Source organism: Alnus glutinosa, chromosome 7 (genome assembly GCF_958979055.1).
Source record: "Alnus glutinosa chromosome 7, dhAlnGlut1.1, whole genome shotgun sequence".
NCBI lineage: Eukaryota > Viridiplantae > Streptophyta > Magnoliopsida > Fagales > Betulaceae > Alnus > Alnus glutinosa.
In genome coordinates, this window is record NC_084892.1 from 25,390,667 (window position 1) to 25,462,400 (window position 71,734).

Consider the following 71,734-nt stretch of genomic DNA (forward strand, 5'->3'; position numbering starts at 1 on the left):
CAGATCGATGCACACATTTGTTTTCTGTTGACTGCGGGGTAAAGTTATATGAACGGCCCCACAATAATTTGAAAACGATAAAAATAGCTAAAGCTAGCTGTGACCATAAATAAGTTTTATATTGTCCCTCGAATCTTTTTTCTTTTTTCTTTTTATTTATTTTTATATAGATAGTTAATAAATCATTATCATTTGGTCTGTTTCTCCCTTTCTCTCCTCTATGGCTCTATAATTGAGAGATCGAGATTTGAGAGGAGTCCCCTAAAATAGTAGAAAAGAAAAGGATAAAAGTAGCCAAAGTTGACTGTGGTGGGAACTGTCCTCACTCATCAATAATTCCATTTTTTTTTTTTTTATAGACCAAGTTGTGAAAATACTAGAAGTAAGATTTTGAAGGAGGATCGTTTCCTCTTTTAATCTATTTCATCAGAGCATAAGAGGGATAAAAGTCTAAAGTATATCATTACTCATTGACAAATCATAGACAGAAGTGGGATAAAAATGATTAAAAATAAGATTAGCATCAGAATTAATTTAATTATTGATATATAGGTGATAAGATTAAAAGAAATATTAATTCAATTAATTAGTTGGAGTAATTATCTTTTGAGTATGAAGATTATTTTATCTCGATAGGGTTTAATTTGTTAGTAGGATTAATATATTTTATCTAGATCTCTTTTTATTTGCAAATCTATTTATAGACTTCGTGAAAATTGAGTATATTTTTGTGAGTACACTGTGAAAATCAATAAAGAACCTACGTTACTACGTACACCAAATAATTCCCGTTATACTTTGGAAATTCGAGTATTATATAATCGAGAAAATCTCTAATCCCAATTAATGTTGATTCTTAGCCTGAAAGACTTGTACAACTCTAATCTTATTGGCCTTCAAGGATAACTTCGTCTGTTGAAATTGGAGCACATGGAGAGCATCCATTTAATTATTTCTGCTCATCCTATATATTTTCTTCTAACTGAGCTAATTTAGTAATGTTTATCTTTATTGATTATTTTTTTTTTTAATGACTAATAGGTACTGTCACATCAACTCGGTAAATGAAATCACAAAAAGAAGTCTTTGCCACTTATACAACATGAGGCAAGAAAACACGTCTCACCAAGCTATCAAAGACGTGTCATACAAAACTTTGCGTATCAAAAAGAAACTTTTATCACATTGTTGTTAGTTTTATTGGCTATATTCTGGTAAAAAAAAACACTTCCTTTTCTGGACACTAACTTTTCAGGTACTCCGTAATTTAGAGTTTATTTAAGATATTATTGCAAAATATTTATTTCAGCATGAAAGGAATTATACAAGGCAAGATCTGTAATATACTGATCAAGAAATAAAAGATTCTGAAACAAAAAAGATTCTGGCAACTTTACAAATGTCAAAGTCGGTTTGCCCTAGTAACCGTCCAGACGGCCCAGAGGAAGCGTCCGTACGCTAGCCAGTGTTTCATCTTGTCCAAATAGAGTATCAGACGCAAACTACAGAGACTTGGTGTTCGTATAGTCATCCGGATGCACAATGGACGCGACCCACAAAGAGCACATGTTTACACAAGTGTAAGGAAGCAAATGCGGTAGCTGCGAACAATGAAGGTGTTCTACACAACCGTCCGGACACGCTTCAACAACTTATGAAGAATTCCTGCTTAACGTCCGGACGCCCAATGTCCTGTCCGGACACCGCCTATGCAAATCCAAGTTTGAGTAGAATTCTGATTTCTCTAGCCTATTTAAAGAGGCTCATATGCTCTATATTTGTAAGAATTCAGTATTGAATTTCAATGTGCTAAGAAAAGGTATTTAGATAGATATTGTTAGATGTGCTAACTCTTTTAGACTATTTGTGTGATTTGATCAACCGTTTGAAGTTTAGTTTAGAGATGAGCTTCTAAGATAAATGAATCAATTGAAGAACTCTTCAGACATGAGGTCTGGTTAAAAAACGTTCATATATAGGTACGTTTTAAAATTAAAGGTACGACTACTGTATTGGGTTATGTGAGTCCAAGTGCTTTGTAACTAGCTTTTTCTTCTGAATAGTGGATTGTCTGGGTTTGGCTGCCTGAAGTATTTTTTTCTTTGGTACAAAGAGTTTTTACTTCGTCACCAAAATATATGTTTTTTTTATATTTTCCATTTAATATTTTGGTTTATTAGTTGATCACACGCACACACATAAGAGTCATTATTTTTCAATTTTTTTTTTTGAATATTAATGAATTAGCTAACGTAAAATCTAACAACATGAATTTTTACTCTTCTGTTGAAAATATGTCCCGGGTGGATCCTATTTAATTTCTTGATATCTATATTGTACATTACCTCCAACCCATGTAATAGATTTCAAATGCAACCAACTGAAATCAACAACTTTTTGCTTTCGCAAAACCCAAGGTTCAATTTGGGTCTATTAATAAACAATTCTTTCGGTGAAATAGGGAAATTGTGACGGCGATCTTAGAGGCTAGGACGAACTCGGTAGGGTATTCATCCCTCACCCACGAGTCACGATCACTTTAACTCGGTTGGGTTTTGTTTGTTTCTGGCGATTGGTCATGAGAAATGATATATATATATACATACGTACAACAAAGTTTTAAATTTATTATTAAATTTGTATAATTAAATGTTGGTCCCATAAATTAAATGGTAAATATAAAAATAAAATGTGTAGGAAATATATAAAAGATGTATTTATATAATTTCTCATCACTTTAAAAAAAACAAAATAAAAGGCCATTTAATGTCAGTTTTTAAACGCTACTATTTACGATTTTTTTTCTTTTGATTATTATTATTTATATTTCTTGCTCTTCTTTTCTAAGGCATTTTCACAAAAAGATTTTTTGAATTAAATTATAGTGTATTCATTGAAAAGAAGCGCACGAATGTGAAGATGAATAGTTAAGTTGGAAACTAAATGAACTTTCTTAAGCTCAAATATTCCATTGGCAATAATAAGCATCAGCAGTAAAGAAAAAATTGTTAAATAGTACACTAAAAATAATAATACAACCTCTCCCGCAACCAAAATTTAACGTTTTAAATGGTTTTAATGTAACTAATTAAAATTGTTAAATATGTCAAAACTTTCCTATAGTTTCATACTTTGGTGCATATATGATCAATAGCTATTCAAAAATTCGTTAACAATGGTTAATAAAAAGTAGGTTAAAACATAACCAAAATATAATATATAAAATAGTTATAAAATGGCTAAACATGTGACTAATTAAGTAGCATTTTATGATTATTTACACCACTTTGATGCAGCATTGACAGAAAACAAAACAGGAGGCAAGAAAACACAACACAACTACGTACGGATCAGTCTCACCAAGCTTAGGAATTAAACTTCAACTTGACCAAGCATTTGGGTGGAAGTTCTCTTATGGACGTTAAGTTTGTTCACGGTGATGTATTCAGGACAATTTCAAAATGTATGCGTCCCTAATTGCCCTCAATTTGTTGACGACATCATTTGCAGGCAACCGCTCCTGAGGTGATGTTGCAGAGCACAACAATCCAATCTGCAACACTGAGACCAAGCAATCCTTCACTCTATTTCTGCCATTGAAATGACGATCAACTTCTTCAATTATTGCGTCTTCTTCTATGTCATCGTTATTTGTCTCATCATCAGCATCTTCTTCACCTTCTTCAAAGGGCATTGACGAGTCCACTATATCCATGACATGTTCCGGCAAAGCCATTGCAACGAACTTGTGAATGCTAAGATCATCTTTGAACATGTCATCGGTAGGTCTTTTTCCGATGAACATCTCCAACAAGAGTACCCCATAGCTGTAAATATCTCCAAGCATGGAAACTTGGCCACCCATCCCATATTCTGCAATTTATTATTAATATATGATCACTAAGATACAAGAGTCTTCTAAACTTAAACAATTTATCCACCAACACATATTTACCCTTACTGTTCAACAATTTAGTAATTTTATTTTTTATTTTGGTTATGAAAGAAAAAGAAATACTTATTTCCCATGGCCCTATGTATTGAAATTTTCCATTGAAATATATATATAAAATATAGGACTTAAAAATTAGTCTTGATCAAAATTAGGGTTAACCTTTCATTCATGTTAGATGTGTCAAACTTAATTAAGCCGAGTTATTGTAGGTTGAAAACGTACCTGGAGGAATGTACCCAATGGAACCTTTCAGCGCAATTGACAAGGACTCTGACAAGGTTTCATTTTTGGAGGGATTATACGATGCTTCAAAGACGAACTTCGCTAATCCAAAGTCGCCAACATGTGCTACCATATCTTCATTGAGGAGGACGTTGCTTGGCTTTACATCACAGTGAACAATCGGCGTTTCGCAATGGTGATGAAGATATTCCAATGCATAAGCAACATCCATGGCTATGTTTAATCTCTGAATAAAGCTCAATCTCTTGTACTGATGTTGCTCATCCTCTTTAGGATACAACCACTGGTCTAGGCTTCCATTAGACATGAACTCAAAAACTAAACTCTTAAAGTCGTTCCCTTGATGATCAATGCTTGAACAAGCAGTGATAATCTTGAGGAGATTACGATGGCGTAAACTTCTCAAAGCATTGCATTCACCAATGAAACTCTTGGAAGCTCCTTGTAGTTGAAGGTTTAATACTTTAACTGCAACAATTGCTCCATTGCTAGAAAGAACTCCTTTGTATACAGAACCAAAACTACCCGAACCGATCAAATTGTTCACAGAGAAGTAATTAGTTGATGCTTGGAGTTCTGCATAAGATATACATGCCAATCGCCAATCCTTTAAGGAAGATGCGACCAAAGGTCTCTTTCTCAATTTTTTAACCATATAAAATGTGAGGAAAAAACACAATAGAACAAGTACCAACATGATAGGAATTGCAACTTTAAGTGCATGGCGTTTTATGGATAAACGTGAACTCTTTCTATAGCATTTTGGTAAAAGCAATTCTGGGATGCCACCACATAACTTGTCATTTTCAAAGATTGAAATTGCACTTACGTTCAAAAAAATCCCTTCACTTGGCACTTTCCCCTCGAAATCATTATGAGAGAGATTAAGATGCTTAAGTGACAAAAACTTGCTGAGAAATTCAGGAATCTGCCCTGACAAGTTATTGCGAGAAAGATCAATTTCTTCTAAACCTCTTAGTGTCTCCAACGACGGAGGAATTGCTCCTTCAAATGAATTACCCTCCAAATGCAAACTCACCAAACTAGTACAACTACCAAGGGAAGTAGGGATTTCACCTGACAATCGATTATTCGAGACATCTAACTCCTCAAGGTTTTCTGAGTTACCCACTTCAAATGGCAGTGTGCCTGTCAAAGAATTACGAGACATGTCCAATGAAATCGAAAGGGAAGATAGACCAATAACCTCTTTTGGTATGCTACCATTGAGATTGTTACTAGAGAGGTTTAGATAAATCAAATTTTGGCAGTTTCCTAGGCTTGGGGGTATACTTCCCTCAAATTTGTTCTCATCGATAAAGAGCGTTGCCAATTTAGTTAAGTTACCTGAAGAGAAAGGGATAGGCCCTGAAAATTTGTTATACTCCAAAGTTAGTACCTGTAATTGCTGGAGCTTCCCAAGAGAATCTGGGAGAGGACCTCCCAAATAGTTATATTCAAATCCCAGTTCGAGCAAGTTAACAAGGTTCCCAATCCCAATGGGGATGCCTCCATGTATCATATTTCCACCCATAACAAGATAATTCAACTGAGAGGAAAGGTTGGCTACGGAGCTGGGCAGTACTCCACCAAATTGATTACGATCAAGACCCAAGGCCTCCAAACTAGTACAGTTAGCTAAAAAACCGATAAAACTCAGGTCACCAAGTTTCCCATTTCCAAGTCTATTTTGTTCCAAATTAAGTTTAACCAAGCCACGCAATCTTGCTAGATTTTGAGGCACCGTCCCAGTAAGACCATTTCCAGCAAACTCGAGCACGCTAAGTCTAGAAGCATTTGGCAATGACAGGGGGATTGGTCCTGTGAAACTATTACCACCTCCGAAAAAAAATTTAAGGTTAGGAAGAGTAAGGCCAACATCTGGTGGAAGACTTCCATGCAACTGGTTTTCAGTAACAGAGAAAAAGGAAATGGAAGATATATTATAAATCAGAGGAGGGATCGTACCAGACAAATTATTCACAGAAAGTTGAAAAATTTTCAAGCCTTTTAGACGGCCTAGCTCACTAGGTATGCTCCCTTGTAGCTTGTTCAGGAGAAGGAAAAGACTATACAAAGAAGAAATGTTCCCTATCCACGTTGGGATAGTTCCTGTAAAGTTATTCACACCAAGATTCAGGTGAACCAACTTTGACAATGAACTAAACTGCTTTGGAATCTGCCCAACAAGTTTGTTGGTACCTACATGAAGCTCTCTAAGTTGTGTACAGTGACTTAAATTAGTTGGAAGTTTCCCACCAAGCGAATTGTAACTCAAGTTGAGAAGCTGCAAACGCCGTAGTCTTCCAATTTCTTGAGGAATTTCACCATAGATGCTGTTATTTCCCAAGTTGATTCCAGTAAGGTAAGTAAGATTTCCCATAGAAGGTGTTATATAGCCAGCCAATCTTTGAGAATCCAAGTTTAGAACCACGACTCTTTTACTGGAGGGGTTGCATGTAACACCAAACCAGTTGCAGAAATGGGTGGAGTCATTCCATGAGCTCATGATTTGAAGTGGGTCTTCACTAATCCGTTTCTTGAAGTCAAGCAATGCCAGGCGATCAGACTCGTCAGCAAAAGCATGAATTCTTGCAGATTTCAAAAGAAGGATTCCGTGAAAGAATATTATCAAAATCCAGTTGAAATGCAGGTAAGAGTGTTTCATCTTGTTGGAACTTTGAAACATAATAGTTTTCAAGTAAAGACCAAGTCTGATACAGCAGTTTTCTTGATATGAAAATATTAAAAAGTTCGAATGAGAGTTAAAAGGAAATAAATTTTTCCGATTGGGAGAGAAAAGGTGAAAGCAGGAAGTGATGTAAAGCAAGAAGTGATGCACACATTTGTTTTTCTGTTCACTGCGGGGTATAGTTATATGATAAAAATAATTTTTTAATTTGGAGAAAATTTCAATCCATTTATTAAGAACATGTACTGTGTAGCAAGATTTCACTTAATTCACCAAATTAATCAAGATATATAAAAAGAAAATGTTTGGGGACCTTGGGGTACTATTACAAAGTCATTGACTAACTGACACGATAATTTATAATTAGTAAAATAATTAAATATAAATTTTTACATCATTTTGTAAATAATGTAAGACTTTTGACAGGAACCATTTTTACAGTAAAAGTTATACTCTTATCATAAATTTTTTAAAAGAGTGACATAACATTAACATCATATGCATCGTTTTTGACATCATACATATATATATATATATATCGTTAAATAAAAATAAAATAATAATTATAAAAATAAAAATAAAATTACTGTTAATTTCCAAGTTGTAAAATTGGATTCGATTTCAGTGCTTTCTTTCTGGAGTCCATGACTCAAAAGGAGCCATTAACAGCATGTCTCCGTGGTCCATCACAAAATTTCTTGTTGCCCTTTGACGCGGGATTGCGAGTAGAACAAATTAAAGAAGAAAAGCCGTGGGTTTGGTACAATAATTCAAAACTTTTAATGATCTTGAAATTAATTATGTAATTGAGCATTGGGTGTCTCTTTCTAGCCTTCCATGGGGGACTGAGGCGTGTCGACATGATCAACTTGTCGAACTTTACCCATTTTTTAGACCAATTAAGTTCATGTTTAGCCGATGGACAATGTCAGTTCAAGTGGGTCAGAGAGGGCATCATCACTTGCACCTTCGTCAATACGCCAAAGGCCTCAAAGTGAAGTGATATATATTATATTCCAAGTTAGTATTATTATTCTGGATGTTTTGGCAACTATGATTTCAAAGTAAATATGATTTTATTTTTGTTTTTTTTTTTATTATTTTTACAAATAAATAATATTTTATTTTTATAGGCCAAGTTGTAAAATTCTAGAAGTAAGATATTATGAAGGATGATCGTTTCCTCTTTTAATCTATTTCATCAGAGCATAAGAGGGATAAAAGTCTAAAGTATATCATTACTCATTGACAAATCATAGACCCAAGTGAGATAGGAATGATTACAAATAAGATTAGCATTAGAATTAATTTAATTATTGATAAGTGATAAGATTAAAAGAAATATTAATTCAATTAAGTTGGAGTGATTATCTTTTGAGTATGAAGATTATTTTTTCTCGATAGGGTTTAATCTGTTAGTAGGATTAATATATTTTATCTAGATCTTTTTTTATTTACAAATCTATTTATAGACTCCGTGAAAATTGTGAGTATATTTTTGTGGGATCAGGATCCACGACAAGTTCTTAGAAATTGCCGAATCCGCATTTTTAACCTCAACTGCCAGAGTCATGCCACTTAAAGTTACATGCAAAACAAAGGTGTTGGAATTTTTAGTCCCAATAAATGCCAAATAAACAAGGATCCAAAACACACAGGAGTTCCATGCTAATGAGGGTTTTTTTTTTTTTTTTTTTTTCAAACAATTGTAACATAAGATTGGGTTAAAAACGATTCTTTAAGCTCCATCACAAGATCGGGCATCGCCATCGCAGATCTGGGCTCATCGTTGCCCAGATCTGTGCTTCTTGCAATCTTGGCCGTGCCAAGACGCGCCACCTCCCATCCGCGGCTTGACGGCAGACCTAAAACGATGTATTCTAGGGGGAATAAGGACATTTTTTGGTGGTCTAGTTTTTTTTTTTTTTTTTTTTTTTTTTCTTTCTTTTCTTTTCTTTTTAGGTCTCTCTTCTTTTTCCTGTTCCGTGCTGAATCCCTTGAGAGCTGGGTTGAGTAAAGTGTGAAGAAGAAGACAAGATCGATCTGCACTTGTCCCTCAAAAGACTTCTTTGTTCTTCTTCTTCTTCTTCGGAGAGCTAAATGGAAGAAGAAAAAAAATGGGGAGTTTTATTGGAGGAGAAGAGATGGGGGCTGGAGGATGGCAGAGCTGCGAGGATTCAGAAAAATTGATAATTGAGGAGCTTTTAGAATTTTAAATCCCGTCACACAGATCAATGACGTGGCTCCTGTTTGAGTCGTTGATATAAATAAACGGCTAATATTGTAACTGTTGTTGCCACGGCAATTTATAAAAATTGTCATGGATCTTGTTCCATTTTTGTGAGTACTCTGTGAAAATCAATAAAAAACCTACGTACACCAAATAATTCCCGTCATGCTCTTGAAATTCGAGTATTATATAAGAGAAATGCTAGGGCACTTAAAGTTTTAGAAAAGAAAGCTTACAAATTGACATGGTGCGTCATGAGAGGCTCTATGTCAGCTTAATATTAAAATAAGTTAAAACAACTTTTAATATATAAAGACCAAACTACCCTTCCATCTCCAATTGAATCAGCCAACCGAAAATCGTGGACTCATTGCCAGGTGGTGCTTCTAGGTTGCAATCGAAATGCGGCGTTCAAGAGATGTTATTGTGCCATGTAACACTGTGCCCGATCATCGCCTTCTTCGTGAGAAGGCTGGATCACGATGGATTTCGGTGTTTAGGATCACTAGCCGGATCTAGTATATAGGTTCCAGATGGGTTTCAGTGTTTAGGATCACTGGCAGGATCTGCTACCTGCCAGACACCGAAACCCACGCACTGGCAGGATCTCCCTCGCCGGCCGGATCTGCTACCGCTTCCATCTACGGTTAAACCCATCACACCGAAACCCATGGATCTACTACCGAACGGACACCAAAACCCACGGGCCGGCTGGATCTGCTACCGACCGGATCTCCCAACCGGCTAGATCTCCCTCTCCTTCTCAACCATCTCATGTTTTCTTGGTTGACCATTAAAAGCTGGGAGTATGGGTAGGTGAAGGGCATTTTTGTCCTTTTAGAACATGTCACGTCAGTTTGTAAGCTTTTTTTTAAGGTTGGCAATTCGGGTCAGCGGGTCGGGTTCGTGTCGACCCGACTGACCCGATTACATAATCGGGTTCGACACGAACCCGACCCGATTATTAATCGGGTTGAACCCTTAAACCCGAACACGACCCGATTTCCAACAGGGTAACACGAACACGACCCGGGTAACCCGTCTCCTTCCTTCGATTCTCTGATTCTTTGAACTCTAAAGAGTTGAAGAAGTTTCCTGTTTCCGAGTGTAGCTGAGAGAGGGGGGAGATCAGAATTCAGGAGAGAAAGAAAGTGAGAAACACTGAGATCGTGTGAGAGAGTGAGTCCGATCGGAGGGCTAGGTTGTTGGCCGATGGAGCCAGAAACGACGCCGTGGTTGAGGACCCGAATTCTGATGGAACGACGCCTTCAGAGCCAGAGATCGCCGGTGAAGAAAGACCAAACCCGTATGACCTGAAGAGCCGAGTAGAGCCGAGAGGCAAGGAGACCAAACAAGAGCCGATCATCAGTGGATTCGACGGAAGGTCCGGGCAAACATAGATCCGCTTCCTGATTTTGGGGATATTAGATTATTAGGTATATCCCCAAAACCAAAACGCGTTAAAATCTTTAAAAAGGTAGGGTAATTTTTGAACAGAGGAAGCTTTTTGAATAGAAATTATAGAACGACGGTGATGTATTGAACAGTGAACACAGCAATGTCAGCAACTGAGCAAAGAGGGGAGTTTTTTGTCAAAGGAAAATAGAGAAAGGGAGAGTATCGATGATTGCTATAATACGCCCAAACGATTAAGGACAAAATCACAAAATCACCAGATTTCTGTGGGGATGATGGCTTCCTGATTTCGGTGCTTGTTCAGTTGTTCTGTGCTTAAGCTTCCATCAGTTCCATGGAAGATTGTGGCCGTTGATGCAGTTGAACGTTTGGGGCAAATTGAAACTCTGAAAGTGATGAAAAGGGCAAAACTCAAAAGGCGTGCGGGTCAGCGGGTCATAGTCGTGTTCATGGTTTAAACGGGTTTGGTCTCTCTAGTCTCTTCAGTGTTCACTTTCAATTTTTTTTTTTTTTTTTTTTTTTTTTTTTAAGAAATCGGGTCATAATCGTGTTCGCGGGTCAACCCGCGGGTTGACCCGCCAAACACGATTATAATCGGGTCATAATCGGGTTGACCCGATTATGACCCGAACCCGATTATGTAAAACCCTAACCCTATATTATCGTGTCGTGTTCGTGCCGGGTTCGCGGGTCGTGTCAAAAATTGCCAACCCTACTTTTTTTTGTAAAACTTTAAGTACTCCTAGCATCTCTCTTATATAATCTAGAAAATCTCTAATCCCAATTAATGTTGATTCTTGGCCTGAATGACTTGGATAACTCTAATCTTATTGGCCTTCAAGGATAACTTCGTCCGTTGAAATTGGAGCACATGGAGAGCATTCACTTATTTCTGCTCATCCTATATGTTTTCATCTCACTGAGTTGATTTAGTAATGTTTATCTCTATTGGTTTTTTTTTTTTTTTTTAATGACTAATAGGTACAGTCACATCAACTCAGTAAATGAATTCACAAATAGAAGCCTTTGCCACTTATACAATAGGAGGCAAGAAAACACATATCACCAAGCTATCAAAGACGTGTCATACAAAACTTTGCGTATCAAAAAGAAACTTTTATCACATTGTTGTTGGTTTTATTGGCTACATTCTGGTAGACAAAAACACTTCCTTTTCTGCACACTGACTTTTCAAGGACTCCGAAATTCAGAGTTTATTTAAGATATTATTGTTGAATATTTATTCCAACATGGAACGAATTATACAAGGCAAGATCTGTAATATACTGCTCAAGAAATGAAAGATTCTGAGGCAAGGAAAATTCTGGCAACTTTACAGATGTCAAAGTCAGTTTTCCCAAGTGACCGTCCAGACGGCCCAAAGGACGCTAGCCAATATTTCATCTTGTCCGAACAACGTATTATACGCAAACTACAGGGACTTGGTGTTCGTATAGCCGTCCGGACGCCCAATGGACGTGACCCACAGAGAGCACATGTTCGCACAAGTGTAAGGACACAAATGCGGTAGCTGCGAACAGTGGAGGTGTTCTACATAACCGTTCAGCAACTTATGAAGAATTGCTACTTAACGTCCAAACACCCAATGTCCTGTCCGGACACTGCCTATGCAAATTCGAATTTGAGTAGAATTATGATTTCTGTAGCCTATTTAAAGAGGCTCATAGGCTCTATATTTGTAAGAATTTAATATTGAATTCCAGTGTGCTAAGAAAATGTGTTTAGGCAAATATTGTTAGATGTGCTAACTCTCTTAGACTATTTGTGTAATTTGATCAACCGTTTGAAGTCAAGTTTAGAGAAGAGCTCTAAGATAAATGAATCAATTGAAAAACTCTTCAAACAGGAGGTCTAGTTGAGAGACGTTCATGTATAGGTACATTTCAGAATTAAAGGTACGACTACTGTATTGGGTTATGTGAATTCGACTGCTTTGCAACTAGCTTTTTCTTCTGAATAGTGGATTGCCTGGGTTTAGCTACTTGGAGTGGTTTTTCTCTTTGGTACAAAGAGTTTTCATTTCGTTACCAAAATATGTGTTCTTTATATTCCGCATTTAATATTTTGATTCATTGGCTGATCACACGCACACACATAGGAGTTATTATTTTTTCAATTGTTTTTGGAATATTAATGAATTAGTAACATAAAATCTAACAACATGAATTTTTACTCTTCCATTGAAAATATGTCCCGATGGATCAAATTTAATTTCTTGATATCTGTATTGTACATCACCTCCAACCCATGTAATAGATATCGAATGCAACCACCTTAAATCAACAACTTTCTGCGTTCGCAAAACCAAGGTTCAATTTGGGTCTATTAATAAACAATTCTTTTGATGAAACCAGGAAATTGTGACTGCGATTTTAGAGCATTCACAGTGGGTTATGTAAAACCCATTGTAAATCTATAATAGATGAGAAAACACCAAAAACATAGTTCCATCGGCTTTGCTACTCTCACGCTAGTTTAGGTTTGTCTTCCATTTGTGCACAATGTAACGCCAGATGTGGCGTTACACTGTGCACAAATGTATCGTTATTTTATTATTTCTTTCTCTCTCACTCTCTCACAATTTCTTCTCCCTCTCTCAGAGTTCGTCTTCTCTGGCCACCCCTCTCAACGTGCCTTGTGTCTCCAGAATCAAAACATGCGGCGGCGGCGATCAAGTTTCCGGTTGAAAAGGTCAACCTGCCAGAAGGATCGTCGAATCGCTCGGTTTGAACTAAGCCTCGCTTCCCCAACCCAGCCCCACCGGCGGCGACGATACAGGCCTAGCAAGCAAAGAAACCCATTTGCATTTGGGAGGATGGCTACAAGTTGCCGATTGCAATTTGGGAGGTTGGGTAAAGGTTGCCAATTTTCCAGAAGCTTTTGAGTTTGAGCGTATGGGTTTGGGTTGCCGATCTTCCGGAGGTTTTTGGGTTTGGGTTGCCGATTTCCGAAATTTTCTGGTGGTCTTCTGGAGGTTTATGGGTTTGGGTTGCCGTTTGTCTGGTGCGGTGGTGATCCCGTGATGGTTGCCGGTTGTCTGGTGCGGTGGTGATGCCGTGATGGTTGCCGATTGTGTGTAGAAGTGTCGGTGGGTCAGTGTGGTGTGCAGAAGTTTCTGGTGATGATGTGTTTTATTTGGTATTTTTTGTGAAGATTTATTATTAAAATTGATTATTTTAATAAGATAGAGAAGAAGTTTAGATAAGCTGATAGAGGAAGGTGTTGAAAAATGGTTAGTTAAATTAGAAAAAGTAGGTTTTCGTTAGTTATTATAGATAAAATTATACACAAGCCGATGTGAATGCACTTAGAGGCTAGGACGAACTCGGTAGGGTGTTCATCCCTCACCCACGAGTCACGATCACTTTAACTCGGTTGGGTTTTGTTTATTTTTGGCGATTCAACGTGATCTGGTTGGTATTGCTGTGAGTGTGAGGCGTGGGTCATGAGAATTGATATATATATACACACACACACAACAAAGTTTTAAATTTATTATTAAATTTGTATAATTCAATGTGAGTTTCATAAATCAAATGGTGAATATAAAAATAAGATGTGTAAAAGATATATTTATATAATTTCTTGTCACTACAAAACAAAAAAAAAGAAAAAAAAAAAAAAAAAAAAAAAAAAAGGGTCATTTAATGTCAGTTTTTAAACGATACTATTTAAGACTTTTTTTTTTTTTTTTTTTTTGTGCCATTTTAATTTGGGCGTAATACCACCAGTTGAGAAAAAAAAAATTGGTGACGTTTTAGAAACAAACGACACCTATCTACGTCGTATACGGACTACTTTAATAGATCAAGATGTGCACGTTGCAAATTGCCATTTTTTTTTTTGGTAAATAAAATGTTAGAGATGTTCTTCAAATAGTTACCAGATATTCCAAGTGGATTTTCTTTAGCGTCCGTCGAAGGCAACTCTGAAGAAGGAACCATTTTTCTTGTAAAGCAATACCGCAATGAAACTTTATATATCGATATCATAGTTGATATGCCTACAGAGTACAGAGGGTACAGTTCATCGTTCCAAAAGTGATGATGAGAGCAATGATGATAGTGGCATCAATGGTTATAGCAGCGCAGTACTCTCTGCAGAGTGCAGAGACATATATATAGTGATAGTGATGGTGTCCGTGAGGATAATGATATTAATGATGATGATGATGATGAAGCGAATAAGCTGTTTTATATACCAATGGTTGAGAGTGTCTGCAAATTAAAGGAGCGAAACTTTATTTGGAGTTCATTGTTAATGCTTCTCCAGATAACATTTCAATTAAGGGCTTCTCAATTAATTAAGGAGTCGATAGGTGATGGAGTATATGCATATGAGCTGCCTGACTACTTCTCGTAAGCTTTTCTCAAAACTTCAATATATATAACTACTGCTAATTAATCATGTTATTTAGTTTCCTGGTAGGAGCTGAGTAATTATCTGATCATCTCTGTGTTTTTTGTTTTTTCAAGGGATATGGGTTCGCAGTTGCAGTCTAATTTGTTCAGCTATCTTGAGGTCAGAGGGATATCTGATATGGCTGACTTCTTGCACAAGTCATACATGATGAACAAAAAAACGACAGGAGGAAAAGCGGTGGCTGGAGAAACTGAACAAGTTTATTATCAAGTAATTTATTTGTTACAATTAATTAACAGCATTTGCATTTGCTGGTGTGGTGATGGGATCATATGCTTAAAGTATATCTATCCTTAATCCTTATCTAACTATAAAGCCATTTACAATTATTTTCCAACTCTCAATTTGTTCAAATATTCCTCACAAACTAACATTGTGGTTGCAATGTCTTTCTTTTGTGCAAGAAATGACAAATATTTCTTTTTTCTTAATTTTTGTCTTTTTTATTTTTCTAAATTTTTGATATTTTTTTTCTAAATTTTTTTCTTAAAGATATTTTTGTCTTTTTTCGCGAACAAATTGAAAGTTCGACCACATATATTGAAAATTGAGCCCTTTTACACATGCACCCCTCATCCCCTTTTGTCACTCTTTTATAATAAAAAAATTATTTTTTATTAAAAAATGTCTCTGATGTCGTATCAGAGACAACTTTTTAATAAAAATCAATTTTTTTAAGGAAAAATAGGTGACAATGAGGGATGAGAGGTGCATGTTTAGCATTTCTCTTGAAAATTTCCATCTGTTTGCTGAACTTGATTTAGGTTAAATAGTTTATTCTTGTTTGGGAAAGGAATAGAATCATGATTTTTTTTTTTTTTTTAAACCCGGAAACCCGCCTGAAATCAAGGAGAATTCTAGAGAAAAATGAATTCTACGCGTGGGTCCCACTCCACCAGCTGGCCGGTCTGCAAAGGAAACAAAAAAAACGCATGGGTCCCACCCTTTAAATAATTAAATAATAATTATTTAAATTAAATAATATTTTTTAATATTTTTTTAGAGAAATAATCGGTACACAACAACAGGTACGAATAATGCTACACATCATCCCTTTGTCCTCATTTTGTCACTCCAAAATTGATGTGGCTCTTAAAATTACCATTGGATTTATGATAGATTACCATTGGATTTTGATCCAATGACGATTTTAAGAGCCACATCAATTTTGGGGTGACAAAAGGAGGCCAAGGGGATGATGTGTAGCATTACTCCAACAGGTACACTCCCCCTCACATGAGGGGGAGGAGTACACATGTTGTGTAACTGTAGTAAAACTATCATTTCCTATTTTTTTTTATAATAAATAAATATTATTTTAATTTATTCCACACTACTTTTCATAACACCAATCATTATACACAACTTTTCATACCTCCAATCATTTTCTACCATTGAAAAACATTAATTTTCAATTTAAAAAATTCAACACCTAATCACAATTTCAAAAAGAATTCTAATTTATTCTTCATCCAAACATAATTTATTCGCCTCAAAATTCATAAACAGAATAAGAAATCAATTTTAATTTTAAAAATTCAACGCCCAAGTGTAAGAACCTTCCATTGGAATTGAATCTCATGTTATAATATTCATGCATAATTAAAAGATTTTGAATGCTATCCATTTTATTTATTATCTATTTCAAATATATTATTAGTTGGTGGGAAAAAAAAAAAAAAAAAACTCAGATGTATAATTTAAATCAAAAAACAACTTGCTCAACAATTACTATTAGAGAACAGAGAGTCGGTCATACATTTTGGGTTAAAAGCAAAGACTAAGTTAATAAGCACAAAGCAAATTGCCTACACAAACACACAGGTACAGGAAAAACCCAATACAGAAACTGTCTTCCAGGAGGATGGCTGCCAGAGGAGGCGCGTGGGGCACACGCGCCCGCAAGAAGACCCCCAACAACGACCATCCACCAAAAGCCTCGGATCTCCACCATACACGAAAAAAGCAAACAATTCGTTGTCATCACTTGCAACACAGAATAGAAACCACCCAAACGTGTGATGACCACGTGCCGACCACAAGGACTAAGCACGGCCGTAGAAAGCGGCAGCAACACCAGAAAGCGACGGCAAACAAGTCTGGAGGGCGCGTGTCCAACAATTGCTATTGAAAACGGGAATGGCTGCCTTCAACCAGCAACATCTTCTTTAATTGGGGCTTTAGTTGGATTGATTGATCATTTGGTTAGAATTGTGGACTAACCATTTTTAATAGAGTAATGTTATACGTAGCAAAAATAATGTAACTTTTATAATTATATTAATTTAACATTTAATTGCATAATTTAATAGTAATTTTAAAAATCACATCACTTTTAAAAATAATAAAAGTTCTACCTCTATTTTTGTTTTTATGTCTACCCTTTGAGTTGTGACTATAAAAACTCACCTATTCTCAAAATGTCATCGGATGAAATCACCTCTTCTCAAAATCATCCAAATTTACCTTTGGAATTTAACGAGGAATTGTAGTTGTGTTTTGCACTCACTATATAACTCCATAAATACATTTCAAATAATTTTATCACAGCTATCATGCTTCTATAAAGAGAAAAAAAAAAATCTTCTCTAAGAAGAGTTTATTATTTGTACATACAACTTGTACACACATCCTGCTCACACCCATTGTGAGCAGGATGTGTGTACAAGATGTGTACGCACAAATAACACAACTCAATTTTATTTTTTCTAGATCAACATTTTCTATGATTTTTAGGATATTCTTCCATATAAACTTCTTCAAATCTTAACCATGGCTTGCAAATTAAATTATTGGGATTTTGTCATATATTTACCGACTCAATATTTACCCTCATATATATCTTTTTTGTATTTTAAAAGAGCTTTGACTTATACTTGATTTTTTTTTTATAGAAGATATTAATCCGTTTTCCAAATAGGCTTCAAATAATTTTATTATACTATAGGAGTTCCTACCACGCGGCTTTTAAAAAGTGACATGTGTCATTTAAATATGTGAGAAATACATTCCTTTTATTAATCATATTAACAAACGACAGAAATTTCCTATAAGCCAGCTAAAAAATAAAATAAAATGAGAATCACATATTTTTTTAATAACATATATCTCTCACATGCTTTTTTAATAGCATTAATAAGAAAGTATGAGTTTTTAAGTAATTCTAAATGTCATTTTTGTGTTTCTCTTCTAAGAATTCATCACAATTGAATTTTGATTTAATTATAATTTTTAAAGTCAAATAATTTTTTAAAAGACACAAAAATGACATGTAGCAGTACTCTTAATTTCTCAAGTATTTAAAAAACACATGTCATTTTTAAAAATTGAATTATAAAAATTATTACAACGATAATTTGTAAGAAATTTTAGTTCTTTAACTAAATAGAAGAAAGAGAATTAATTATGACTCCACGAGGCCCGGTTTGTGTAACCCGCATAGAGGCCCAATAGCACCAAAACCCTAGAAGGGCATTGTTGAACGAATATAAGTAACGAGCCTAAAGTTTGTATGTTATACGCTGTAGCACCAAAACCCTCTTCCAAAACCCTGACGAGAAGCCAAAGCGCAACCAAATGGCGTCGTATTCCATGCTCCGCAGGGCCTCCTCGTCTGTGCTTTCTCTCGCGATCAGAGCTGTCGGATCTCCGAGAGCCTTCCGCGGCGTGGTCTCCAGCGCTCTGACGGCCGAGAAGGGCGAACTCGCCCACGCGCTGAGCCGGAGAAGCTTCGTCCCGACTCTGCGTTTCTCCTCGGCGAGCACCGATAAGAGCCTTATTCAGATCATCGAGTCCGAGATCGAATGCGCCGAGAAAACTCATGAGGAGGAGGAATCCGTAAGTTTTCTTTGGGTTTCTTATCTGCTTTTCGCTAATTCTGTTTATGTCATTCCTTTTTCTCTTTAATCATCTGATTATTGGGTAAATATACTAGTCAATCATGGTTTATTGCTGGTATTTCATGAAAGTTTAAGGGCGCGTTTGGCTGTGGATATATCTCTGAAGATTGTTTATTTTATAAGATTCGAAGATCTTTTTTTTTATCCCCCTATTTAAAGCTCCAAACTTCCATTTGCTAAAGCACTAACTTGTTTTAGGAACAATCAGGCACTAGAGATTTTAGTACCTGAGCAAAAAGTTGCTTATTTTCGCAGTTCAGTTGGGTATTCAGGTTACTTTTTTGTATGCTATAGCCTATAGTTGCCAATTTATGGTAATGAAAAATGAATTTTTTTTTTACTTTATTTTCAAATTGCGACCGTTCAAACAGAGCCCATTAGGACTTTTTGGGGATGCTGGAGAAGTTTTGATTGTAAATTACTATCTTCTTCTAAGCCGACTGCAAATGTTTAATTCTGAGAGTTTTCGGTTCTATCTTGAATCAATAATCATTTTGGAATTGTGTTTTCCTTCTTGTTGTATGAACTAGGCCCAAAATGAAACTCTATTTATTTTTTGGATTTTTCAAATTCTACCTTTTCTATTGCATGCTTTTCTGCTAATTGGCCTAAATTGCTTAGCGTATGGAGGGTACCCAGCATACTTTATAGTTTTGTACTCTGTAGTTCTGCTAAATCTTTGTTTGATGTTCTTGGACAATTTGAAGCTGGATTTCTTTTAAACATTTGCTTTGAAGTTTTTTGGGGATATAACACAGCTGCCTATAATCTATTATTAGTAATGCAGTTATCGGGCACCTCTTTGCCCCTCCAAAATCACATGAAAGATAAATTTGTCTTTTTTGTCCTTTGATTTTAGTGAATCAAATTTTCATCTTTTTGTAGTCTCATTCTCTTATATTCTTATGCCTATTGCCTAGCTTTAAAAGTTGCACGCAAGAAGCACACTTTGGTCATTATTATTAAGAGAAGAAAAAAATTGGTTTTTTTCCACGGGGGGTTGATTCAGGTTGGATATATGTTCTTGTGTAGCTGGTTTTTCTTCTGATATCTTTGACGTGTTGTTGAGATATGCAAATTGCATTTATGATCTCTTGATGTCCATGCCCTTTTCTTTTCACTGTTTCCTAAATAGTTTGGAGCGCCCCCAGCATTTCCTTTTCAAATTGAAGACAAACCTGGAGAAAGAACTATATTACTTACGAGAAGCTACCAAGACGAAATCATCAAGGTTGAAGTTGACATCCCTCAAATTGGAACTGAGGAGGATGAGGAAGAGGATAATGATGATGATGAGGAGGAGGATGGTTTTGAGAGGATTCCTTTGTTCGTGAGTATCACCAAAGAAAGTGGAGTGTCTCTGCAGTTCGGTGTCACCGCTTCGGACAATGAGATTTGCATTGATAGCTTGTCATTTAAGCAGCCAGAAGTTTCTGAAGATCAGCTTGCATATGAAGGTCCTGAATTTAAGTAAGCTTATCATAACCTATCACCTTTTTGATCCATCATTTACTTCTTGGTAATCATTTTTATTCATTATCTGACCTCTTTTTGGCGCCAGTGATTTGGATGAAAACTTGAAGACGGCTTTCCACAAATATCTTGAACATCGAGGAATCAATACCACAACGGCCAAATTCTTGAGTGGGTACATGCGCAATAAGGACAGTAAGGAGTACCTTTTGTGGTTGAAGAACCTCAAGAATTTTGTTGAGAAATGACTTCATTGACAATCCCATTTTCAATCTTATGGGGTCGTAGACTTTTGCTTCTTTGAGATTTGATCTGCTGTACTTGTATCATGTTAAGGGAGGAGGATTATACCTATAAATTCTGAGGAAGGAGGCTAGGTCAATTGAATTGAACCCTCCAAAACATGGCTCTCTTGATAATTTAAGTCCCTGGCCTGTTGGACATTAACAGGCCAAAAAAAAATGACCTAAGAGTTTTATTTCGTAGTGAAAATGTTCATGGCAGCATGAAGCAGCAGTTCTAGTGACTAAGATCGGCTGTTGCGGCATTCTTCCTTTTCCGGGATTTGAAAGACGAAGCAATTCTTTTTGATAAATCCAAATGTATCGTGAAAATGTATTGTGTGCGCTCGAAATTTACTATTCCCGCTGCCCACTCTTTATTTGATTACCTTCCAGTAAGTGGCCTGTTTGCTGTTCTTGCTTTCAAAGGTTTTATTATTATTAGTGAATGAGAAACTTTTTACTAATGAAAAAACACTTAACAAATCTCTCCAGCTTCCACTGGAACACTAGCTACATAACAGTAACTAACAAACACTTCACACAGCGGACAGAATACAAAAAGAAAGCCAAAGCTGTATGTATGTGTGGGAGTTATTTTAACAGTTCAGATTTAATTATTTATTTATTTATTTATTTTTATAACAAATTCAAGCAGAATACAAAACAAAGCCAAAGCTGTATATTTGTGTCGTAGTTATTTTAATGGTTTAGATTTAATATTTTTTTTATAACAAATTTGCTAGAATTTTTGTACAGTTCCTAAGTCAAATATGAACTAAAAAACCTACCGCACAAATAATCTAAGGACACATACAACAAAAACATCAACTCATATATACAGCTTGGAAAAACACTATCTCTTGCTAAACTCACATTGGAAAGACATAAGATCTCTTTCCCCCATTGTGCTTATGAAGAACACACACGTACAACTCATCTTCCTTGAATCCCATTTCAGCAACCTTTCACCTGTCGATAAACTATCTTACAACCAGACACAAAATAAAAAGCATGCCTGGGAATAGCAATAGGGAACCAAACTAACCTCCACCAATTATTATTATTATTATTTTTTAATCAATTTGAATAATGAAAGAATGAGCAAGGTTCCAATTTCTGATTTCTTCTGCAGCTGATTACCCCTTATCCTGTCTATGTGGATATATGATCCTTGGGATTTAAACTTGTTGGGTTTGTAAATCTAGTAATGCCAAGACATCCTAAACATTCCTACGTGAAGATGGAGCTTATGTTAAGCTGGTCTATCCACTGTAAAGGGATTTTTAAGACAATTTATTAAATTGACATGAATTTTAATCACATGCATTTTTAAAAAACTCACTTGTAGAAAAAATTTGTCCATTTTCAAACTTTTGCTCCGTTTGTTTCGACATAAAATGTTTTCCATCGTAAAATATTTTCGACGAAATTATTTTTTATAAAAGATGATTTTCTTGAAAATATTTTTCGGCGTTTGACTTGTATGAAAAAATTACTAAGACACTAACGTCGTAAAATGGAATCTAGCTACTGTTGCCAAAATCTTGTCTGTCAATATCCGGCAAAGTCACTAGATTTCGGCAGAAATTTCCAGATTCCAGCCAATTTGGTCGGAATCTGGACAAAATAGCCGAAATCCGGCCAAACTTTTTAGATTTCGTCCAAAATGAACGGAATCCAAAAACTGGCCGGAATCCAAATGTATCGGCTGGACTTCGGCCGTACTGGTTAGATTTCGGCCAGTTTGGCCGAATCTGGCGACCAGTGCTGCCAAATTCTGGCGATTCGATACTAAAATTCGAGAATCTTCGGTGGTAAAGTTGGGTTATCAACAGACTTCAATGCTCGGAGGTGGCAGATTCTCACAAACATGGGTGCAAAAATAAAGAGTTTAAATCTAAAAAATGATTTACGGTTTTCAAAACCATCAATCGTTTTCCAAAAATTAAAGAAGCTTTTACGATCAAACTGAAAATGATTTATGTTGACCATTACTTTTGCCCCCACCAAACACCAAAAAATGTCGAAAATATTTTTCAAAAAATATTTTACGTCGAAACAAACGGAGCATTTATCAACTAATTTTTTTTCACGAAAAGTTTACGTTAATTAGGATAAAGACACATTCAACTTATTTTGGTAAGTATCCAATAATAATAATAATAATAAAAGAAAAACTTTCATCGTACCCTATTCTTTTGCCGTGAACCTCTAGATTAAACGTACGTTACTCATGCATTTCCAAGAAAAACATGGGCGTGAGTTGTCCCCAAAAAATCCTGCTCTTATTCACCATCTAAAATCTCTCTCTCTCTCTCTCTCTCTCTCTCTCTCTCAAACTTCTGTTTGGAAGAGGTATACATGATATCATCCTTTTCTTTGGCCATTATTCATCATTCGTGTTTTATTCTTGAATTAACTGCACCTGGAAGTACAGGGTTACCCATCCTTAGCTTCTGTTTTTTTTTTTTTTTTTTTTAAAAAAAAAAAATTGACATTGTTCTTTATCATGGTTTTTGTTTTTGGCTATTTCTGTAGAAGAATATGGACCAAAAAGCTAGATATGGGCCTTTGTATTTTGATCTCAATAACGGAGCTAAGATTCCATCTGTTGGTCTCGGAACATGGAAAGCTCCTTCAGGTGTTGTACGTGAAGCTGTCGTTGCCGCAGTCAAGGTCGTTGTCATTTTGTAATATGTTATTTTTTTCAAAACCATTCCACAAATTAATTTTTTTTTTTAAAAAAAAAATAAATATTTGATCAGCGAATATGCTCCAATTTTGTGTAGGCTGGTTACAGGCATATCGACTGTGCTAGTGTGTATGCCAATGAGAAAGAGGTACTCTTTCCTTTCTAATTTTGCTATTAATTAATTTCATCAGCTTTCTTTGATTGCCATGGGTTTTCAACGCGTCAATGCATGGGGTGATGCTGATGCGCGCAGGTAGGCATGGCTCTGAAGGAACTATTTTCCTCCGGGGTAGTGCAGCGTAGTGAGATGTTTATCACATCTAAGCTTTGGTATCTATTTCATCTCATCTCATGCATATGTTTTCAATTTCATCTCTCTCACGCTTATATTCTTAAATTTGGATAATCTGATTAGTTCGATCAGCTCAATCGGGTGAATTTTGTTAAATCATCACTGATTTTAAAAGTTTAAATTGATAGTAAAAAGTGAATTTAACCATTTAATTAAAAGTAATGCTATTTAATAGACTCTTATACGACTATTGTTAGAACATTTTGTGGGTCTGATATTTTATAGTATAGAGGGGGTATCTATCACAAGGGGCTTACTGAGACTTTCAGAAGACCTTTCGGAAGGGGTATCTGTCACCTTCAAGGCGTTAAGCTTTTAGGAGGTTCTCCGACCTAAGAACAGTGTTCCTACAAAATAAAAAGGTGGTAAGAAGATCTCCGGTCAAGCATCGAAAACACTATGATGCTTAAGTTAGTATATATGTATTTGGAATGAAGAAATATATATAGTGTGGTGCAGAGGAACCTGAGAAAGGAAAAAAGAGAGGGATGTAGAAAGTGAGAAGGAGGAGCTGAGGGATGGGGAGACGAGTGATCTCAGCCAAAAGGGAAAAAAATCCCTCCTGTCTAGTGTCTATGCCTTGTCCTCTTTTATTGCCCCCTCTTACCGAATAATATTGGGAAAATGTTAGATTTACAACACATATACAACAATTGCACAACAACCCATCATATAAGGGTGAGTCTCACACACTGGGGCCCACCTTCATGTGAGAGGTTGTTGTGCAGTTGTTGTGATGGTGTAGTGCAAGAATCAAATCCCATAATATTTTATGGGAGGCCTATCTTATTATTATATTATGTGAGATATTATTTCCCTAACAATTGTCATACAATTTAATGATGTAGTAGTGAAAATTAGTTATTGGATCAGCACTTGTAAAAAAATAATAATAATAAATTAAAGGTTAATTTTTACTACCATATCATCGCAGTTAAATCATCACTTAATACATATTTATCATAATACGTGAAATATTTAATTGAAATTTAAAGTGAATTACGGAGACAAAATTGGAACTCATGACCTTGACTCTGATATTATGTTAAATCATCAATTGTTCTAAAAGCTTAAACTGATAAAAAATAATGAATTTAATTATTTAATTAATATTTTAACAAATTTTGATGGGAACCAAATATAGCATTTCTGTATGTCAAAGATTATTGCCTCTGTTGAGTCTAACTTGCAAGATATGCAGGTGTTGTGACCATGCTCCAGAAGACGTCTCAAAGGCTTTGGGCAAGAGTTTGGAAGATCTGCAACTTGAATTCATTGATCTGTATCTTGTATGTCTCTAGTATTCTAAAAAGACTCTCAATTTTTTATTTTTTATTATTATTATTTTTTTTTTGTAGATTGTTTTTCATAAATTTAAGGGAAAGATTAAAATTAATCCCAAGGTTTTTCTACTATTTTAATTTAGTTTTTAAGTTTTTAATTTCGACAATTAAATCACATTTCAAACCAATTATTTTGTCAATACGCTGTCCAAATATTTTACAGCTCATCTATGAAGTAGACAACTTGCCATGTTGCCATGTGGCATCCATTTGCGACATCATGCATCAAAATAATAATAATAATAATAATAAATAATGAGGAAAACTAAAGGATGGAAGTGAAGGTAATTCCCCCATGAAAGGTGGCTCGGGGCCTCGGGCCATTCCCTCATCTTCTAGTGGGGTTGGCCAACCAGCTATCCACATGATATATGGACATTTATAAGGAAGTGTAACAAAAACATTCTTTATACACCCGTCCTCTCGCATGGGGTGGGTCTCACTCTATATGAGAGGATGGGTGTGTAAAGGGTGTATAAAGAATGTATTTTCTTTTTTATCTTTTCTCACATTTATATATACATGTGACAAATTGACATAATGATTTATTTGAAACATAGATAAAACATAAGGATCTAATTATTGAAATTGAAAAGTTGAGGGCTAAATGGAAATTGCAAGAAGACATATAGGACTAATTTTGATTTTTTCCTAAATGGAAAGCTGAAAGTGCAATAATAAAAGTATTTGAAATGGTTTTGGAATATATGATATTTTGCAACAGGTACACTGGCCACTTAGGACAAAGGCAGGCTCACGGGGGGTCTCCCCTGAAATTATGGCTCCCTTATGTCTTCCAGAGACATGGAATGCAATGGAGGGTCTTCACGCATCCGGCCAGGCACGTGCGATTGGAGTGAGCAACTTCTCAACGAAGAAGCTGCAGGAGTTGCTCAAATATGCAAAAGTTCCACCTGCAGTTAATCAGGTGGAATGCCACCCTGTCTGGCAGCAACCTGCGCTTCACAGTTTGTGCAAATCAACCGGTGTTCATCTCTCAGTATACTTTCCTTAACCATATTCACCACCCACTTTGGTATATATTTAGCAAAATGTGTTAAAACAGTATTCAAAATTTCTATATATATATATATATATATAGTTTGTGGTTTGAGGATGTTTTAAATGGAAGATTTTTAAAGAAGCTTGAAAGAAAAAAATAGTCACACATAGGAAAAAGAGAAATTAAAGTTGACATTTATAAGGCATCAAGCTATTGCTTTAAAGCAAACAGTGTTTGAGTGTATGCTCAACTCTACTTTTGGACGCACTAGCACTAGTGCCTTACAGTTAGCCCGAGGCCTGATAGACAGGGGACGGTAAACCGTCCCCTGTAGGCTGTCACCCCTTTTCCTTAAAAAATTTGTTTTTTAATAAAAATCAAATTTTTTAATATCAATGGGGTGCTGAGGGACGGTTTAGACCAGCAATCATTTTCCCAGTTAGCCCATTGTCACCCCCCACACTGCACTAGAAAATACATGTAAGTATATACATCCAAGCTTTGCATGGTATGAGTTGAGCCTTATAAATGACAACTTTAGTTTCTCTTTTTCTCGTGTGAGATTATTTTTTCAATGCTCTTTTGAAACTGCTTACTTTCTGATGTGGTAATAAAAATCATCATTAGATTAATCTGTATGTTTCACATTAATAATGATTTGGTAATTTTTACTATCACATCAAAGAGTAAGCACTTAAAAGTACACGTAGCATTTCTCCGAACCATATATATATACTAACTTTGAAAACTGTTTTAACAAAATGTACAGGCTGAGACTTGTTTTTTATGTCATGTTAATGAAATTGCTCTTATTCAGGCCTATTCTCCGCTGGGATCTCCAGGGTCATGGATAAAAGGGGAAGTCTTGAAGGAACCAATACTGATTGAAATAGCTGAAAAGCTTAACAAGTCACCGGCACAAGTAGCCCTGCGCTGGGGTATCCAGAGCGGCCACAGTGTCCTCCCAAAGAGTGTAAATGAATCTAGGATCAAGGAGAATTTGATGTTATTCGACTGGTTCATTCCTCCAGAGCTCTTCTCAAAACTATCAGGAATCCTCCAGGTACATATATATATATATAGAGAGCTTCAAAAAACTGTACGTGCATGTGTTTGTGGGCTTACAATCATATACATATATTAAGATATATCTTAGATTCTTACTTCTGTGTGATGCAGCAAAGGCTCCTCCGAGGGGATATGGCAATCCATGAGACCTTAAGTCCTTACAAAAGCCTACAAGAACTGTGGGATGGTGAAATATGAGATGATTAAACCATCTCTCATTCTCACTTTTGTGCCAAGGTATACTTGGGTTGTGGGCTTTATAAACCTTGAGCAAACTTCTTCTCTTAAAGTGTTTTTTGTGGAAAAGTAAAGCTCAATGGACTTTATTATTGTATTAGAGCTTCAGAGCATTGGACAATGTTGAGCCTTTCCTCCCGTTGTACACATGTTTGTACAATAGTGTCACACGTGAAGGAGCATGTTAAGAGTCTTACATTGCCAAGGTATACTTAGGTTGTAGGCTTTATAAACCTTGAGCAAACCTTTTTCCTTAAGGTGCCTTTTGTGGAAGAGTAAGGCTCAATAGACTTTATCAACTTTGCCAAACAAGAAGTGACAGTCTTGTTCAAGGCTGGTTTATTTATCATGTTTCAAAACTTCAATTTAGATCCCATTCATTAGAATGGCTCAAACAATTGCTTCAAGCAAAACTGGTTATCATCAATATCACTTTTCACCCACTATGAAGAATCCTGGTGAATAGAAAGAATCTTTACATGTGACAAAAAATCCCATTCATTCAAATGGCTCAAACAATTGCTTCAAGCAAAACTGGTTATCATCAATATCACTTTTCACCCACTATGAAGAATCCTGGTGAATAGAAAGAATCTGGACATGTGACAAAAAATCCCGTTCAATCAAATGGCTCAAACAATTGCTTCAAGCAAAACTGGTTAGCCTCAATATCACTTTTCACCCACCATGAAGAATCCTGGTGAATAGAAAGAATCTGGACATGGGACAAAAAAAATTATTGCACCGTAGAATAATACATAGGATCTCAGGAGGTAATACTAGGCATGAGAAGGTAAACAGCCACAAATTGCAGTGTCTCTGACCGATCTGTTACTGCACAACTAGGATTCCAGTGGGAGAACCTTGTGTGTGTAAGTAACCCCTTTATCCCCGTCCACCACCTGCCCATTGCCTCTCAAAATCCTGGATTTATAATAAAGAGGATTAATCAACCATAACCAAACCACACAAAAATTATTTGTTAACAGAACATTGATCTTTAAGATTGGATGCCGGATCATATCATGAAAATAGTAACTCATGTCAGTCAATTGAAGTAGAAAGAAAATTCAGGCAGAATTTCTATACCATCGTGTTGTTAACAGTCCTTCTACTCCAACGGGACCTCGAGCATGAATCCTGCTCGTACTTATACCAACCTGCTCAGCAATGAAAAAGAACCAACAACAGATTAAAAGGGAATAATAAGATGAAGAATATTTGTACTGAGACCATGACAGTTTGAATATTCCGTACCTCTGCCCCAAGTCCAAAGCGTGCTCCATCGCAGAATCGTGTACTTGCATTATGGAATACTGCAGCACTGTTAAGGCAGACATGCAGTGAGGCCATATTGCAATAATAACCACATACAAGGAGTCCAACAATTAGGAAAAAAGCTATTCATGGAACCACTATTTGATGGGGCACATTTATAAGAGGAATTGCATGTTAAGGTATTAATTCACCATTGAAACGCATTAAAGGAACCAAACAGAAAATTGCTGACAGGTGGCCGAGAAGATATGCTATTAGTTTTCTCTGATACTAGAAGATGATCTGTTGGCAAGAAGAGCAAGACTACCTGTCAACTTGATGTAGGAAAGTTTCAGCAGCTTCACTATCTTCTGTGATGATGCACTCAGTATGAGAACTAAAACAAATGGGAGGGTAGAGAAGAGAATTTAGAGAATCACTCATAAAACTTTCACCTAAAAAAAATATGTAGAAAAAGAAACAAAAGAAAATGAAATCCAAGTGATTCCAGCATGCCTTCCGTGTTTATGTATGTGTTCCATGGCAGCATACACATCATCTACTATTTCAATTGTGCAAGCCATTGAGCTGTACTCATGATGCAACGAACTTGCCTCAGCAATATTTAAGAATGTGCTAGCTCTTGGTCCACCATGTAGAGTAACATCTGCAACAGATGAACTTGCATTAGTAGAGGTCCCCCTGCAATGTCTTTTGGACGTAGCTAAGGTGGGCATAACTTTTACATCCGACTTCCTTATGCAACGATCCAAGCAAAAAACTAAAATATACATTGAAATGCATTAAAGGAACCAAACAGAAAATGGGCCTGGTGTATGAATGGATAAAATATAAATTTCAGCTTCATGATTCTAATAAAGATGCATCACATTGGTACATATTAAAATCTATTTTAAATTGTTAGAACAAAAATATACATTGATTCAATAAATCTAATTAATGGAACCATTCTATGGAAATTGTTCAACCACCATGGAGATATAATGTTTAACTTAGACACGTTTTCAAAGAGAGGGTCATTTGTAGAGACAAGGCCATACCTTCAGATTGGAGTTCAATAATAAGTTCATTGATCCCACCATTATGTACTAAATCTTTGTGTACAAGAAGTGTTTCCTGAGAATAGAACAGCACACAAATCCAAGAGACAGAAGATTATTCTATAAAAGGAACTGGATGTAAAAGTCCATAAGCTCATTGATACTCTCAAAAGATGCCTTGAGAGAGGAATGGACACCATGACTTATAAAGTGCCCAGGTGAATGAAATCTTAACGATATGGAACACTTTAACACACCCCCTTACGTGTTGCCTGCCCAAACACTTGAACAACAACGGGAGGGAAAAACCCATTATCGCAAGAAACCTGAAGCTCTGATACCATGTAAAAGTTTATAAGCCCATTGACACTCTCAAAAGATGTCTTGAGAGAGGACGGGACACCATGGCTTATAAAGTATCCAAGTAAATGAAATCTTAGCGATGTGGGACGCTTTAACCCCAGAACCATTATAAACATTTAGAAACTGATCAACAAACAAGGACATTGAATCACATGGAAAGTAAATTGAAAATTTGAAAATACCATTGTATTACAGGCTGCGGGATAATCTGTCTTTGCATCATGAATAATGCGTCTTGCCATATCCATATTAGCCAACTTATCAACATAAACATGACAAACTCCATCTGCATAGTAAAAAATATCAACTTTACTCGAAACTCTCTTTTTGTAAATAAAAATTAGTCAGTTTATTCCTCTTACCAGCATGACCAAGAACAGGAATTTTTGTCAAACTCTTAATTTCAGAAACAAGCTTATTACTGCCTCTTGGGATTACAAGATCTATCACACCATCCAGCTGTGACAAAATAAAATAAGTAAAAAACCTATTTATTTTAAAGAACCATCAACATTATTCAATGTACCATTCACCTTGAGCAGATCAGGAATCTCCTCTCTTGATGTCACAAGTCCGATAAGTTTGTCACCAACACTATCTGGAATTACTGAAGTAATGACCTGTAAAAGTGAAGAACAGGGAAAATGAATGGTGAAATTATAACTATAATAAAGAAAAAGAGAATTAGATAATGCCAAGGTCCAAAATAATCAAAAAGAAATTGCCTGAACTTCTAGAATCAAACCTTGTGCAATGTCACATTCGAGCGCTTGGCTTCTTTTCCTCCTTTAAGCAGTAGACCGTTCCCACTTCGAATTGCTAGTGAAGCTATCTATTAAATAATTAGAGAAAAGAAAATGGTCAACTCATCAAGGAAATTCAACAAACACACAATTAAACCTTTGAAGCTTGTCTATATAACACATGTTAGATTTGTCTTCCCCACTTACCGACTCAAAGGGATAATTATAATAACAAGGAACAATGATGACAATGATGAGGATAATGATAACATATTAAAATTTTTAAATGTTTTCTAGAGGGTTACTAATAAGTCCACACTTGAATGAGAATTCTTCATATCGTATATAGAAGGCCTAGTGTGCAATGACTTCTATTAACTTCCTCCCTTTAAGATTTTTGTAGGGCATGGATAACAACCCATCATTTCCAAGTAATGCTACAAGTCTCCATTGTATCCCTCTAAAAATGATGTGGCTTTTAAAATCACCATTGGAAGACTTGTAGCATTATTCCATCATCTTGTCCTTCTGGAGTATTGGAAACAATTCATGCTCTTTAGGTTTTCAAGTACCTAGGCTGAAGTCCTTTAAGATTTCTATTTTTATATATTCATCAAAGTGGTAGGAAATCTTTAATTACTGTACTGAGTCACTGCCCATGCTAATGTAGTTGTGAATCCATTGGGATGTTTGGTTAATTTGCTTTCAAAACATGGTTAGATTTATTTTATCTAGGGGATTACTACTTTAGCTTGAAGCTTTTTTTAGGCGAGTGTAATTGCACAATTTTTCATGTCTTCTCCCTTCTTCTAATACTCTTCCTCTTGCTCTCTTTTATAAATGATTATCATTTTTATTCATTCAACCACCCAAGTGAACGGGTGACACAAAGGAATTTTCCAGGGCAATTCCTTGCTTACCAAGAGCATCCATGCCAATCATTGAAGGTTCTGGGAAGTGATGTGAAAGTTCTGGCCCATTAAAGATATTACAAAATAGGTTTTTCGTCAATCACAAACATCTTAAAACAAAATGAACAATTCAGGTCAAAAATATTGTGTTCTATTCAACATCCTTAGCAATAAATAGATGCTGCAGAAGGGATTTGATTTTCACCTGTACTAGAGCATCAGGTCGAGACTCAAAAACAACCAGGAGAACACCCAAAGGACTACATGTTTTCTCTAAGACAAGCCCGTCTGAAAGCTGGATGCAAAAGCAGTCATCAGAAATGCCAATGTGAGTGATTACCAGCTGTTATATTGGTAATTAAAAGATAAGCATGATTCTCATTTCTAGCGAACTTACCTCTACTCTACTTAAAACATGAGCAATGGGTTCTTCCATCTCTGCAAGTTTACGAACTGATTTTGCCAGACTAGAGATCTGAAAAATAAAAAGACTAAATAATTAGATAGAAAAACGAACCTCATTCAAATGGACAATTACAGAAAAGAAAATTATCAATATATACTCAAGTTCATTATCAAAATAAAACTCTGGAGCGCAATAAGTGCTTGCCTTCCCAGGTTTCAGCGCCAAACGAGATATTAGTGACTTCTCATATCCTGCCTCCTGCGCAGCTGCAACATCAGCTTCATTCTCAACCATAATCAAACTTTCATTTGCCTCCAATGCATCAGCTATGTCCAGCAATATTTTCTTCCTTTCTTGAGTTTGTAGGGCCTGCAGTGAAGGAATCATATAATATATTTCAGCTGTCAACATAATTACTTTCATGATATACGTACTACAGATTGAAGTATCCAGAAAGTTCATAAGGAGATGGAAATTGGCCCCTAAGAGAAGTTATAGCGACATAAGCAACAACAGGCTTTGTGACATTGAGGAAACATGATGTTACTTGCCTGAAGCCGTCTAGAACTTTCCCGAGCTGCAAACGCCATCTCACGTGCACCAACCTCTCTAACTTGAGTCAATAAATGTGCATCTTTATGAAAAAGAGTACCGAGATGCTCTCCTTGAAGTACTTTTATGATGTTGTCTGTAGCATAACCACTTCAAAATAGTTCGATGTCAATTTAGATTAACCAAGAACAGCACATGACAAAGGAAACAAGAAGCTTGATTAGTTGATGGTAAATATATTATTGCACATTAGCTGCAGTTCAATTAATTGATGCTATGTTTCTGCTTCTATTATTAGTGTTCTAAGCCCAGTCCTGTATGTAGGTAACTGAGCAATGAAAATAAAATATTTCCCAATGACAAAATGGTTGCAGTTGGTGATCCCAACAGTAAACAGAACCGTGAATTCACTGGCAGGTCAAACATTTCAGTTCTGAAAACAATAAATGTTGAAGATTTTTCTTTTTTCTTCAGGAAAACCATTTTTAGCCCACACTTTTTAAGAATATAAGCAAATGATAGAATAATACCTAGTAATAACAACAGGGATGCCAGCATCAGCTGCACAGACAGCAGCTTCAACTTTAGCAGTCATACCTCCTCTTCCCAACCTGGACTTGTCTCCAAATGTTATTTCCCCTTGATGTTTTTTCTTTATATATGTATGGATTAGCTTTGATTTTGGATCGCTCGGAGGACCACTATAAAGGCCCTCTACATCACTCAACATAACAAGAAGGTCAGCTTTCAGTTCTAAAGCCAATAGACCTGCCAAACTGTCATTGTCCCAAAATATACCAGAAGAATCCTGCAATGATGCTTATAATCAGAATAAAAGACATGTTATACAGGAAATCATATCATATATATAATAGAGGAATCAGTAGGAGCAATGCATAATATTGTGACAAGTGTCCTTTTAAAATACAGCCAAATGTCCGTTTAAAGTTAAACGCTGAGTTTAACTTAAATATTGATTTTGCCAATAAAAAATACACGGTTGTTTCAAAAACTGAAGAGGTTATTTTTTACAATGTTTGAAGGCAAAGGCTATGAGGGTGTATCATAACTGTTTAAAAAATATATATATAATAATAAGATCATTTCAATTTTCTTTTATAACTCTATCTTAGCAGTTACAAAATCACTCTATACAACGAAAATACATAATTGATGTTAAAATATAATTAAAAAATGGTAAAAATTTAACAGAAGCAATTTATGTTATGCAATCCACATATATATATAAGCAAAGGAGGCTAGAAAGTATTGTCAGCAAAATTGAGTAACACAAGCAGTCTGTGTGCGCATAGCGCGTAGCGCATAAGCATGTGTGAGCATTACTGTCATTGGGTTTATTTGCACTAAGTTGGAAAATAGAATGATCATGAATTTGTTATCAGCCAACAGGTTCTGAAAACTCAAGGAGTCGTTGAATGTCTTCAATTACATGTATATTGGTAATACATGATGGCCAGCTTAGAATTAGTTTGAGATTGCGTTGAGAAATATACTTGTCTATAGAGAAAGTCTTAAAGAACTTTTCAGAACTTTTTTAGAACAAAAAAGTACCCAAAAAAAAAAATGTTCTTAAGTTTTTATCAAACGGATCCATTGTACGTTGCTTCGTACAACTTTTTATATACTAAAAGTACTTTTTAAGCTCCTTAACGCAATTCAAAACATACTCTTAGCTTAGAACGTGACTGGAGCCTCCTTGGGAACCGAAATGGCACCATTAGTCATGAGTACTTAGCTCAGTTTAAAAATTGACTAGAAACTGACTGGAACACAAACACCAATGGTGATGGGCTTTTTAGTCGTTAGTTTTTTTATTACAAGAATCAGCAGAAGCAATCGAAAAATAAGGTGATGAATTTTACTACAACTAGATATTCCCTAGTAATACCGAAAAGTGAAATTTCAAATGCAAAGTAGTGGCATACCTGGTATGGTGCTTTCCTAGTACTAACTGCATCATTCTCGTTGAAAACAGGAATAACCCTCAAATTTAATAATGAGTTCACTGTATCAGAAAGTTGCTTTCTGAAACCTTCATTCTTAAAAACATTATCAGTCACAAGAAGTTGAGAAGAGGTCACATCAAGCTGCATATGGAAGATCCCCATATTAGCTTTTACAAGAAGTGAATGAAACATAGGGAGAGGGGGGACGGGAAAAAAGAAAGTTGTAAATAGGAAAAGCACAAGACAAAGCACAATTCTAATGTTGTAAAATAGATACCTGGCTGAACATGGTATCATAAAGAGCCATGAGACTACTCTGCCCGACAGCTGCACAAGCCTTTCCATCAAATTCATATTGTGGATTTTGGAGATCAGCAAAGCTGCAAACAATTTTAGAATTAAGAAAATAGCAGAAAAAATTAATGCTCCATAGCATCTGAATAAATGTCTCTATAAAAAGGACATCAAGATCAATGCTTCTTGAGTTTGTATTATTTTCTTATGAATAGCAGGAACTAGTAGGCATGCATGCTGCGCTCATATTTCAGGTCACATCTCATCCAAGCATAAATAGGAGAGAATTGTTCATAAGCGAGACCCACAAAGATACTTCATTCAGGCAATTGCTGACTGAAAGAGGACTCATGGTGCTTATAAACTCATCAATCTCCCGCTCCTTGAAAAGATTATAACCATTTGCGTGCGTTAAAGCAAAAGGAAACAGTAAGGACCTGCTGTTGGCCACTCTTCTGTATCTAAGCCTTTGGCGTCCAAGACCAACTGCACCCGAAGTCACCAAAATGACCTCATAGCCTCGGGAGTTCAGTTCTTTAAGCTGCAGTAATTTCATTGGAAAGGGAGGGAAAAACATCATTAACCACAAAAACTGCAACTATTAAGGGGTTGTTCTAGAATAATCTTGCTTTTCAGAGGTCCTAGAACAGCTTCCCATGATGACACAAATGAAATTCCACCTCCTCCTCCTAATTCTTTTTTTTTTCCCCCCTTCAATTCTGTTTTCTCCTTTGTCAGTCATTGTATAAAATTAGTTTCAAAAAATAACCAAGAGTTTGAAAAATCTGTTCTCTAAATCTAAGTATCTAACAAAGCATTCATGCCAAGCCCAACATACCTGCTCACAGAGAGCTCCTAGTCTGCCAAGTGCCAATCTTCCATCACCTCGGGTAACCACAGCAGTTCCAACCTTTAATGATTCAGACCAACAAAACAACCATAATTAGCACAATTAATTATCACAACATAAAATCTCTGGACAATGAAAAAAAAATTAAACAAAAATTAAAGCTTACATGCTCCCTAGATAAGGACTAATAACACGTCTCAGGAGCCATAGGAAAAAGAGTAAAAATAACTTTTTAAATTAATATTCCAATGTGATATTCTTATTTTCAGTCAGTAAATCACAGAGTTTTTCCATGAAAAGAGATACTGCTGCACAGTAGCGGAGTCAGGATTTATGCTTGATGGGACTGAACTGAAGTTAGAATTTTTAGCCACTGAAGGCTCTTGCTTAGAAATTGGTATATACAAAATTCTCCATTAACATGAATATAGTAACACCGTTGTAACTTATTCAACTATTCTACACATTTCAAACTACAAAATTAAATTCATATTACATTATATAATAAACACATTAATCACATCTCCCACAGTATTTTGTTTATGCAATCTAATATTATGAATTATCATCTAAAAAAAAAATTAAACAAGACTATAAAGGAATATATAAAAAAAAAAAAAAATACATTTATCATTTATTTGGACGAGAAGAAGTAGATTTTTTTTTAAAAAAAAATGCTAGTCAGACTTTGTTTACACCATGTCCAATCTTCAAGATTTTTTTTATTTTTTATTTTTATTTTTTCACTTAAGGTTTGAACTTTTCAATAAAAAAGTGAAACAAATAAAGTTTTGTGAACTTTTGTGTGAGGTCATTTCGAAGGGGCAACAAAATCTATAAGGGCCCTTAACTCTTGTATGGGATTGGCCCATGCTGGCCTACAAATATTGTTGCATAACCTTACGCATAATCATTAAAATATGTGTTGTTACACACATCTTGAAACGGATTATAATTAGGTGTTGTAAAAACAGTTATAGTCTAAATTTTATTTTACTCCTTTTTTTTTAATATATAAAACTTATAATTAAATCTGAATTATTCACAAAACTATAACACGTGATATAATTTTTTTCAACGGTTATTTTTGGACTCTCTTTTTCACATTAAAAAAAAATAAAATTAAATCTAGATTATTGATTGCAGTACCTAAGCCAAATCTGCAGTAATCTAACAGCCAATTTTTAATTTATTTATTTTTTTCTTAACCCTTTTTGCACTTGTACTGTTCAAGGCTTGTATTTTCCTTCTATTAGATCTTGCTCTTGAAAGGGGAAAGAAAGGATCCTCCCATGATGTAATCTTTTGTTTGTTTTTCCATGTTGTTTCTTTGACCAAAAATAAATAAATAAATAAACTGAGCGCAAGTTGTCATTTGCTGGGCCATGCCAGTGCTCTCGTGCGAAGATATATCATATTTAAATAAAGAACAGGGACTAAAAAACAATATCGATCATCGCAAAAACAACGAAAAGCAGAAAGAACAGGGAGTTAATGAGCAGATGTAACAGTAGAACTAGAGAAATATAGGTTGTTGTACGAAACCTTAACGATGAGACGCTTCACATTCTTGATAAAGGCTCGCGTAGGATCCATGGAGACGTCTATGGAGGAGTACTTCATTATCTAGCGACGTCTGAGAACGTGCGAGAGGAGGAGACTCAGGAAGAGGCACCAGAAGATCGAGATCGGCGGCTTCTCTTCTTTCAGTCACTGAGATGTTGATGATAATGATAGGTGAGGCTACTCTATGCCAAGTGAAGGAGTTCGATTGGGCCAAACTTCTTTTGAGCTTTAGTCACATGACATTATAACAGAAACCATCTACGTTACGTCATCTAAAACATGTTTAAATTAATCCTCTATCTTCAAAATATATTTGAATAAAAGATAATAACTTGAATTTTTAACAATTAATTAGTTAAAAATTAGTTGAGATTATATATTTTAGATTTTGTGCATGGCTAGGACTCATCTACTGAGTTCACATTTTCACGTACGTTGTTGAGAGAAAAAGCAATGGTGGGATCAACATCGCCCATCTCAATTAAGCAGATCCGGTTTTGCCACGTGTACGGTAGTGAACGATCTCTCACGTCACAGGTAGGCACGAGATAAACATTAGGTCTAAATCCCTATGTAGCGAATTCCATCGTTGAAACTTTCCGTACCTCGCTTATTTTGTTTATACTATTATTAGAGTTAGGCTTCTAATATTTCTCGACAAGTTAAAAACTCGCACGGACGAGTCGCAGCAAATGCTACGTGTCTTCTCAATGGCGGTGCCGGCAGTAGCCAATCGTACCAGATATTTGGAACGTGCCTTTGACTTCTCGTGAGTTGTGAAGGATTTTTTTTTTTGTTTCGGAACCGGATTTTTAACCGGGGAGGAGTCGTTTTTTTTTTCTTTAAGGGGCAAAATTGTTAAATTGGAAATGACAATTTTGTCCTTAAAAAAAAAAAAAAAAAAGGAACAGAATCCGAATTCCTTGGTTTCTTGATTTTCACCGTCTACTTCTATTTTCTGTAGTGGTCTATTTCACATCATTTGCACGGGTATAAACATACTACAAATTTCTTTATAAATTGTCATGGCAATTTATATAAAGTATTTTCAACATATTAGATAAACTCCTCGTAATAGTTATTTCTAACTAATATCACTCAATTTTCATCTCCAGCAAATTAGATTCAAAAGAAGTAGAATACAATTTTTGTTACAGTTAATTAGGGTTGGCGTGTCGGGGTTCGAGTTGACCTACCAACCATTAGGGTCAAACCAAACCAAACACGACAAACTTGTTTGAAAAATGTTGGTACAGTTTCCGGTATGGTGACGTGTCGCCTAAGGATTCGCTGCCTGATTTTCTACTGAACACTTCAACCCTGCAAAGAGGAACAAACAACTCGTCGGGGGTGCCGACCACGCCCACTCCGATGCCTAAGTCAGTCTAAAAAGTTTTCTGTAGAGAATTCTTAATCTTCATCTCAAGAGCTTAGAGAGTTTTTTTTATACCTGGTGTGACGGTCTTTATTTATAGGCCGGACCCTCTTGACATTGAGTTGGATTAGGAGTTTGAGTCCTAGCCTGGTTTGAGTTTTCATCATATCTTCTGGGAATTTGAATAGGAGTGTTGAATCCGCAGTTGATCGCGTTTGTACTTCTTTAAATTCGATTCCATGTCAATAACCATCTTATCCCATAAATCATGGATCTGTAGTTTATCCCTGATCTCCTGGGATTCTATCCTTATCGAATTCTGAGACGGGTGTGGCGCATGGCACCTTCTTAGGAGACTGTAGCACATTTCAGCTGACCTCCGAGGTGATGATATCCGAGACGTTTCCGCTTTTACCTGGAGATCTCGGGATATATCCGCACCATAACAGGGTTGTGTAAGTCCGAGATGTTTATACTCTGAGATGTTGACTCATCCAATGGATATCACCCCGAGAAGATACCGCACCGACTCGATATCATACCGAGGTGTTATTACTCCGAGGCACAAATATCCGAGATATGTTCACTCCATCTTGGCTGGGAGATCTCGGGATATTTTACATACCGTAACCTGGAATGTTAAGACCGAGACATCGTCATATCTCCGAGATGTCATTGGATCCACGTGTCTCTAGGGTTGATTTTATCCCTAACAGTTACCCCCCTAATTCTCTAATTTCAGAAATAAACGGAAATAAGAGAATTACTTTCCGGCTGCCAGTCTGTATCTGATGTTTGCGCAGGGCGCGTCTTTTCAACAGTTCAAATTTTGAATTTGACCGCTTCTTTTCCCAACGTCGACGTCATCTCTGCACAGCCGCCTTTTTGTCATCATTAAATGGTATCGTCGAGGCAGCGTATTTAATGCTGAATTTACGGAAGGCGCGCCTTTTCACCTTCGGAAATTTTGAATCGACAGCGCCCTTTGGCATTTCGGACACGTGGTAGTGGAGGCGTTTAAAGTTGGGATATTGTACTGTTCACTCACTGATACTTCTTTTTCTCGATACTCCATTGTCGTCTTCCTCCCCAAACTTTTCCTTTCTCTGTATTTTTCTGTTTCTGCCTTTCTTCTTTCTTCCATGGCTCCCAAGAAAGCTGTCTCAGCCTCGTCTCGGGCTCGGACAAAGAGACCCGACGGCTCTGTGGATCTTTCTCCTTTGGAGAGCAGGGTCGATTCCATCATCTTCGCGAAGCATGAGGGTGTCCTTCGCTCGAACTATGAAATTTCTCCAACTGTGAAGATGTTCTATCAGGCGCCTGGAGCTCGGTCCATTAATGGCGGCGATATTACCCTTTATGAGAGGATGTTTCTTGCTGGGTTCCGATTACCGTTTCCGGAGATTGCTCGAGACTTCGTTCTTTTTCTGATGATCGCGCCCAGTCAGATAATGCCAAATGCTTGGCGGTACCTATTCGCCTCTTACATCCTATGGAGGCTTGTGTTGAAGAAGGAGATGAACATCCTGCAATTCTTCAACATCTATAGGCCGAGGCAGACTGCAGAGGGAATGATTGAACTCTGCAGCCGTCACCCGCCTGTTTTCATCAAGCTCAAGAGTGGGCTGACGAACAACAAGTTCTGGGAGATGCAGTTTTTCAGAGTTTCCGGGGAGTGGGAATGCCCCGAAGGTACTCTCCTTCCTGAAGATCGTATGATGCCTCGGACTTGGCAGTTGTTGCGACCTGACCGAAGTGACCCCCCTTCGCTCACTGTATCCGAACTGGAGGATGTTAAGGAGATAAGTGGGTGGTCCGCTGCCAGAGTCAAGGCCGACAAGTTTGAAGAAGTCGATTTTGACAATCTCGTCACCGAGGAGAATATGAGGCAGTTTCTCGGATATGACATTCCGAGAGACAAACAGTTAATCACCAAGAGGGGAGCTGTCAAGAAGAGGAATGAAGCCCCTCCATCCCCGAGACCTATGACTAAGAAGAGGTCACCTGAGGAAGTTCTCGGGGATGTTCCTGCACAAAAGAAACAAAAGATTCCTTTGGCCGCCTCGGGTGCGAGGAGAACTCCTCCTTCGGCTCCATCACCTAGGGTAAGCGTTGAAGAGGGGTCTGCCAGCTTTCGGGGTTTCATTCCCGAGGCTAGTCCTGCTCCTTCCTTTGTTTCACGGGATGAGTCTGGCTCCGAGGCTTCGTTCCATGGTGAACAATGTGCGGTACCTGAGAGGTCTAGAGAAGGAGAAGGAAATGTACCTGAGGCCCGAGATGTCCCAGTTGCGCGTAGGGTAAAGCATCCGGCCAGGAAACGGAAGCTTACAGGCCAGGACCGAATGGCTCAAAGACTCGCGGACGCCGGGCGATTGTGGGGTAAAGCGGTTATAATACCTTCCGACAAAGAGGAAGTGCGTCAAGAGCCTGTCACTTCAAGTGGTGACTTTCTCGAAGAGATGGATGAAGAAGTCGGCACCCCCCGAGACGAGCCTTTGGCTGAAGAGTCTGAAGTAGAAGGTACTCCCCGAACTCCTTCTTCGGAACGTCCAGAAACACCACCACCCCCTGAAGAAAATCGTGAAACGGGGTACTCCACCCCCCGAGTTTCATGTTCTGCGCCTATACAAACCGAGACTCCTACTGGACTGTCCGAGGCTGAGGACGTTGAAGAGCCTTGCCCCTCTCGGGAAGTGATTGATCAGGAGGTGCCGGGATCTGCTCCTGAAACTCAAAGTCCCGGTCAACCCGAAACAACTCCCCATGTTGGAGTGGCTGAGGAGTCTCGGATCGATTCCGAGAACGTTACTCCTGGAGCTGGCGTGCTCCCCGAGACTTCTACTAGGAGCGAGTCTCGTGCTGAGGCCAGCCCAAGCACCGGGGCTGTACCTCAAGTGGGTCCTAGCTCTTCCTCCAGGGTCTCGGCCGGCTTCGAGATTTTGGGCAGGGGTCTTCTGGGTCATCCGATGGAGGCCATAAAGAACTTAATCCCCGAGGGATATCTGGGGAATGCAGGGGCGTCTTCTCCCGAGAAGATCGCCCAAGGCATTCTCATCTCTCATTATCAGGTAAGTTTCTGGAGCTAGGACTTTTTATTCTGTTTGCATCCCGATTCTGACTTTGCTTACTTTTTTCTTGACAGCTTCTTGTGAAGATGACTGCCCTCTGGCAGAAGTGCGAAAATCGTCCTGCGTCTCCGCCCACTCCTTCCCCCGAAGTTCAAGCCCGCATCTCGGGTTTAGAGGATGAAGTTGCGGCGCTGAAGTCTCTTCTTCAGTCCAAGGACGAGGAACTCGCGTCCCGGGACTCAATTATATCCGAGATGCGTTCTGCTAACGCTCGTTTGAGTAACGAAGTGGCGGAGGCCAACGGTCGGTACGCTCGCTCTATTGAAAGTCTTTCTTCCGAGCTGGATCGTGCGGATCAATTGTCTATCCGTTTGTCGGCTGTGCAGAATGAATGCTCCGAGGCGTGCAAGAATGCGTTGAGTGCCGAGGCTGAAAAGGACAAACTCAAAGATGAGGTTGAAAGACTTACAGCCGAGAGGGATAAAGCTCTCAAGGCGCAGGATCACTCGGAGAGTCTCTTGATTCGTCTCAGGGCTAGATATGACGCCGATCGGGCAAAGCTTAAACGTTATCAGAAGCAGTTGAGCTATGCGCCTTATCTTCGGGATCAGAGTTGGGGTCGGGGTTGTCATTGGGGTTTCGAAAATTTTTGAACTTTGGTGACAAATCCTCAATATAAATTTGATCCCGAGACGGTTGATCCGACGTTGGTGGGTTTTCCCGAAGAAGCCATTGATGAGATGGAGGAGTTTGGTAAGGACTTCATGCCCGATGTTCCGAATTGGGGTCTTGACGCGCCAGTTCCCGAAGAAGACCCTCTTGACGATCCTGCTAGCTAGAAGCTGTTTTCTTGAATTTTTATCTTCTCTTTTCTTTACCTGTACATTTTTCTTTGTATAAAACTTAGAATATGATATCTTTTGAATGAAATTTCTACCTTTTGCTTAGGCATTTTCTTTTCTGTTTTCGGTGTCGGACAAACCGAAAAACCTTTTCTGCTCTCGGTGTTTGACAGACCGAGAGACTTTCCTGCTTACCTTAATGAGTTACCCCCCATAACCTTAGTCTGCGACCGCAGGCTAAGTCGTTCGAGGTGGGTAGTCAGGTTGTTGAGCTTTACCTTTCTTTTAATTTCTTTATCTTTGAAGGCTTCAATCTTTCAACATTTGGAGACCTCCAACCGAGAGGTTTTCTTGTCTTAGTGTTCTTTTCATGACCACTTCGGGTTGTCTAAGGAAAGGACGTGGGCAGATTCTTTCCTGGATGCTCTTGTCCTTCCGAAAACCTGCAATCCTGCATTGATAGCCTTTATTGGACTGACCTTTAGGTTTTCCTTGCTCTCGGTTTTGGAAAGACCGAGAGACTTTTCCTGCTCTTGGTGTTGAACAAACCGAGAGACTTGTCCTGCTCTTGGTGTTGAATGACCAAGAGACTTTTCTTGCTCTCAATTTTGGACAAACCGAGAGGCTTTTCCTGCTCTTGGTTTTGGACAAACCGAGAGGCTTTTCCTGCTCTCGGTTTTGGACAAACCGAGAGACTTTTCCTGCTCTCGGTGCTGAGTGACCGAGAGACTTTTCCTGCTCTCGGTGCTGAGTGACCGAGAGACTTTTCCTGCTCTTGGTGTTGAATGACCAAGAGACTTTTCCTGCTCTTGGTGTTGAATGACCAAGAGACTTTTCTTGCTCTCGGTTTTGGACAAACCGAGAGGCTTTTCCTGCTCTCGGTTTTGGACAAACCGAGAGGCTTTTCCTGCTCTTGGTGTTGAATGACCAAGAGACTTTTCTTGCTCTCGGTTTTGGACAAACCGAGAGACTTTTCCTGCTCTCGGTGCTGAGTGACCGAGAGACTTTTCCTGCTCTCGGTTTTGGACAAACCGAGAGGCTTTTCCTGCTCTCGGTTTTGGACAAATCGAGAGGCTTTTCCTGCTCTCGGTTTTGAGTGACCGAGAGACTTTTCCTAAGTATATAGATCGGATTGATTCTTGGATTTCTGTGATTGTCAGTAGATACTGGAAATAGACATTCTTTATTGAATATGAAATTGTTTGTAAAAAACTGAAAAGAGAGAACAATGAACTACATGAAATATTTTTTTAGGTGCTCGGCATTCCATGATCTTGGAAGTATCTTTCCGGTCTCGGTCATCAAGCGATAAGCTCCCTTCTGATGGCATCCTATTACCTTGTAGGGGCCTTCCCATCCGGGTCCCATTTTGCCTTCCGTTGGATCTTTCGTCATTAAGCTCACCTTCCTGAGTACCCAATCTCCGATTTGGAACTTTCTGGGCACCACCTGTTTGTTAAAGTACCGAGCCGTTCGATTCTGATATGCCGCCCATGTGACATGAGCGTCGTCTTTTTCTCCTGCAACAGGTCCAGGTGTATCTTAGCATTCTCGTCGTTGAGTCCTGGATTGTAGTGAGCCACCCGGAAGCTTGGAGATCCTACTTCCACAGGAATCACCGCCTCGGTTCCATATGTAAGTGAGAATGGTGTCTCGCCCGTTGGAGTTCTTCTGGTGGTTCGGTACGACCACAGCACCTCTGGAACGTAATCAACCCATGCTCCTTTCTTCTTATCAAGCTTTTTCTTCAGGATCTTTACCAAGGTCTTGTTTGTCGCCTCTACTTGACCATTCGCCTTTGGGTATTGTACTGAAGCATAATGGTTTCGGATACGGAGCTCCGAACACCACTTCCGAAACGGTTCACAGTCAAACTGCTTCCCATTATCTGTGACGAAAGCATGTGGAATCCCGAACCGGCACACCACTGACTTCCAGAGGAAGGTTATGGCATTCGCAGTGGTTATAGCTGCTAATGCCTCTGCTTCCGCCCATTTAGTAAAGTAGTCTACAGCTACAATCAAGAACTTCCGTCCGCCTTTTCCTACCGGCATCGGACCAACTATATCCACCCCCCATTTTGCAAATGGCCATGGAGAAGTGAGGGGGATGAGCTTCTCGGGACTTGCTTTCATGATTCTTGCGAATCTCTGGCATTTATCACAGGCTTTGACAAGAAGAGCGGAGTCTTTTTTGATCGTGGGCCAATAGTAACCCGCTCGGATGGTTTTTTGCGCCAGCATCCTTCCTCCTGAGTGGTCTCCGCACACTCCTTCATGAATTTCCCTGAGGACATAATTCGACTCGGCCTTGGAGAGGCATTTGAGAAGGGGTTCGGAATATCCCCTTTTGTACAGTGTCTCCCCGAGAAGGCAAAACCGTGCTGCTTGTATCTTCACCCTCCGAGCTGCAACCTTATCTTCGGGCAACAACCCATGTCTAAGGAACTGGATAATGTCCCTAGCCCACTCTGGCTCCTCCGGTGCTGAGTCTACTTCCATAACCTTGGTCCTCGGACCTATTGAAGGCTCGGTCAGAACAATAATTTGCCTTCTTGATGCTTCCATCTCTTCCTCTGTTCCCGACGCGATTTTTGAGAATTCATCAGCTCGAATGTTTTCCTCCCGAGGTATTTTTGTGATGACAAACCTTTCAAAATAGGAATGGAATCTCCGTACTTCTTCCAAATACCTGGCCATTCTATCTTCTTGTGCTTCGAATTGCCCTTGGACTTGGCCTACGACCACCTGAGAGTCACTCCGGATTTTGACATTGGTTGCCCCCATCTCTCGGGATAATGCCAAACCTGCTATCACCGCTTCGTACTCAGCTTCATTGTTTGTTGTAACGAAGTCCAGTTTCACAGCAAAACCGAACTCTTGCCCTTCGGGATTCCTGAGGAGGACTCCTACTCCGCTTCTGCTCTGTGTAGAGGAGCCATCTACAAACACAACCCAGGTTGACTCCTTAGGAAGTTCTTCTGCTTCAGGAATGTTACAGAATTCTACCAGGAAATCTGCTAGAGCCTGTCCTTTAATAGCCGTCCGAGGATGAAACTCGATATCAAATTGTCCGAGTTCCACCGCCCAGTTGACTAATCTTCCCGAGAGGTCAGGCTTTTGCAACACCTTCTTCATTGGATACTCGGTTAAAACTCGGATAGCGTGAGCTTGAAAGTATGGCCTCAATCTTCTGGCTGAAATGATTAAAGCGAACGCCAACTTCTCGATCCGAGGGTACCTCCCCTCCGCACCATGAAGTGCTTTGCTTGTAAAGTAGACCGGTTTCTGAACCCCTGAATCTTCTCGGACTAGCACCGAGCTTACTGCTGAGGGAGAGACTGCCAGATAGAGATAAAGAATCTCCCCTTCGGTTGGGCAGCTCAACAGTGGTGGGTTGGCCAGATATTCCTTCAATTTTTCGAAAGCTTCTTCACAATCCTCACTCCATATAAATGCTTTTCGTAAAATTTTAAAGAAGGGAAGGCACTTATCTGTCGACCGTGATATGAAACGGTTCAAGGCCGCAATTCTCCCTGTCAGTCGTTGAAGTTGTTTTGTTGTTCTCGGGGCCTCCATCTCGAGGACAGCTCTGACCTTCTCTGGATTAGCTTCAATGCCCCTTTGTGATACCATAAACCCCAGGAACTTGCCTGAAGAAACTCCGAAAGCGCACTTTGCAGGGTTGAGCTTCATGTTGTATTTTCTTAGAGTCCGAAAAGTTTCTCGGAGGTCTTCTATGTGTTTGTTTGCCCGAACACTCTTAACCAGTATGTCATCTACGTATGCCTCAACGTTTCGGCCAATTTGACTTTGAAACATCCGGTTCACCAGTCGTTGATATGTGGCTCCAGCATTCTTCAATCCGAAGGGCATCATCTTATAGCAGTAAAGTCCTCGGTCTGTGATGAAAGCAGTTTTCTCCTGGTCTGTTTCTTCCATGCAGATCTGATTGTACCCCGAGAAGGCATCCATGAAGCTCAAGAGCTCATGCCCGGCCGTCGAATCCACCAATAAATCAATCCGAGGCAGGGGAAAGCTATCCTTCGGACATGCTTTATTCAGGTCGGTGAAGTCTACACACATCCTCCACTTCCCGTTAGACTTCTTTACCAGCACTACATTGGCCAGCCACTCGGGATAATCCACCTCTCGGATGAATCCAGCTTTCAGCAACTTCTCTACTTCTTCAGCAACTGCCGTGTTTCGTTCGGCAGCAAAAGCTCTTCTTCTCTGCTTCACAGGGCGATAATTTGGGTCCACATTCAGCTTATGGACTATAACCGAGGGATCAATCCCCGGCATGTCTTCATGGCTCCAGGCAAATACATCTTTGTTGCGCCTCAAGAACGCCACCAGATCTTCCTTCAGGGGTTGAGGGAGTTATGAGCCTATATGAATTTTGTTTCCCGAGTCGCCTATCTCGAACTCCTCCAAGGCTTCCACAGGCTCCCCCAACGGTGATTGCTATTTTCCATCCTCCTTAGTTTTCTCCCCCCGACCGTGCTGCCTCGGGGTATCTTTCAAGGACAGATTGTAGCATCTCCTAGCCTCCTTCTGGTCTCCTTTTACCTCTCCAACTCCTTCTTCTGTTGGAAACTTCATGCTGAGATGTGGTGTTGAAGTCACCGCTTTGAAATCGTTGAGAGCCGTACGTCCTATAATTGCATTGTAGGCCGAGACCTTATCAACTATTAGGAATTTCACCATAATGACTTTTTGCCTTGGATAAGTCCCGGCTGTCACAGGTAAATCGATAGAACCGAGAGGCAACACCTTCTCTCCGGCAAAACCCTGTAGCTGGCACGAGACCGGAACCAACTTCTCTAATGGAACACCCATGTGATCGAAAGCTGATTTAAACAGAATATCAGCCGAGCTCCCAGTGTCAATGAGGATCCGCCGGGTCTGATAGTTTGCTATGGTCAAGGTGACCACGAGGGCGTCTGTGTGCGGAAGCGAGACTCCAGCATAATCATCATCAGAAAACCCTATAACCAGAGGGTTATACTTCCGAGATTTTGGGGGCCTCTGGACCGAGTAAACTTCGAAATCATCGAGCTGCCTGGCGTATGCTTTCCGAGCTGAGTTGGACTCGCCTCCTCCTCCGAATCCTCCCGAGATGGTGTGGATGATAGGGATATTGCCTTGCTGTGCCCCCCGAGGCCTGCTTCTACTTCTCTCCCTTCTTTCATCCCTCCGAGGCCGAGGTGCTGGCTCTCGGCTTCTTTCTCTTCTTTCATCTTGTCTCGGTTGATAGTTTCTTCTATTATCCCGATCTTCTTCCCTCCTAGGCCTCGGATAGTGATCTCGCTCCTGTTGATTCCTCTCATTGGCGAGGAATCGGACTAGCTTCCCATTCTCAATGAATTTCTCGATCAACTGCCTCAATGAAACACACTGCTCGGTCAGATGACCGTGTGAATCGTGGAAGGCGCAGTACTTGTGAGCCAAGTACGGAGGGGGATTTCCTTGAATGGGTCTCGGTTTCTGGTAATTCGGATCTTTCTTGAGTTCCATGAGCACCTCGGTGATGGAGGTGTTCAACGGTGTCCACTTATAATCTCCGAAATTTTTCTTCACCTTCTTATATTCTGCGGGACCAGCATCCTGTACGGGCTCAGGATTCTTCTTTTTCTTAGCTTCTCGGTGGACGGCTGCTGTTGTTGCTGGGAATTACTGAGGAGGGCTCGGAGCGTTTCTTCCTGGTTGATGTACCTGTCCATCTTCACCATAAAGGTTTGAAGATCTTTCGGCGGTTTCAACGCCAATTCCGCCATCAGAGGTCCATCTTTTTTCAAGCCTTGAAAAATTGCACCGTAAATGAAGTCGTCTGGTGCACTCTCTGTGTTCAGCTTCTCCTGGTTGAACCTCCACAGATAGTCTTCTAGAGACTCATTTGGTCCCTGCTGCACAGAGAGTAAGTACCCTCGGGGTTTCCTTTTAGCTCTCCCGGATACGAACTGGGCCAGGAATTTTCGTCCAAGGGTGTCGAAGCAATCAATCGACCTTGGTGCGAGATTCCTGAGCCAGTCTCGGGCTTTTCCTGACAGGGTGAGAGGAAAAGCTCGGCATGCCACAGCATCTGGTGTCTTGTGCAGGGAGACATGGGACCTGAAATTGTCCAGATGCTCCACTGGATCTTCGCTGCCTGAGAAGACAGGAATGTCAGGTACCTTGAATCTTCCAGGTAAGTCGCAGTTGGACACTTCTTCGGTGAATATGGATTCCTTGTGCTGGAAGAGGTTGTCAACAAGGGACTCCTTCCCATCACGCCTCTGGTCAATCGTCTTTGACAGCATATCATATTTCGCGCCCAGATCCTGGACCATCTTCTGCAACCTCCTTTCTGCCTCCGTGGGTGGAACCGGATTGATGGGCTCTCCACGATTCTCGTTCCGCCCGGCTCTCTCTTCATGGTTCTTGTTCCGCCCGGCTCTCTCTCCATGGTTCTCGTTCTGCCCGTCATGATTCTCGTTCCGCCCGTTTCTCTCTCCTGAACCTTCGTGGTTTGTCCCATCGGCTACATCATGATTGGGCGGCGGAGTTCGTGCGGCTAGGAGCACAGCGTTCTGAGCCAACAAATCCTCCACATTCTTCTGCGCCTGGGCTAACTGTTGACTCAGTTGGGTTATCCGAGCCTCTGGATCCGCAGATTCTGCTTCTCCACGAGCATCGTCTCGGCTGGTTGGCGGCACTTCGTTTAAGATCGATTTGGAACGTCTCGTCGTCACCATTGCGGATTTGTTTTTTTTGTAAGAACAATTGATCGTTCCCACAGACGGCGCCAAACTGTTGGTACAGTTTCCGGTATGGTGACGTGTCGCCTAAGGATTCGCTGCCTGATTTTCTACTGAACACTTCAACCCTGCAAAGAGGAACAAACAACTCGTCGGGGGTGCCGACCACGCCCACTCCGATGCCTAAGTCAGTCTAAAAAGTTTTCTGTAGAGAATTCTTAATCTTCATCTCAAGAGCTTAGAGAGTTTTTTTTATACCTGGTGTGACGGTCTTTATTTATAGGCCGGACCCTCTTGACATTGAGTTGGATTAGGAGTTTGAGTCCTAGCCTGGTTTGAGTTTTCATCATATCTTCTGGGAATTTGAATAGGAGTGTTGAATCCGCAGTTGATCGCGTTTGTACTTCTTTAAATTCGATTCCATGTCAATAACCATCTTATCCCATAAATCATGGATCTGTAGTTTATCCCTGATCTCCTGGGATTCTATCCTTATCGAATTCTGAGACGGGTGTGGCGCATGGCACCTTCTTAGGAGACTGTAGCACATTTCAGCTGACCTCCGAGGTGATGATATCCGAGACGTTTCCGCTTTTACCTGGAGATCTCGGGATATATCCGCACCATAACAGGGTTGTGTAAGTCCGAGATGTTTATACTCTGAGATGTTGACTCATCCAATGGATATCACCCCGAGAAGATACCGCACCGACTCGATATCATACCGAGGTGTTATTACTCCGAGGCACAAATATCCGAGATATGTTCACTCCATCTTGGCTGGGAGATCTCGGGATATTTTACATACCGTAACCTGGAATGTTAAGACCGAGACATCGTCATATCTCCGAGATGTCTTCGGACCTAAACGTCCTTCCCTTCACTGGATAGAACCATGCGGAACAAGTAGCCGAGACATAACTCCGAGATGTCATTGGATCCACGTGTCTCTAGGGTTGATTTTATCCCTAACAAAAAATGTTAGAGTTCCTTTTAGTATCCTTTAGTGGTCATTCTATGCTAACATAACACCTTGTTTTTAATAAAGAAAAACTATAGCTTGATTTCTCTTTATTATTTTTATTAAAAAATATAAAATACCATGTCAGTATAAAACAATCTCAAAAGGATATTAGAAGGAATTCTATCATTCCTCAACTTGTTTAACTAATCGTGACATACCAGGTTGACCCAACATCATCCGTGTAACCCGATTCTTTCTTTTTTATGATTTTTTTTTTCACACAACCCAACCTATGATTCTTTCTCGCACAACAAAAAAAACAAGACAAAAGAAACCACAAGTCAGGCTCACAATAGGGAAACAGTATTTAGAATATCAAGTAAGAAGTTTTACACAGACAGCTGGTGTGTGAAATGAGAAGCGCAGGAACCATCAACCAACTGAGAAGATTCCAAGAAAATTAATCACAAAAGTTTCGAAACATCTCATCCTAAACTTGGGAAATTTCTTTCACCATGGATGGCGCCGTTGGAGGAGGGTACGTAGGAGCTGTGAAAATCAGAAAGGTGAAAATGAAATGATGTTAGGGTTAAGAACTTGGGAACTGATTAACATAAACTCAAACTCTATAACTTTGTGTCGTATTTGTGTCGGATTTGCAAATCGTGTCAAAAATTTGTAGTATTTGTATCGGATTCCCAAATCGTGCAAAAATTTGATAACCTTAAATGAAGATTCACTTAGCACAATATGAATAAAGAGAAATGATCCCTACACTCATTTCTCACAACAATCCCACAACAAGCTGATGCGGCTGGTAATATTTTATTATTTTTTTGTTTTGTTTTCATTTCTTTTTGTAAAAAAATAATAAAATATTACCAGCCACGTCAGCTTGTTGTGGGATTGTTGTGAAAAATGAGTGTAGGGATCATTTCTCATGAATAAATAATATTTTTCTCTTGTTGGAGAAAGAGTCATCTTGGATTGTGTGCCCTTTATATCTTTATTCTTATTTTTATTCTTAAAACATTGAAAAATAATATTTAAATAAAGTAGAGAGTGAAATAGATAATTTGTTAGAATTTGTATTAAAAAGTTAATAGCTAAAATAGAAAAATGTGTATATTAAATAACTAAAATAACTAATATTGTTGGAGATTAGGTAAAACATTTGACTTGTCAATTTAATTAGTTAGAAGCTTATTTATCAATCATACACTTTTAGGTTACATTTGGTATGCAAAATGACTGTTCTATTAGGAAAATGAATAGTTTTATAAAAAATAAAATAATGGTTTAAATACAAAAAAGCCCCACAAACTACCACTTGTTCTCTAGATGGCCCCCTGAATTACCAATGCTTGCAGTCCGACCCCTTGAACTACCATTTGTTTGTTTTTTGACCTCATCCGTTACTTTGTGCCGTCTAAGTGAGTGTAAACAGAATCACGTGCCATGCACGTGACTATTTTAGCCAAAAAGCCTGAAAATACCCATCTCCCTAACGTTGAAATTCCCACCCGTTTATTTGAGTTAAAACTTGATTTTCCCTTTTACTTTTCATTCTTCAAGCCCGAAGCTCCATACAGCCCGTCGCTAGTCACACGCCCAGAGCTCCATACAACCTGGCGACTCCATCCACCAAACCGGTGCAGTAGTTTGGCGCTCCACCTAGTGCAACCTCATCTTTCAGCAACCCACCGGCGACAAATCCCTAGTGTGAGTGTGAAGTTCTCCGTCGACCAAGCCCAAGCACTTCGATCAAAATCCCACCATTGGAAAACCGAAATAAAGGTACTAAATCTCCCATATGTTTAGTTTTTAGGGTATATTTATTTCCTATTGATGCCGATTCGTAGCAATTTACTCTTGGAGAGGTTTTAGGGTTTTAGGTTGGTTGATTGGGTTAGTAGACATAATTCTCAAAATTAAGCTATTGGATTAGAGGTCATATATGATTAAACCAAATGGAATGTTGATGGAAAAACAAATTTAAGAAAAAGTATAAGGGAAGTATAAGGGACTAGGTTGGTTGTTGCTAGTTGGGTTGTAGCTGCAGAAATGCTGGTTACCAGTTATGGTTTTTGTATGTTTTGTTTCTCAAGAGTTTTTGTTCTGTTTGGTTGTGTTTTGTTGGCAGCTGGTTTGTAGCTGCTAGGTTGTGTTGTTGTTTTGATTGAGTTTTGAGGAACAGTTGTATGGTTATCAATGTACAATACATAATTTGGTGATAATTCAATTCTATTGGAAGAGTTTGTTGCTACAGATGTTAGTGTTGACTCTGTATTTGGTGATAATCCAATTCTAAGACTGATGCTGAGACTTTTAAAATGATGTATAATGGTTAACTCATGAAATTTTTCACTCTTGTTAATAAATGCTGGATTTATTTGAATATAGAGTATGCTCTAGGGGTAAATGCTGGATTATTGGCTTGGTTAAATGCACTCAAACTAATAACACCAAAAAAATGTATAGATTTCTATACCTTTATTCTTTTGATAGGTAATCCATTACTACTAATCAGATTATGCAAACAATTTGTTGGTATGGTATAGAATTCAATTATAAATGTTATAAGATTCTCATGACATGTGCTTTTTAATGTAGGCACGAGTAAATGTCTACAACTAGTGACTTGTCAAGTGGTCCCTTGTTATGTCGATGTGGAGTTCCTGCATGTGTAAGGAACTCTTGGACGGTGACCAATCCTGATAGGAAGTGGTATGGATGTGTTAACTACAAAGTACTTTCTAAACTTAGCTTTATTTTATATTTCGTCATTCGTAATTTTTGACACTTTTGCCTATTTTTTTATCATGTAGATCGAAATCCGATGATTGTGATTTTTTTGAGTGGGCTAATAAGGAAATGAACGCTTACGATAAGAGATTAATGGAATATCTGCAACAAATGGAGTTGAGAATGCATGCTGCTAATGTCAGAGTTGAGGAATCAATTGAACGAAAATGCAAGGAACATTGTAATAAACTATGGCGGGAGTTAGAGTTGGGTCAATATAATGGGAAGATGTTTCGAGCTATGGGATTAATAATCATGTTGTTGTTGGTCTATTATTTTAGTGGTTGTAGCGGTGGATCTAGAGGTACTAAGTTGATGTTAGAATGAAATTGTGGAAACAGTTTAGTTGTAATACTTTTTTGTGATTTCAAACTTGTCTGTTTTGAATGTTATGTATGTATATTTCCCAGCACTTACAACTCAAAAGCTTTGGTAAATTATTCACATTGCATAAATACTTATGTAAGTTACTACCAAAATGTAAGTCAATGTGATTTGGGATGAACCACATTACAGTTCCAATACAATCAAGCTATAGATTTGAGCCTCCTTGGATTTACATATTTCACATTGTATCAAAAATCAAATCCATCACTTAAGCATCAATTATGAAATCCATCACTTAAGTATCAAATAACATACCATATTCATCACTTAAGTGTCAAATAACATACCATATCCATCACTTCAGTATGAAATAAAATAACACATCATATCCATCACCTAAGCATCAAATATCAAATTCATCAGTTAAGTATCAAATAACATCCCATATCCATCACTTCCAAATGAAATAAAATAACACATCATATCCATCACCTAAGCATTGTCCAACACTTTGATTGTTATCAAATTACATAGCAACGACACAATATTCCAACAAAATAGTAATAACACAGCAATACATCAAGTAGCCTAGTATTTTTGTCATTCCGGCTTCTTCCGCTTTCTTTGATTAGCCTCAACAACTATATTGCCTTCTCCACTGTCAGAACAATATTCCGAGCTCTAGTTACAGGCCTTGATGAAAACCCTCCTGTCTGTGAAGGCTGAGAAGGCCATGTTGGCTGAGTATACCCTCCTGCTTGAGAAGACCCTGTCGGCTGAGAAGACCCTGATGGTTGAGGAGGTCCATACAATCTCACTGTATTGACAGTCCCTTGAAACTGTAAATTGAAATTAAAGCAATGTTGTGAGTCAAAAATTTAAATAAAATTATACACATAAATGAGTGTTTTGATTGCTCACAATAGCATTAGTATGTGGGTGAGGTTGTGACTGACTTATTGTACAAGTAGGTCCATACAGTCTAACTATGTTGACATTACCTTGGGTCTATAAAATAATATTAATTAGGGCACACCAAAATTTACATAAACCAACAGATATAAAAGAATGGTGGATTGAGTGCTTACGAAAACATTTGCCTGAGGCTGACCTACTGTCGAGGGTCCATACAATATCATAGTGTTGATGGTACCTTGAGACTGTAAAGACACACTAATAAGTGTAGAACATAATGAAATATGAAATATAATAGAAAAAAATATAAACGAGTGCTCACAATAACATTGGTCTGGGTTCGAGGCTGTGACTGATAATGACCTACGGCTTGCAGTCCATACCACCTTACTATGTTGGCAGTACCTCGAGACTGTCAAGACACATTAATTGGTTTACACTAAAATTTTCATAAACCAGCTGAGCCAACAAAATAAATAAACAACACATAAAATATGGGTTTTTTGAGTAAGCATTGGTCCGAGGCTGAAGCTGACCTCTACCTGCAACTGAGTCCCTTGAAGTTGGTTGACCCCTACCCCTGCCAATACCCCTACTCCTACCCCAACCCCTACCCCTAACGGTACCTCTAGATGATGCAACATTGGTTTGTGGGGTATGTTGGGGAATTGAGGGCTGCAATGTAAATGATGGAAAAGTTATGAGAGTTTTAAAAATTCAATGTAAATAATGGAAAAGTTATGAGAGTTTTGAAAATTATCGATGCAGAATCAACTGTAGATTGGGGATTCGGTTCAGTATCAACTGTAGGTTGTACCTAGCACATTGAAGCATAAAATTAAGCATCACACCGAATACAAAAAAAATAAATAAATAAATAAAAGAAAAGAAATAAATGTCCAAGGAATTTACATCACTCCTGCTCTGTCCTCTGTAATTCACTACTTCTATTCTTGTGCGGGGACATGTTCTTGCATTGTGTCCAGTCCTCCTGCATCTGGAACATCTCATAGTAACCCCACCCTTCCTCATCCTGTATTGATTCATGGGCTCATCTGGTCCTCACTACTCTCGGCCTCCCAAGTTGTATTCTAACCACTGATGGGTCTACATGCTCGCAGTTTGTCTTTGTCCATTGTTCTTCTCCAAGCATGGGATACACGATCAGTTCATATGCCTTTTTAAGTATATCCACTGTATACCAATTAAAAACATAATCCACAGGTTCAGCACCACCAAGCCATATTGCACACATTGTTTGTGCACATGGGATACCTGGCATGTCCTATTGTCTACACCCACAGGTTCTTGCCACTAGGTTCACCACATATTGTTTCTGCTTCTCTGTGATTTCATAAAACCCATCCCCAGCATACACACCATAGCAATGACCAGCATCATGTGCGAGTTCTTCTAACCGCGCCCAAATTTTGGGACAAATCCTACCATCTATGTTCATGATGCCTTCCCGCTTCTTTTGGTATCTTTTTAGCAATTTTTTTCTCAACATTTCCAGTAGAGATATTATTGGCAATTCACGTTGTTTCAAAATCCACGCATTGAAACACTCTGAGAGGTTGTTCACAATTAAATCGCATTTGGGGAAGGTACTGAACCAAGCCCTCAACCACGTACTTGGGTCAATCTTGGACAAGTACTCGTACGCATCTAGGCTTATACTCTTTAACTCCTCCATTTCTCTAGTACATTCAGCCTCTGTGTAGGCTGCAGCCGCAGTCCATAGCTTATCCTTCAACGCCAAGCCTTTATGACCTACATCTCTGTAGTTTGCATATAAATGTCTACAACAAATCCGGTGCTGAGCCACCACTTCCAAACTCAACAAGACCCTGCATAGAGTAAAATAAAAATGTCAACCAATTAAAATGTCATAACTAAATTGATTTGTATCATAATAAACATTGATTAAATGAAAGATCATAAATATCATAATAAACATCTTTACCTTTTGAGTTGTTTGCATCCCTTGAAATTGTGGCTAATAGTTAGCCCTTTATACGGACCTTTTAAGAAGCATCCATCTAAGCCAATGATTGGACGACAACCAGCAAGAAAGCCTCTCTTCATGGCAGCTAAGGACAAGTACAGCCGCTGAAATTTTGCTGGAATGTCAGGTAAAGGCCTATTTACCTTCATCATTACACAACTGCCAACATTTGTTCTTCTAAGTGTCTCCATATAGTCCCACAATTTGTTGTACTGTTCATTCATTTTGCCACGGATCATATCTTTTGCTAGTCTTCTAGTCCGATACAACCTATGCTCTTTCACATCAACACCCTACCTATCTTTAAGCTCTTCTACAATTGCCTTTACAGGCATGTTGGGTTGTGCCCTAAACTTGTCAATCAACTTCTCCGCAATCCACTTTGATTTCAAAATTGAATTTTTATGTTTCCTCATGCAACTGTATACGGGCTGAAATGATCTAACTTTGAAGGATTTCTCATCCCTGCACTGGCGCCCATAAATCCTATACTTACAGCTTGTATCCATGTATACTACTATAGACTTAGCGATGTAATTTTTCTTAAACTTTACATCATTCCCCATATTTACATTAGACTCCCTAACTACATCTCTGAACACCTAGATCGATGAGAATTTCTGACCCACCACAAAATCATTATTACCAATATCAGTCATATGAAACTCAGACCGCTTGGTGACATGTTTCCTCTGACTCTGAGAGTCTACCTCGTACTCCTCATCACTCTTGGGAAAAGATGTAAGAATGTCACTACGTGCCATGTCTGAGTTGGCATTATCATCATCATCAATTGTTGACCTACCACAGTCATCACCACCATCTTCGGACTCTTCATCCTCGCCACTCTCTTCACCCTCATCACCATCACTATCTTCCCCACTATCTTCCCTACCCTCCCCACCGATGTCTCCAACATCTCTATTTCCCCCCCCCCCTAGATAGCCCATGAACATCATTATTCTCAACGAACAGATCTGGTTCATCCACCTCATCCCAATATGGATCGTCTCGCTCGATCCTAAAATACCCCCCTCATCATCACTGTTCTCCTCAACATTGTCAGGTATAGACTCACTAAATGAATTGATGTACAACTCAAAAATCGGTAGACCTAAGTGGGTTTGAACCATTTCATGTACATTAAAGTTCGATGTAATTAATTTCAAGCCATTTCGAAGAGTACTACCCAGCAGTAAGTAGTAAATTAAGTCTCCTGATTTGTACTTATAACTTTTTACAATACCCTCAACAACAGAAAATGACAACCGATCATGCTCAATGGTCTCTTTATACACATCAATATCTCCCCCAACATATGTATTCATGAAACGCCTATCAAAGTGACCTCTATACCATAGTGCACCTCAAAAATAAATTCTCGTCTAGCCATCTTCACAATAAAAGAGAATAAAATAAAGCAATAAGTATATTATGTATGTAGGTCTAAGTGGCTCAACTAGAAAAATAAAAATCCAAAACTAAACTAAAGCATATTGAAAAGCAATCATGGCAACTTTACATCAAGAACAATAGCCCCACCAACAGAAGCTAGCCCCTTAGACTCCATGTTTGCTAGGAAAGATTTTAATTAGAAATTATAATGATTTAGAAGCCAAGGTACAGACACACAAGACCAAAATTTTCTGCCCCCACAAGCAACAAATTATGAACACCATAAACTTTTTTTGTTTTTCAAAAGAACATTCATGTACTGTAACAATGCATTAGGCTTTATTTAGGGTTTTGTCATAGGACGTGCTACATTATTAAAGGCAACAAATAGCCATTATTAAAATATGCTCATAGCCTAGGGGACCACTAAAGCATCTATATAGTCGGCATTTTAACTTCAATTGGGGACCAATGAAACAAGCAACCCAAACCAATTGATTTTCACAACCAGACAACAAGCAAACAACACAACCCCACCCCAATAATGTTGGCATTATCTTCACTCAATTGTGGGACCAACAAAACAAGCAAACCAATTGAAAATGTAGGCTTCCAATAAACTAACAGAAAAAGGTCCTACACCCAATAAACAAAGTTGGGTTTTAATAAACAAACCAACAACATAAGGCATTATAAAAGCCGAGGCAATACTTAGGTTTGGGTACTCTAAAGAACTCGCAAGGCTCGTGGGTTTGGTAAGGCAGAGCAACCCGATGAACGCCGAGCTTGGAAATCACTCGGCCAGTATGGGTCTTCAACTCGGCAGCACCCAGAAATTTAGCACCCTTTTGTCTTCAACTTCACTCAGTAATGGGCAAGAAAACACAGTCAACACCCAGAAATTTTGGCTTCAACTCAGCACCCTCTCGCCTTCAACTCTCGTCTTCACTCAGTCCACGACAATAAAAACCGGTCGACACCCTCCTTCGGCAAAGTCCACACAGTCGGCCCCCTCTGAAGCTCTCCACGATTGTAAACTCTAGAAAAAAAGACAAACTAAAAAATGCCCAAATCGCATAGGTTATTATCGAATGGCATTATTGTAAAAAATGCCCTGAAATTTACACTCACTGTTTTGAAGGGCACAATAGGAATTTCAACGTTAAGGAGAGGGGTATTTTCAAGCGTTTTGGCTAAAAAAATCACGTGCAAGGCACGTGATTGGGTTTCCATCCACTTAGACGGCACACAGTAAAAGAAGGGGTCAAAAAACAAGCAAATGGTAGTTCGGGGGCTAGACTGCAAGCATTGTTAGTTCAGGGGACCATCTAGAGAATGGGTGGTAGTTTGGAGGGCTTTTTTGTATTTAACCCAAAAATATTGTTGATCAATGAAATAGACTTTGAATAACTTTTTTGTTGATCAATGAAATAGACTTTGAATAACTTCCCAAAAAGATCTGACTCCAAAATCGTTTGCCTTCAGTTGAATCCATGGCCTCGTTTCGCATTAACTCTACGCTCTGGTACCCGGCCAGTTCTCCGCGTATTGGTATTTAACCCTAAAATAATGTTGATCAATGAAATAGACTTTGAATAGCTATTCGCATTGCCCATGAAAGAATAATTATTTCTTAAGTTGAGGAATATCTATTCTTCTCAATTTGAAAGGAACAACTATTCCTCAATTGAATGAATGATTATTTGAGAGTAATAGTTATTCCTCAATTTAAGGAATAGTCATTCTCTCATGGGCAATGAGAATAGCTATTCCAAGTGGTAGATGCTTATTATATGCTCTAACACCAATGCTATTTTATTCCACATTCTTTCATTTATAATAAAAGCTATTCATCTTTTTTAATGGAATAGCCATTTCGCGTACCAAACAAAACCTTAGAGTCGGTTTGACGATTACACATCTAAAAATATATCACTTTAATTTGGGAGTACGTTTGAAAAAAATGGCATTTTGAAAATGTGATAAAATTAAATTCTCAAAACCACAAGTAAGAGTGTGTATTTGAAAACATACAATTTTAAAGGCTGAATAACAATTTCCCCAAACGCTAACTGCATTTTTTTTAAACTAATTATCATCATTCAAACTAAAAACTTATCGACTAATTCATTTTCCACTTTTTGGTTCACGACCTAGATGTATTTTGAAGCTTTGTCATGCAGGCCCCAGACCGTTCCATCTCTGGCGACCAATTTGGCCCAAATAGCCCAATGATGAAGGCCCATGGGCAAGCCCACACCGGTTTCCATCCTACCGAATCATCCACACTTCCCAATCAGATCTGACTCCAAAATCGTTTGCCTTTGGTTGAATCCATGGCCTCGTTTTGCATTAACTCTACGCTCTGGTACCCGTCCGGTTCTCCGCGTATTGGTATTTAACCCTAAAATAATGTTGATCAATGAAATAGAATTTGAATAGCTCTTTGCATTGCCCATGAAAGAATAATTATTTCTTTATTTGAGGAATATCTATTCTTCTTAATTTGAAAAGAACAGCTATTCCTCAATTGAATGAATGATAATTTGAGAGTAATAGTTATTCCTCAATTTAAGGAATAGTCATTCTCTCATGGGCAATGAGAATAGCTATTCCAAGTGGTAGATGCTTATTATATGTTCTAACACCAATGCTATTTTATTTCACATTATTTCATTTATAATAAAAGCTATTCATCTTTTTTAATGGAATAGCCATTTCCCGTACAAAACATAACCTTAGAGTCTGTTTGACGATTACACATCTAAAAATATATCACTTTAATTTGGGAGTACGTTTGAAAAAAATGGCATTTTGAAAAGGTGATAAAATTAAGTTCTCAAAATCGCAAGTAAAAATGTGTATTTGAAAATATACAATTTTAAAGGTTGAACAACAATTTCCCCAAACACTAACTGCATTTTTATAAAAACTAATTATCATCATTCAAACTAAAAACTTATCGACTAATTCATTTTTCACTTTTTGGTTCACGGTCTAGATGTATTTCGAAGCTCTGTCTTGTCGGCCCAGACCGCTCCATCTCCGGTGACCAGTTTGGCCCAAATAGCCCAACGATGAAAGCTCATGGGCAAGCTCATACCGGTTCCATCCTACCGAATCATCCACACTTCCCAATCAGATCTGACTCCAAAATCCTTTGCCTTCAGTTGAATCTATGGCCTTGTGCCGTATTAACTCTATGCTCCAGTGCCTGTCCGGTTCTCCGCGTATTGGTATTTAACCCTAAAATAATGTTAATCAATGAAATAGACTTTGAATAGCTATTCGCATTGCCCACGAAAGAATAATTATTTCTTAAGTTGAGGAATATCTATTCTTCTCAATTTGAAAAGAACAGCTATTCCTCAATTGAATGAATGATTATTTGAGAGTAATAGTTATTCCTCAATTTAAGGAATAGTCATTCTCTCATGAGCAATGAGAATAGCTATTCCAAGTGGTAGATGCTTATTATATGCTCTAACACCAATGCTATTTTATTCCACATTCTTTCATTTATAATAAAAGTTATTCATCTTTTTTAATGGAATAGCCATTTCGCGTACAAAACAAAACCTTAGAGTCGGTTTGACGATTACACATCTAAAAATATATCACTTTAATTTGGGAGTACGTTTGAAAAAAATGGCATTTTGAAAATGTGATAAAATTAAATTCTCAAAACCACAAGTAAGAGTGTGTATTTGAAAACATACAATTTTAAAGGCTGAATAACAATTTCCCCAAACGCTAACTGCATTTTTTTTTAAACTAATTATCATCATTCAAACTAAAAATTTATCGACTAATTCATTTTCCACTTTTTGGTTCACGACCTAGATGTATTTTGAAGCTCTGGCGTGCAGGCCCAGACCGTTCCATCTTTGGCGACCAATTTGGCCCAAATAGCCCAATGATGAAGGCCCTTGGGCAAGCCCACACCGGTTCCATCCTACCGAATCATCCACACTTCCCAATCAGATCTGACTCCAAAATCCTTTGACTTCGGTTGAATCCATGACCTCGTGCCGCATTACCTCTACCCTCCGGTGCCCGTCCGTTGCGCCGTGTTTTGGTATTTAACCCTAAAATAATGTTGATCAGTGAAATAGACTTTAAATAGCTATTCGCATTGCCCATGAATGAATGATTATTTCTTAAATTGAGGAATATCTATTCTTCTCAATTTGATAGGAACAACTATTCCTCAATTGAATTAATGATTATTTGAGAGTAACAGTTATTCCTCAATTTAAGGAATACTCATTCTCTCAAGGGCAATGAGAATAGCTATTCCAAGTGGTAGATGCTTATTATATGCTATAACACCAATGTTATTTTATTCCAAATTCTTTCATTTATAATAAAAGCTATTCATATTTTTTAATGCAATGGTCATTTCTCGTACCAAACATAACCTTAGAGTCTGTTTGACGATTACACATCTAAAAATATATCACTTTAATTTGGGAGTGCGTTTGAAAAAAATGGCATTTTGAAAAGGAGAAAAAATTAAGTTCGCAAAATCGCAAGTAAGAGTGTGTATTTGAAAACATACAATTTTAAAGGTCGAACAACAATTTCCCAAAACACTAACTGCATTTTTTTTTAAACTAATTATCATCATTGAAACTAAAAATTTATCGACTAATTCATTTTCCACTTTTTGGTTCACGACCTAGATGTATTTTGAAGCTCTGGCGTGTAGGCCCAGACCGCTCCATCTCCGGCGACCAGTTTGGCCCAAATAGCCCAATGATGAAAGCCCATGGGCAAGCCTACACCGGTTCCATCCTACCGAATCATCCACATTTCCCAATCAGATCTGACTCCAAAATCGTTTGCCTTTGGTTGAATCCATGGCCTCGTTTCGCATTTACTCTACGCTCTTGTACCCGTCCGGTTCTCCGCGTATTGGTATTTAACCCTAAAATAATGTTGATCAATGAAATAGACTTTGAATAGCTATTTGCATTGCCCACGAATGAATGATTATTTCTTAAATTGAAGAATATCTATTCTTCTCAATTTGATAGGAACAGCTATTCCTCAATTGAATTAATGATTATTTGAGAGTAACAGTTATTCCTCAATTTAAGGAATAGTCATTCTCTCATGGGCAATGAGAATAGCTATTCCAAGTGGTAGATGCTTATTATATGCTCTAACACCAATATTATTTTATTCCACATTCTTTCATTTATAATAAAAGCTATTTTTATTTTTTAATGGAATAGTCATTTCTCGTACCAAACATAACCTTAGAGTCTTTTTGACGATTCCACATCCAAAAATATATCACTTTAATTTGGGAGTGCGTTTAAAAAAAATGGCATTTTGAAAAGGAGAAAAAATTAAGTTCTCAAAATCGCAAGTAAGAGAGTGTATTTGAAAACTTACAATTTTAAAGGTCGAACAACAAATTCCCAAAACACTAACTGCATTTTTTTTAAAACTAATTATCATCATTCAAACTAAAAATTTATTGACTAATTCATTTTCCACTTTTCGGTTCTCGACCTAGAACTATTTTGAAGCTCTGGCATGTAGGCCCAGACCGCTCCATCTCCGGCGACCAGTTTGGCCCAAATAGCCCAATGATGAAGGCCCATGGGCAAGCCCACACCGGTTCCATCCTACTGAATCATCCACACTTCCCAATCAGATTTGACTCCAAAATCGTTTGCCTTCAGTTGAATCCATGTCCTCGTCTCGCATTAACTCTACGCTCTGGTACCCATCCGGTTCTCCGCGTATTAGTATTTAACCCTAAAATAATGTTGATCAATGAAATAGACTTTGAATAGCTATTCGTATTGCCCATGAAAGAATAATTATTTCTTAAGTTGTGGAATATCTATTCTTCTCAATTTGAAAGGAACAGCTATTCCTCAATTGAATGAATGATTATTTGAGAGTAATAGTTATTCCTCAATTTAAGGAATAGTCATTCTCTCATGGGCAATGAGAATAGCTATTCCAAGTGGTAAATGCTTATTATATGCTCTAACACCAATGCTATTTTATTCCACATTCTTCCATTTATAATAAAAGCTATTCATCTTTTTTAATGGAATAGCCATTTCGCGTACCAAACAAAACCTTAGAGTCGATTTGACAATTACACATCTAAAAATATATCACTTTAATTTGGGAGTACGTTTGAAAAAAATGGCATTTTGAAAATGTGATAAAATTAAATTCTCAAAACCGCAAGTAAGAGTGTGTATTTGAAAACATACAATTTTAAAGGCTGAATAACAATTTCCCCAAATGCTAACTGCATTTTAAAAAAAAAAAAAATGAATTATCATCATTTAAACTAAAAACTTATCGACTAATTCATTTTCCACTTTTTGGTTCACGACCTAGATGTATTTCGAAGCTCTGTGATGCAAGCCCAGACCATTCCATCTCTGGCGACCAATTTGGCCCAAATAGCCCAATGTTGAAGGCCCATGGGCAAGCCCACACCGGTTCCATCCTACCGAATCATCCACACTTCCCAATCAGATCTAACTCCAAAATCCTTTGCCTTCGGTTGAATCTATGGCCTCGTGCCGCATTAACTCTATGCTCCAGTGCTTGTCCGGTTCTCCGCGTATTGGTATTTAACCCTAAAATAATGTTGATCAATGAAATAGACTTTGAATAGCTATTCCCATTGCCCATGAAAGAATAATTATTTCTTAAGTTGAGGAATATCTATTCTTCTCAATTTGAAAGGAACAGCTATTCCTCAGTTGAATGAATGATTATTTGAGAGTAATAGTTATTCCTCAATTTAAGGAATAGTCATTCTCTCATGGGCAATGAGAATAGCTTTTCCAAGTGGTAGATGCTTATTATATGCTCTAACACCAATGCTATTTTATTTCACATTCTTTCATTTATAATAAAAGCTATTCATCTTTTTTAATGGAATAGGCATTTCGCGTACCAAACAAAACCTTAGAGTCGGTTTGACAATTACACATCTAAAAATATTTCACTTTAATTTGGGAGTACGTTTGAAAAAAATGGCATTTTGAAAATGTGATAAAATTAAATTCTCAAAACCGCAAGTAAGAGTGTGTATTTGAAAACATACAATTTTAAAGGCTGAATAACAATTTCCCCAAACGCTAACTACATTTTTTTTAACACTAATTATCATCATTCAAACTAAAAACTTATCGACTAATTCATTTTCCACTTTTTGGTTCACGACCTAGATGTATTTTGAAGCTCTGTCATGCAGACCCAGACAGTTCCATCTTTGGCGACCAATTTGGCCCAAATAGCCCAATGATGAAGGCCCATTGGCAAGCCCACACCGGTTCCATCCTACCGAGTCATCCACACTTCCCAATCAGATCTGACTCCAAAATCGTTTGCCTTTGGTTGAATCCATGGCCTCGTTTCGCATTAACTCTACGCTCTGGTACCCGTCTGGTTCTCCACATATTGGTATTTAACCCTAAAATAATGTTGATCAATGAATTAGACTTTAAATAGCTCTTTGCATTGCCCATGAAAGAATAATTATTTCTTTAGTTGAGGAATATCTTTTCTTCTCAATTTGAAAGGAACAGCTATTCCTCAATTGAATGAATGATAATTTGAGAGTAATAGTTATTCCTCAATTTAAGGAATAGTCATTCTCTCATGGGCAATGAGAATAGCTATTCCAAGTGGTAGATGCTTATTATATGCTCTAACACCAATGCTATTTTATTTCACATTCTTTCATTTATAATAAAAGCTATTCATCTTTTTTAATGGAATAGCCATTTCCCGTACAAAACATAACCTTAGAGTCTGTTTGACGATTACACATCTAAAAATATATCACTTTAATTTGGGAGTACGTTTGAAAAAAATGGCATTTTGAAAAGGTGATAAAATTAAGTTCTCAAAATCACAAGTAAAAGTGTGTATTTGAAAACATACAATTTTAAAGGTCGAATAACAATTTCCCCAAACACTAACTGCATTTTTATAAAAACTAATTATCATCATTCGAACTAAAAACTTATCGACTAATTCATTTTTCACTTTTTGGTTCACGGTCTAGATGTATTTCGAAGCTCTGTCATGTCGGCCCAACCGCTCCATCTCTGGTGACCAGTTTGGCCCAAATAGCCCAATGATGAAAGCTCATGGGCAAGCTCACACCGGTTCCATCTTACCGAATCATCCACACTTCCCAATCAGATCTGACTCCAAAATCCTTTGCCTTCGGTTGAATCTATGGCCTCGTGCCGCATTAACTCTATGCTCCAGTGCCTGTCCGGTTCTCCGCGTATTGGTATTTAACCCTAAAATAATGTTGATCAATGAAATAGACTTTGAATAGCTATTCGCATTACCCATGAAAGAATAATTATTTCTTATGTTGAGGAATATCTATTCTTCTCAATTTGAAAGGAACAGCTATTCCTCAATTGAATGAATGATTATTTGAGAGTAATAGTTATTCCTCAATTTAAGGAATAGTCATTCTCTCATGGGCAATGAGAATAACTATTCCAAGTGGTAGATGCTTACTATATGCTCTAACACCAATGTTATTTTATTCCAAATTCTTTCATTTATAATAAAAGTTATTAATCTTTTTTAATAGAATAGCCATTTCGCGTACTAAACAAAACCTTAAAATCGGTTTGAAGATTTCACATCTAAAAATATATCACTTTAATTTGGGAGTACGTTTGAAAAAAATGGCATTTTGAAAATGTGATAAAATTAAATTCTCAAAACCGCAAGTAAGAGTGTGTATTTGAAAACATACAATTTTAAAGGCTGAATAACAATTTCCCCAAACGCTAACTGCATTTTTTTTTTAAAATGAATTATCATCACTTAAACTAAAAACTTATCGACTAATTCATTTTCCACTTTTTGGTTCACGACCTAGATGTATTTCGAAGCTCTGTCATGCAGGCCCAAACCGTTCCATCTCTGGCGACCAATTTGGCCCAAATAGCCCAATGATGAAGGCCCATGGGCAAGCCCACGCCGGTTCCATTCTACGAAATCATCCACACTTCCCAATCAGATCTGACTCCAAAATCCTTTGCCTTCAGTTGAATCCATGGCCTCATGTCGCATTACCTCTACGCTCCGGTGCCCATCCGTTGCGCCGCGTTTTGGTATTTAACCCTAAAATAATGTTGATCAATGAAATAGACTTTGAATAGCTATTCGCATTGCCCATGAATGAATGATTATTTCTTAAATTGAGGAATATATGTTCTTCTCAATTTGATAGGAACAGCTATTCCTCAATTGAATTAATGATTATTTGAGAGTAATAGTTATTCCTCAATTTAAGGAATAGTCATTCTCTCATGGGCAATGAGAATAGCTATTCCACGTGGTAGATGCTTATTATATGCTCTAACACCAATGCTATTTTATTCCACATTATTTCATTTATAATAAAAGCTATTCATCTTTTTTAATAGAATAACCATTTCGCTTACCAAACATAACCTTAGAGTCTGTTTGACCATTACACATCTAAAAATATATCGCTTTAATTTGGGAGTACGTTTGAAAAAAATTGCATTTTGAAAAGGTGATAAAATTAAGTTCTCAAAATCGCATGTAAGAGTGTGTATTTGAAAACATACAATTTTAAAGGCTGAACAACAATTTCGCCAAACGCTAACTGCATTTTTTTTAAAATGAATTATCATCATTCAAACTAAAAACTTATCGACTAATTCTTTTTCCACTTTTTGGTTCACGGCCTAGATGTATTTCGAAGCTCTGTCATGCAGGCGCAGACCGCTCCATCTTTGGCGACCAATTTGGCCCAAATAGCCCAATGATGAATGCCCATGGGCATGCCCACACCGGTTCCATCCTATCGAATCATCCACACTTCCCAATCAGATCTGAATCCAAAATCCTTTGCCTTCGGTTGAATCCATGGCCTCGTTCCGCATTAACTCTACGCTCTGGTGCCCGTCAGTTCTCCGTGTGTTGGTATTTAACTCTAAAATAATGTTGATCAATGAAATAGACTTTGAATAGCTATTCACATTGCCTATGAAAGAATAATTATTTCTTAAGTTGAGGAATATCTTTTCTTCTCAATTTGAAAGGAATAGTTATTCCTCAATTGAATGAATGATTATTTGAGAGTAATAATTATTCCTCAATTTAAGGAATAGTCATTCTCTCATGGGCAATGAAAATAGCTATTCCAAGTGGTAGATGCTTATTATATGCTCTAACACCAATGCTATTTTATTCCACATTCTTTCATTTATAATAAAAGCTATTCATTTTTTTTAATGAAATAGTCATTTCACGTACCAAACATAACCTTAGAGTCCGTTTGACGATTACACATCTAAAAATATATCACTTTAATTTGGGAGTGCATTTGAAAAAAATGGCATTTTGAAAAGGAGAAAAAAGTAAGTTCTCAAAATCGCAAGTAAGAGTGTGTATTTTAAAACATACAATTTTAAAGGTCGAACAACAATTTCCCCAAACTCTAACTGCATTTTTTTTAAAACGAATTATCATCATTCAAACTAAAAACTTATCGACTAATTCATTTATCACTTTTTGGTTCACGGCCTAGATGAATTTCGAAGCTCTGGCATGTCGGCCCAGACCGCTCCATCTCCGGCGACCAGTTTGGCCCAAATAGCCCAATGATGAAAGCCCATGGGCAAGCACACACCGGTTCCATCCTACCGAATCATCGACACTTCCCAATTAGATCTGACTCCAAAATCGTTTGCCTTCGGTTGAAGAGAAGTGATTCATAGCCACCTAAAAGCACAACTTCTTACCACCCTGCGTACGAGACATTTTTTTTTCTTTTGAAAAAAAAAAAAAAAAACTAAAACGAGCTGAAAGTCTAAAACTCTCCCCAAATTTTCCCCCAACGCTGAAACACCCCCCCCTCTCTCTCTCTCTCTCTCCAGCAGGCCGTCCCCTACCGGCGTGTTCGTCATCTTCTTGGTCGGTTGTCACTTCGTTAAACAAATCTCACAGGTATACAAACCTTTTTTCGGCGGTTTCTCTATCTCTGGCAGCCTCTTTGGCGGTGTTCTCTTTCTCCAGCGAGGTCTGTTTGTACTCTCTCTCTCTCTGCTCTGCTCTTATTCCTTCAACAACCCCTCTTCCCTTGACCTTCGGTCTCTGTCTTTCCCCATTTTTGACATGTTTTTTTTGCCTCTATTTGTGTTATCTCTCTCTCGGTTAAGTATATTTATGAGTATCAAGATGTTATATATTAAGTTCTCTTTGTACACACACTCTTCCAAGCACACTGTAGTTTGTTGTGGTTGTAAATCCAATTTGCTGCTGGTTTTGTGGATGGTTCTGTCAGACTCTACGATATTCGAACACCTGAAATGTAAGCTTTCACATGGAATATTTTTATGGCTTAATGGAAATGTTTTAACTGGTTTGAGCATTGACATTGTGCTATAGTGCATCCTTTCCATAGTGTTATCAAGTAAAACTCATATGCAAGATGGTAATTTTCCTAGCACATGGGAAGAAGAAAAGGTGGCACATGTACATGCACAAACACATCACAATACAATAACGCAATAATTATTATGTTTATTTTGCTCCATTGAAATATGTGCCATTTGCAAACTTTCATACTGTAAGATAGAGTTCATGTTATTTCCGCACTGCTGTGGTGGTAATGAAGTCTATCCTAAGTTTTTGATTATTTCTACAATTTTTTAGTCATGGCAAGTGTGGTGTTGTAGGACTATGAATGGCTGTAGATTTTTTTTTTTTTTTTTTCAGACCTTATAACTGCTAAAGTAGCTTTTTTGAGCATATTGTATCCAAACTCTTAGCACCTAGCTAGATACATGAAATGTCAGATTGTAGACTTCCTATATTGCCCTAAAATTAAATTGTAAAACTAAAATAAAACCTGACATGAAATCCTCTTAAATACCATGTTGGAATGCTAGAGACATGCCCTTAGGCATTTTTTGTACTTTCAAAAATCTAACCCGTGGTTTAATAAATTAATTATATAGTTTAAGTGAGTAAGTTCATCTTAATTGTGTTACTTGATCGTGTCATTTTGATTGTTAATAAGTGATTAGACAACTCTAAGTTCATGATATTAGTTTAACATAAGCTGATTTTTTTTTTTTTGTTAGAATAGTGTGTTTCGCATTAGATCCTGTTTGGGACTGTGTTCATATTGATTATGTATCTTTTGTATATATATATATATATAGTATGTCTTGCTTTATATAACACTACATTTTTTTTTAATGATTTTTTATGTTGAAAAATATAACTATATAGCACTTTCTTAAATAGACTATGCAAGCTCACACTTGGATAACAAGGGCGAAGTTGAACCTATGTATACACATATTCCAAATGATGATGCTTTAACCCACCAAGATGGCCTTGAAAATGGTTAGGCTCTTCACTTTTGTTTGAGTTGTAATTGGGCTTTGACCTACCAAGATGGGTGTTTTTTTTTATTATTATTTTTAACTTGTATCCTTTTTTGGATAGATGTGAGTGAAACAATTGCTAAACCACCTGAACCATTGACGTTTAGTTTAGACAAAGAGTTGAATAATGAGGAAGACATTGTTGTATTATTGAAGATGATCGATGGGGATGAAAAAGTTGAAGAACCTAAACCGTCAATGACATTTACTTCAGTAGATGAAGTGAGAACATATTATAAGAAGATTGCTAAGCAGGCTGGTTTTGGCTAACAAGAACCACGAAAAAAGTGCATGGTGAACAAAGATACCTAATCCTTACACGTAGTCATGGACGCCTACAACAAACTAGCACAAGTAATAGTTCGAAGCCAATTCCAACAACTAATAGAACGGGGTGTCGTGCTAGGATTTGTGCATCGAAATGTGATGATGGAACGTAGTTTTTGAAGAAAGTTGTGCTTAAGCATAATCATCAACTAAGCCTGGGCAAAGCAAGACTTTTTAGATGCAATAAGATTATAAATAATGCTGCCAAAAGAAGGCTTCAGCTAAATGATAGAGCAGAAATACGTCTGATTAAGAATTTTAATTCATTGGTAGTCGAGAATGAGGGGTTTGAGAGCCTTTCCTTTGGAGAGAGAGATTGTAGAAATTTTATTAACAAGGCAAGAGAGCTTCGACTTGGTAAAGGAGGTGCTCAGACACTTTGTGATTATTTTAGTAGAATGCAAAAAAAGAACGATGTCTTCTATTATGTGATGGAGATGGATGATTATTGTAGGTTGCAAAATGTTTTTTGAGCTGATGCACGAAGTAGGGCAGCATATGAATTCTTCAGTGATGTAGTTACGTTTGACACGACATACTTGACCAATAGATATGACATGCCATTTGCTCCTTTTGTAGGAGTGAATTATCATTGTCAGTCTATACTTTTAGGAGCAGGACTAATATCAAGTGAAGATACATACACATTTGTGTGGTTGTTTAAATCTTGGTTGGGGTGCATGAACGGCCGAGCCCCAAAAGCAATTATTACTGATCAGGATAGGGCTATGAAAAATGCTCTAGCAATAATTTTCCCTGAAACTTGACATAGATATCGTCTATGGCACATTATGAAAAAATTTCCTGAAAAGTTTGGAGCACATGCTAATTTCGATGGCATTAAGAGTGCCCTAGATACTTGTTTGTATGATTCCCAAACTTGTGAAGAATATGAGACAAATTGGAAAAATCTACTCGAGAGTTATGATCTTCACGATAATGCATGGCTACATGGGTTATATAGTGAGAAGACATTTTGGGTGCCGACATACATGAAAGATACATTTTGGGCGGGAATGAGTACGACGCAGCGAAGTGAAAGTATGAATTCGTTTTTTGATCGTTACGTGCACTGACAGACCACTTTAAAAGAATTTGTTGATCAATTTGATAGTGCTTTAAGAAGAATGGTCGAGAATAAGAAAAAATGCTGATTTTGATTATTTTAATCGCATGATCCCATGTTTAAGCCATTTATCTTTTGAGAAGCAGTTTCA

General features: G+C 37.9%; 5 protein-coding genes across 5 annotated transcripts; 3 read left to right on the forward strand and 2 right to left on the reverse strand.

The window, feature by feature from the left end:
* Window positions 1-3,241: 3,241 nt before the first annotated feature.
* On the reverse strand, window positions 3,242-6,956 carry LOC133872464 (probable LRR receptor-like serine/threonine-protein kinase At3g47570). Its single transcript, XM_062309973.1, has 2 exons — window positions 4,178-6,956; window positions 3,242-3,873 (listed from the first exon to the last, which is right to left on the reverse strand). Exons 1-2 carry the CDS (start codon window positions 6,885-6,887, stop codon window positions 3,446-3,448), a joined length of 3,138 nt encoding a protein of 1,045 aa, XP_062165957.1. The 5' UTR covers window positions 6,888-6,956; the 3' UTR covers window positions 3,242-3,445.
* A 7,505-nt stretch (window positions 6,957-14,461) lies between these two features.
* LOC133872507 (uncharacterized) lies at window positions 14,462-15,292 on the forward strand. The gene is made up of 2 exons (XM_062310026.1): window positions 14,462-14,915; window positions 15,033-15,292. Exons 1-2 carry the CDS (start codon window positions 14,761-14,763, stop codon window positions 15,274-15,276), a joined length of 399 nt encoding a protein of 132 aa, XP_062166010.1. The 5' UTR covers window positions 14,462-14,760; the 3' UTR covers window positions 15,277-15,292.
* Window positions 15,293-18,489: 3,197 nt separating this feature from the next.
* Window positions 18,490-20,985, forward strand: LOC133873015 (uncharacterized protein At2g39795, mitochondrial-like). The gene is made up of 3 exons (XM_062310720.1): window positions 18,490-18,816; window positions 20,014-20,348; window positions 20,440-20,985. The coding sequence occupies exons 1-3, from the start codon at window positions 18,556-18,558 to the stop codon at window positions 20,597-20,599; spliced, it is 756 nt and encodes a 251-aa protein (XP_062166704.1). The 5' UTR covers window positions 18,490-18,555; the 3' UTR covers window positions 20,600-20,985.
* Window positions 20,986-23,179: 2,194 nt separating this feature from the next.
* On the forward strand, window positions 23,180-27,291 carry LOC133874026 (NADPH-dependent aldo-keto reductase, chloroplastic-like). The gene is made up of 7 exons (XM_062311854.1): window positions 23,180-23,311; window positions 23,425-23,475; window positions 23,581-23,657; window positions 24,881-24,968; window positions 25,747-26,022; window positions 26,843-27,088; window positions 27,205-27,291. The coding sequence occupies exons 1-7, from the start codon at window positions 23,180-23,182 to the stop codon at window positions 27,289-27,291; spliced, it is 957 nt and encodes a 318-aa protein (XP_062167838.1).
* Window positions 27,292-27,948: 657 nt separating this feature from the next.
* LOC133873462 (delta-1-pyrroline-5-carboxylate synthase-like) lies at window positions 27,949-37,478 on the reverse strand. The gene is made up of 20 exons (XM_062311161.1): window positions 37,280-37,478; window positions 35,723-35,794; window positions 35,322-35,425; window positions 34,868-34,970; window positions 34,570-34,731; window positions 33,154-33,431; window positions 32,623-32,773; window positions 32,276-32,440; window positions 32,063-32,140; window positions 31,871-31,960; window positions 30,757-30,843; window positions 30,545-30,631; window positions 30,374-30,470; window positions 30,194-30,297; window positions 29,649-29,724; window positions 29,104-29,254; window positions 28,916-28,984; window positions 28,588-28,654; window positions 28,420-28,490; window positions 27,949-28,254 (listed from the first exon to the last, which is right to left on the reverse strand). Exons 1-20 carry the CDS (start codon window positions 37,355-37,357, stop codon window positions 28,173-28,175), a joined length of 2,172 nt encoding a protein of 723 aa, XP_062167145.1. The 5' UTR covers window positions 37,358-37,478; the 3' UTR covers window positions 27,949-28,172.
* Window positions 37,479-71,734: the final 34,256 nt, after the last annotated feature.

Excerpts from the sequence above, each read along its gene's own strand:
- LOC133872464 (XM_062309973.1), bottom strand. The coding sequence starts at position 6,887 with ATGTTTCAAAGTTCCAACAAGATGAAACACTCTTACCTGCATTTCAAC. Across the intron at positions 3,874-4,177 it reads CATTGGGTACATTCCTCCAG|AATATGGGATGGGTGGCCAA; the intron begins GTACGTTTTCAA and ends AATAAATTGCAG.
- LOC133872507 (XM_062310026.1), top strand. The coding sequence starts at position 14,761 with ATGGTTGAGAGTGTCTGCAAATTAAAGGAGCGAAACTTTATTTGGAGT. Across the intron at positions 14,916-15,032 it reads GAGCTGCCTGACTACTTCTC|GGATATGGGTTCGCAGTTGC; the intron begins GTAAGCTTTTCT and ends TGTTTTTTCAAG.
- LOC133873015 (XM_062310720.1), top strand. The coding sequence starts at position 18,556 with ATGGCGTCGTATTCCATGCTCCGCAGGGCCTCCTCGTCTGTGCTTTCT. Across the intron at positions 18,817-20,013 it reads CTCATGAGGAGGAGGAATCC|TTTGGAGCGCCCCCAGCATT; the intron begins GTAAGTTTTCTT and ends TTTCCTAAATAG. Across the intron at positions 20,349-20,439 it reads TATGAAGGTCCTGAATTTAA|TGATTTGGATGAAAACTTGA; the intron begins GTAAGCTTATCA and ends TTTTGGCGCCAG.
- LOC133874026 (XM_062311854.1), top strand. The coding sequence starts at position 23,180 with ATGGACCAAAAAGCTAGATATGGGCCTTTGTATTTTGATCTCAATAAC. Across the intron at positions 23,476-23,580 it reads TGTATGCCAATGAGAAAGAG|GTAGGCATGGCTCTGAAGGA; the intron begins GTACTCTTTCCT and ends TGATGCGCGCAG. Across the intron at positions 23,658-24,880 it reads TTTATCACATCTAAGCTTTG|GTGTTGTGACCATGCTCCAG; the intron begins GTATCTATTTCA and ends CAAGATATGCAG.
- LOC133873462 (XM_062311161.1), bottom strand. The coding sequence starts at position 37,357 with ATGAAGTACTCCTCCATAGACGTCTCCATGGATCCTACGCGAGCCTTT. Across the intron at positions 30,844-31,870 it reads GACCTGATGCTCTAGTACAG|ATAGCTTCACTAGCAATTCG; the intron begins GTGAAAATCAAA and ends ATTATTTAATAG. Across the intron at positions 29,255-29,648 it reads TATTGAACTCCAATCTGAAG|ATGTTACTCTACATGGTGGA; the intron begins GTATGGCCTTGT and ends CATCTGTTGCAG.